The 72,089-nt window shown below is 37.4% G+C and overlaps 1 protein-coding gene across 1 annotated transcript; it reads right to left on the minus strand.

Moving 5' to 3' along the window:
• Positions 1 to 18,462: 18,462 nt before the first annotated feature.
• On the minus strand, positions 18,463 to 46,216 carry LOC309585407 (solute carrier organic anion transporter family member 4C1-like; the record flags this gene model as incomplete). Its single annotated transcript, XM_082302110.1, has 13 exons — positions 18,463 to 18,646; positions 20,127 to 20,264; positions 22,052 to 22,116; positions 24,056 to 24,243; positions 26,191 to 26,344; positions 29,361 to 29,556; positions 31,419 to 31,563; positions 31,850 to 31,965; positions 32,801 to 32,922; positions 33,809 to 33,905; positions 36,543 to 36,737; positions 40,840 to 41,103; positions 45,982 to 46,216. The coding sequence occupies 13 exons, from the start codon at positions 46,214 to 46,216 to the stop codon at positions 18,522 to 18,524; spliced, it is 2,040 nt and encodes a 679-aa protein (XP_082158236.1). The 3' UTR covers positions 18,463 to 18,521.
• Positions 46,217 to 72,089: the final 25,873 nt, after the last annotated feature.

A 72,089-nucleotide genomic window follows, 5' to 3' on the forward strand; every position in this document is an offset into this window, starting at 1 on the left:
GTGCTAAGCTATGCAGTCTGTCTCGGTTTTGGAGATGTCCTGGAATGAGCGTTTCCTCTAGAGGGAGAGGGCTTCAATAACTCCCTCTTCTTCTGTCAGTGACATAAATGGATACCAGGGGATGAAAGTGGGGAAAAAAAAAAAAGAAAAAGAAAAAGGAAAAAAAGGGGAAAAAAAGTAAAACTGTTTATTAACAAAGCAAGATACCCACAAAGCACAGGAAAAAATGAAAATTGAACCTAACACCCCACCGCCACCTCGCCACATGGCCAAGAGGCAAAGATGGCAGCTGTCCTTCTTTGTCTGTGGGAAGGGGGGAGAAAAAGAGTTCACGCAGCAGCTGGGAACCTGTTGGATTTCTGGCGTGGGTCTTCTCCTTGCAGCAGGCAAAGTTGGTGGAGTTTAATGTCCCTTCTTTTTCAAGGCTTGGTCTTTCCAGGGCTTCCGACCGAGGCCATCCCCACAGGCTCTTTGGGCTGAGGAAAAAAAAAAAAGCAAACTGAGACAGTTCAAGGGAAAAAAACAAACAACAACAACAACAACAACAACAACCACCAAAAAAACCCAAAAAAACAAACAAACAAAAAAAAAACCAAAAAACCAAAAAACCAAAAAAACCCCCAACAAGCCGTCAAAAGGATTTGCTGGTGAAAAGCTTCCAGGCCATGGGAAGGGAAAAAAACCCCAAACAACAAACCCCAGAACCTTCTTGCCTCAGCTGGCGAAAATTAACCCAGCAAAGGCAATGAAGTAACAGTCCGTCCAACCACCAATCACGCCGAAGAGAAAGAGCTTGAGCACAGCCCGCGCCTGCGTTCCCAGGTGCCGGCCCCGGCCCCTGGTTCCTCTTAAAGCTACAACAGCCTTTCTGGGCATAAAGCAGATGATTAGGGAATTGAGTATCATCATAAAATCACCCCGAGACACAGTCACATTGACACGGTGGTGAGCTTGGACTACAGTATCTTTTCTTTCAGCAGTAATTATCAATTTTGCCTTATTATCACATTCATGTCATGTTTTTTTGTTAAATCAGAACAAGAGCAGATCTGATTTCCAGCTGCTTGCTGCACACCATGACAATGCATTCATCAAATCTTTTGTTAGGACAATTAGCTAGAAGGTAGGATGTTAGCACAAAGATACTACTTGTTCAAATAAAACTAATGAGATTTACCTGGAGACACATCTTCAAGCATCTGTAGAAGCTTGCAGACAGAAACTGAGGTAACCTTAGACTTTGGGCATTTCCTGAGACAGACAGCAACCACAATGTAAATATTCTAAAATCTGGACTTCTGTCCTAAACACAACTTTCTTCCTCCAGGTCTGTGCCAGTTTGGCCAAATCTAGAAATATATCCTCTGAGAGAAGGCAGGTTATAACCATCCCTCCCCCACCAGGTTTGGGAAAAAAAAAATCTTCCTCAAAGGAAAGTGAAAGAGATAAAAACTACTTATTTAACAAACATGCAGGAAAAGGGATAATGATGCTAAATAATGAAACCTCTCGCTCTGCTGAGAGAAACCTGGGAAAATTTCAGAGTCCTTCCGTAGATCTCTCTCTCCCCCTCCTTGGAGCTGGGACAGGGTGGTGGGCCCACCTCCAGGCCAAGGCCTCGGTGGACAAGTCCTCCCAATGTATTCTGATGTTGAAACTGTCCAGCAGAGAGAAAAGAAAAAAACCCAAAGTCCCAGGAGAACAAAGTTCAACTCTCCAGAGGAAAAGGAGCTGAGGAAAAAAACTGCTGAAAGCTGGATGGAAAGGAAAGCAAGCCGGGGTGCTTCCCTTCCCTCTCACCCTCCTCCCGCAGTTGGGAAAAAAAAGTCGCTGTCTCTGTGTGACCTTGAACAAGCTGAAAACTGCTTTGAAAAAGTTTTGCTCAGGTTTTCCTCCCCCCCCCCAAGCTCAGTTTAAAGGCATAGAAAGGTACAAAATTAATTTCTGGGCATGGGGCAGTGATAGGGGATACACATCACAAAGTCACCCCAAGACAACGTCCTACCTCTATCTCAGTGTTATCAGCCTTGTGATGACATTGCAATCCTCTCAGACCAAGTGTGGCTTCCCCGGTGTTCTGAATGCCTTTATGAAACAGGAAAATACATTTCTGCATTACACCAATAGTTAAAAATCATTATGGCATTAGAAAAGCTGAACTAGTGTTTTTATTATTTTTCCTAAACTAAAGAGAATGTGAGTATCTCCATCAACAAGCCTTCTTGTAGATGTGGTATCTACAACTGGCATGAAAGCATGAAATTAAAATAGACCATCACTGAACCAAGACAAACACTGACCCATGGCTGCCCCCATGGTGTTGGAAGCCCAGATAGTATTTCCACAAGCAAAGCATGAGATGTCTGAGTGAGTTGCACTAAAGAATGAAGGAAAGAATCCCCAGTCAAAACACACATATCTCTCCTCTAACTTCTGTCTTGTAACATGGAAACACAACTGTAAAATGTAGATACTATAAACTAGTCTGTGGTAAAAATATAAAATTATGCCTCAGTGGTTCACTTAAATCAGGAATTAAGGTGGTCATCAGTGAACTTGGTTGGAAAAAAAAAGACAACCAAGACCATATCCCAACTTTTCTTTAAGCTCAGTCTTCAATTATATTGTTTCACAGGAAAACCCAGGACCAAGCAAAAGCAAAAATACTTCCAGTAGTACCCAGACGTTGTTCCATCCTTTCAAAAAAATTTGATAATCAAAATAAATTTGAATACATTTGCAGTATTCTGAAGCTAAAACTATGATATTATGAAAGTCGTGAGAGGGAAGAACTAAATGAGGAGGGAAAAAGAACAACCTGAAGGATGAAATGGCTCATCTATTTTGAGTATTTTGAGTATTTTGAGTATGGCAAGAACAGCTACAGATTTGTATTTTGTTGTCAACTTAAGGCCTGTTACTGGGACATCAACAATAATGTTAATAGGATGCAACTCTGAATACAAAAACATAGTAGCCTATAAAAGAGTGTTTGTAGCCTGTCCCCAGCAGATTTATTTTAATATTTTGTGTGTGTCTCCAGTGTTTGAACTCATATTTTTATAAGAGCTACATTTTTAGAAAATACAAGTTTGCTATCTTTTGTCCCGAGACCTGAAATAGGCTAACGCGTTACGTAGCATTCTGAAAGATTTACTGCTTTCTCTGAAATTAACTCCAATACTACATAAAAAACAAACAAACAAACAAACAAAAACAAAAAACAAAAACCCACCAAAACAAAAAACCCAAACCAAACGAAAAAAACCCCAACAACCCCCCCCCCAGTATAGCATAGAACTTGTGCTAGTTAAATTTCTGTACTGCTGGGCCCTTGAAAAATTCATCCTCCCAGCTTCGTCTGTTAATGCAGAATACCAAGCCTTTTGAATCCCTGCCAAGCATGCAGCATCAGTATGTGATACTTTCCACAGCTTCTCAAGAGCCATTTGGACCCACTACATACACTGTACCTGACAGTGACTCAGCTTCCTGGGAATGTGGACACAAGTACTACATGGTATTACACTTGTCAAGAGTTTTGGGACTGGTGAACTGTACTCCACTACAATGTTTTAATTTGTCAAGGAAAAAACGGTATGCTGACATGCCATGTAACAGATTTTACTCCTTTTTAGCCTGTGAAAACAATAAATCTGATTTGCAAGAAGCTTTCTAGAGGGAAAAGCTGAGGCTAATACTATAGAAGGAAAAGTGAATTTTGTTCAAGCACGTAAGTTTTTGAAAACAAACAGGCAACAGGGTTGAACTGGAAGCACTAAAAGAAGTAATCTTCATCATCCCTTTCCTTCTGCAGAGAGAACAATAAGATTTAATGGTTACTGGTGTATTGCTCTGCATCAGATGCTGAGAGTTTTACCTTCATTTTAATTTTCTGCTACAAATATGCTGATCTCAGCAAATAAATTTACTGCTTGAAGAAATAAACTCCCATTAGGATCCTAATTTTAAGAGAGCAGCAGCTGCATATGCTTGCATTGTTAGATCATGTAGTCACTACAGTCTAGTTAATAGTTCAGAAGTATATGCAGAGGGAGGGAAAGAAGGGGATCTCAGTGCCCCAGTTTGTCCATCTCAGTTACTCTTACTCTCTGAAGTAAGACAAGAATATCGTTTCTGAAAAGAAATTACTTACTTAACACCAACTAGACCTGGCTCCCTGTGATAGTAACAAATTAACACTTAAAATGCCAGATAGTGGAATCACAGAAGACTTTGCTTTTTAATGCAAGTTAAAGCTCAGGTTTCCCTGAGATCTGCATTGAAGACTTCCCCTCAAGTTGCGTGAACAAGCCCGAGTTGTTGGATAAATGCAGTTGCTTCTACCTTTAGTATTGTACTCCAGTTGGAAACACACTTAGATAGTCTCTTCAGATATCTCATTAAGTGAACTTATTTTTCAGATTACTGAGGACACAAGTCTTTCAGTAGAGCTTCATGCAAACACTCTGAAGAATCTCCACAGTAAAACACATGGCTCATGTTAAAATAGGCAATATGCCAGCTTCCTAATAACATTGTTTTTCCACCCACAAGTAATGTTGAGCACTATTCTAAAAGGACATTATTGTTCCGACAAATAATAGTAAACCTAATGAGCACATTTTTCTAATGTTTTTTTTTCCTCACCCCAAAAAGTGAATCCTCCATATTTCTAATTCCATGTAACACATTACAAATATCACTTGCTAAACCAAATCATAAAATGGAAATGAATGGAAAAGATTTTGTCTGACATACATAATGTGAAAAAGTTATGAGATAAAACTAATAGCTAGCACTTTGCTAGTTTTAGTATAAAAGTGAAGGACAACAAAATATGTATTGAGTGCACCAGACAATCCATGCAAACCACTGAGGAGTTCAGGGTGAATTAAATGCCTTCAGAGTAAGCATAAAGTGTTCAAAGAACAGATTCTTACAAATGAGACACTACCTAGCATTTTTCCACAGAGAACAGAATAACAGCATTTCGCCCTACTGAGCCCAGGTCAGTTCTGCTGATGTTTTAAAAACCACAGTACTGGCTAACATTGACTGCATATAAACAAAGTACACAAACCAACAAATGGAAGAATTAATTAGATCACTGTTGTCTGTGTGGTTTATCTGGATAATTTTTCAAAATGAAGCAAACCTAATCACTGTGACCATACCAACTTTAATACTGCCCTTTATGTATGCAAGGGATATCATCTTGAACTGAGACTTAACTTTAAGTCTCAAATGCCATCACAAAACAATGTGCAAAACACAAGCTTCCTGAAATTAAAGAGTAAGTTCCAAAAGACCCATTAACATGTAATTAGAAAGATGAAGGTACTACATAGAATGCCCACCAAATCTACTGCACAATTTTTTTCCATAATCATTCCTGCACCAAATTAATTTCTTCTTTTATTCTTTCTGTGACTGTCTTGGGGTGACTTTATGATGTGTATCCCATATTGCTGCCCTATGCCCAGAAATTAATTTTGTGCCTTTCTGTGCCTTTAAACTGGGCCTGAGAGGGGGGAGAAAAAACCAAGCAAACTCTTCAAAGCAGTTTGCAGTTTGTTTTCATGTTTCAAGGACACAGACTCCTCTGGCTTCTAAGAGCAGCAGAGGGAGCGGGAAGAAGCACCCCAGCTTGCTTTCTTTCCAGCCAGATTTTGGCCAGTTTTTCAGCTCCTTTTCCTCCAGAGAGTTGAACTTTGTTTTCCTGGGACTCTGATTTTTCCCTTCTTCTCTGCTGGATGGTTTCAACATCAGAATACATTGGGAGGACTTTCCACTGAGGCCTTGGCCCCTGTGGTGGGCCCATCACCCTGTCCCAGCTCCAAGAAGGGGGAGAGAGATCTACGGAAGGACTCTAAAAATTTTCCCAGGTTTTTTCTCCACAGCGAGAGGTTTTATTATTTAGCATTATCATCCTTTTCCTGTGTGTTTGTTAAATAAATAGATCTTATCTCTTTCACTTTCCTTCAAGGAAAATTCATTTTTTCCCAAACCTGGTGGGGGGAGGGGTGGTTGTAACCTGCCTTCTCTCAGAGGATATATTTCTAAATTTGCCCAAACCAGCACAGTGACTTCTCTTGAAATTGACTTCATCATACAATAATCTTCATACAACAATGTTTCATTAGCACATAGCAAATAATGATAATATATTCTAGCAGAACAGGAAACAACACTAGCCCAAAGCTAATTGAATATAAAAACACCTAAATGGAATGTGTAAATACCTTTTCCCATTTTTATTCAGTTTTATTATCATGGAAATATACTTCTTGTATTCACGGACACTAAATACTTTGATTAAGTAACAATGTGCTAAAACTTACTGATGTGTTTCCAATTCTTCATAATTTATGTAGCTTTTGTATGTAGATGACAAATACGTCTTAACTCCAGCATTTGGGAAAGATGTTCAACTAGATGAAATTCTATCCAGTCTATTCCATCAGAGTTTGTTGCCAACAAACTGTTGCTCTGCGGCGTAAGGGCTTCAACATGCATACCAATAATCCCATTATGTGATGCTCTTTCTGATCCAGCAGTGAAATCTCTGTAAATATTTCATGTGGTGATCATAACAGCTGCTCATTATGGCTTGTGAGTTTTACAGAAATTTTAGTTAGAAGTTCCCATGGTGTTCCAAGCAGTTTTGTGTTTGTTCTTTTAATTAAAAGGGGAGGGAAAAAAACCAAAGTTTTTTTCTCAATTAATGCGTGCAGCTTCCAGCAACAGGAATCTTTCCTCCTACAAGAAACCTGAAAAAAAAAACCAACCTCAAATAAACCAATCTGGGATAAAAGCCATGCATAGCAAAAAAAAAAAAAAAAAAAAAAAAAAAAAAAAAAAAAAAGCTCAGTCACATTAGTAAGTGAAACTTTTATTTAACAATGTGCATTCCACACATCTGTAACATTCCAAATGCATCTATTATAGCAATTAATTTAGAAGAGCAGGATTCTGAATTGACTTTGCTAAAAATGCTTTAAAATTACTTTAAATCAAGTACATCTTAAGCACAGCATGCACAATGTACAAGTTCAAAGGGAAAACAAGGAAAATTAAAATACTTAGTGCTACTACCTATTGGTTCTGGCTCATCTTACTAGCTTAGTCTTCTGGTACTTGACTGTTGCAATCTAAAGATTTTTTACACAGCATTTTTAATGCACCTTTTGGATAAGTTGCCTTAATACAGTGCTGTTTGAGTGTAATGCAAGAAACCTCAGAAAGCATGTATTGCTTGTTTTCCACAAATAATCTCAACTGTTTTTTAGTTTTCATGCCTTCAAACAGAAAAAACCCAAACCTAGACCCCATGCAGTGCTACAGGCTGGGGGAAGAGCAGCTTGAGAGCAATTCAGTAGAAAGGGACTTGGGGGTGCTGCTTGACAGCAGCTGAACATGAGTCAGCTGTGTCCAGGTAGCCAAGTAGGCCAATGGAACCTAACCTGTATCAGGAATAGTGTGGCCAGCAAGAATAGGGAAATAATCATCCCCCTGTACTCAGCATTGCTAATGCTGGGTCCACTTCTGGAGCCCTCCCTTTAGAAAGGACACTGAGGTGCTGGAGCATGTCCAGAGAAGGGCAACAAGGCTTGTGAGAGGTCTAGAAAACACATCCTGTGAGAAAAAGCTGAGGGAGCTGGGATTGTTCAGTGTTGCAAAGAGGAACCTCAGGGGGGCCTGACAGCTCTCTACAGCTCCGACAGGAGGCTATAGTGAGATGGGGGTTGGTCTCCACTACTGTGCCTGCAGAGAGAGGACCAGAGGAAACAGCCTCAAGCTGAGACACGGGAGATTCGGATTAGATAACAGAAAAGAATTTTCACTCTTAGGGCGGTCTGGCATTACACCAGGCTGCCCAGAGAGGTGGTAGAATCACCATCCCTGCAGGTACTTAAGAGGCACCTGGATCTGGCACTGGGTGGTGTGGTTTAGTGGTGACAGTGTTGGTTGGACTGGATGATCTTAAAAGTATCTTCCAATCTTCATAATTCTATGATTCTATGAGAACACAGAAGAACCTTCATTGCATTAGTCAATATCCCTGCAGGCAGTTTGAGGACTGCTTCTGGAAACTGTGTAAAGAACTTTTAACATTTCCACGGGAGACCAAATAACAATATATTAAAAATTCTTAAGCAGCTTCTTAGACAGACTAGGCTAGGACATTTAGTCTTTCAATGCTTTAGTGGCCAACACTCACTTTAAAACAGGAAAAAAATTCATTAGTCTGGCGTAATTCTGAAACGCAACAAAGCTCACTTGCTTAGGTCTGCTCACATAACTAGCTTCAAAATTTTGAAAAAAATAATTTAAAACTAAACCAAATATCTGTTTGACTATTCCCAGAATGGTAACTTCAGTACTCAGAAAATGTCCAATAGAGCTTTTTAGCAAAACAGGCAAGGAAAAAAAGAGTGTTTTTTCTGCTATACCAATAAAAAAAATTCTAACTCCAAAAGGCCCTGAGGCAGACTTTCCATACCAGATCAAGTATTCAAGAAAGCAGAAATGCCCAAAAACTTGTAAAGTTGTAGTGAAAAATGCAGTAAGGTCGGTAAAGTAGGGTAGACTTACTACTACTGCAAATGAAGTAATAGTATCTAATTGCTTTTGCGATTGTCTTCTATAGCTTTCACAGTCTTTCCTACAGGCTTCATGCTTTCAGTGAGAGTACGTGTCTGTCTGAGTGTGTGAACATGATGAGAAAACCATTTCATGGCAGAAGCTACTGCCTCAGTAGCTCTGAGTTGCTTACATCACTTTCCTTACAAGAATTTATCCATCTGCTCAGCTTGAAATTTAAGGATACTTTGAGGGAACTGCAATAATGACTGAAGTTAAACATTTGCTCACTGAGTGGTGGGATCAAAACAATACGCAAGACCTTTTCCATCTCTTTCAGTGAACACGGTGTGCAAGAGACAGTTCTTCAATAATAAGTACTAACTAATGTCAAAAATGGTATCTGTATGAAGTCAGAGCCCTGTTTAAATGAAACCTGTATGAATCTGACATTTGTGTTACCTCAAAGATTTTTCAATGTAAAAATATTTACCTGGAGCACTCTCAGTATTAGTTATTGCAGGTTTAAATGTGTTGGGGTTTTAAGAGGTCTAGTTTTTTCCTGTTAAAGGAATTTTCCCCCATTCTGTTACTAAGACGATAAATTGCTGGGTGCTTGAGAGCAAACAAAAGACCTGGCTACCCTTTTGTTTCACCTGGGGGTGGGGTCAGTTCGCTCTCGTTTGGAGAGAGAAGCTGCAGAGAAAGGAGCTGCTGTTTCTTCTTCTTCGGCTGTTTTTTTTCTTTTCTGCTGGAAACAACACCGGGATCCCAAAGCTGTTTTTCCCTGCCCCGCTGTTGCTTCGAGCTTTCGCTATGCTGTAGCCGTGCTTGCCTTGCCTGCCCGACCTCCGGGGGGGTTCCCCGTTTGGATGCATCTCATCTGTCCTCTGGGATCTGTGCTCGTCCCTGCCGCTCTAGCCTGCTGTTCCCGCCTGCCGTTCCAGCCTGCTGTTCCTGAGAGTCCGGGATCGGCTGCCCAGGGGTTTGTGAAGCCTTTGTCCCATCCCTTCCCGGCATCCCAGGCCACCAGGGCCGCGTGCTCCCCGAGCTCGCTCCGGAGCGCCCCCTGCAGCCGCGGGGGAACCATCGCACCTGCCCTGCTCACCGGGAGCCGCCAGCGCCCCTGCCGGCTGCGAGCGGAACTGCACCCGAGGGGAAAGGGCCCGACAGCCGAGAAGGCTGGGACTGGGTTTGTGATTGTTTGCTGTTACTGCCATAGTTATTGTTGGTTTGCCTTGTTATACACACATAGATATATAATACTAAAGAACTGTTATTCCTATTTCCCACATCTTTGCCTAAAGGCCCTTGATTTCAAAATTATAACAACTCGGAGGAAAAGGGGTTATATCTGCCACTTCAAGGGAGGCTTCTGCCTTCCTTAGCAGACACCTGTCTTTCAAAACCGAGACAATGATAAATCCTCACTTTCTGGTTTCTTCATCCAGTTTTTAAGGAACCATTAGCAATCATAAAGTTGCTTCTCAGTGCAATTTCACTGAGCATCTACAAAGGGCATCTGCTCCTCCAGATCTGCATGCCATCACCTGGCTGACTCTTGGCTATAAATAAAGGCTTGTGACTGAGTTATAACTTTCTCTGGTGAATGGCACTCACGTATCTGTTCCAATGAATTTTATGAAATTTTCTGGAAGTTTCAGATATTTCTATCTTCTCTGTCTCAAATGTGGTACAGATTCAGTCATAGTGAAAAAATTCCCAAGAAGGACATGAAGGAAAACTTAAGCAAGGATGGAACTGACAATAATATGTTACATTTGCCTTCTTTTCTTAGGAGATCAAGTTAAAGAGATTCCTCATTGATGTGCTATATCAAATGATGGGGCACCCAAAGGAAAACAGAGCCATGCTCAAGAGAATGTTAAAATGCTAGCTGGAAAGGAAACATTACCATATTATCTTGTAAACAAAACCCAAAAAAAAAAAAAAAAAAAAAAAAAAAAAAGACTAGTTATGCATATGACAGATCCAGCCCTGAAAGAGGGTAAATAATTTTCACAGCATCAGAAAGATAACTCCTTTAAACTGCACATAATGTATCTTTTTTCATTGTAGCTATCCTCCTGAGCTGGGTTTGTCTAGGCTAGACTTAGTTTTCTTCACAGTATCTGGAGTGTTATGTTTTGGATTTGTGCTGAAGACAGTGTTGATACCACAGGGATATTTTAGCTATTGCTGAGCAGGGCTTGCACTGAGCCAAGGGCTTTTCTGCTTCTCACCCCACCAGTGAGCAGGCTGGGGGTGCACAAGGACTTGAGAGGGGACACAGCCGGGACAGGTAACCCCAGATGACCAAAGAGATGTTCCAGACCATATGGCATCATGCTTTACATGTTAATTTTAGGGAAGAAGAAAGAAGGGGAGGATGTTTGAAGTGTTTGGCTTCTCTTCCCAAGTCAACATTACATGTGATGTAGACCTGTTTTCCTGGGAATAGCTGAACACCTGCCTGGCCATGGGAAGGGGTGAATGAATTCCCTGATTTGCTTTGTTTGCATGTGTGGCTTTTGTTTTACTTATTAAACTGTATCTATCTCAATCCTAAGGTTTTTTCAGTTTTACTGTTCCAACTCTCCACTGTCCTACCAGAAGAGAGGAAAAAGTGGCCCTGTGTGGCTTAGTTGCCAAATGGGGTTAAACCACAACACTTACTATATGTGCCCATTACCAGATTTGTTTCCAGGAGATTTTGTGCCTTGTTGGGGCCCTCCCCCTGCCATGTGGTCGTGGGAGAGGGGCCCTGGGGGGGAGACACAGGGTTTCCCTGCCCCTGGTCAGCCTCGTTCCCCATTGCTTGTTTTGTGTTCCCCTGCGCAGGGAAGGACCCTCGGGTCCTGTGATTGCTACAGTTCCTTGGCAAACCTCCGGCCATGTGGCTGGAGAAATAAACATCTCTCTGAAACATCTATCAAGAATCGGTCCATATAGATTTCTTTTCCACGGGCCTTGTTGACTGATACGCGTGTTGCAGTTTCCCCACTGTAACAAATGGTGGAGAATTGCGAGCAGAACGATCCCTGATCCCTAAGGACAGCGACTGATTTTTGAGTAAACTCTGGATTTCTCTTCTTGTGTTTGTTTTGCTGTTCCATCTCTAAAGTATGGAGGAAGCATGGAAAGACTCTTGGCTCTCAGAGCCACATATGGACATTTATCTTAAACTTGAAAAGATTCTTGAACAACGATTTGTAAATTTTAGCTTAATTCAAGCTCAAAAAGAACTGAAACACTTCCTAGCATGGTTATTTAAGAACTTTTTCTATGTTTTTTGGGATTTAATTCTTACCAAAGATTTTTGGAAGACCGTTTGGACACAGTTAATTTCTGAGTCAAAATATATGCCGATGGAAGAATATTTTTGTGAATATTATTTAATTACTGAGACTGTTGAACAATGTCAGCTGTGTCCTTGTGAAGTTAAAACTGCTTCAGGGACCATGCGACCCAGCCCACGTGAACCGAGCGCTCTGCGAGCAGCAGCAGGCAATTCCCATGCGTGGGCGGAGCAACGTGAGCTGCAGTGTTAGCAGTGGAGAGAGGCACGGCAGGAGTGAGGCGACCTGGTGGTGCACACCTGGCCCCGCGCAGCGCATGGTGGAGCGAGCCCCGTGAATGCCCGACCAAGAGGGGCGGTGCGCGGGCGGCGGCTGGTGGCAGCGGAGCGGAGCCGCGCCCAGCCGAGACGCGAGCTGGAGCAGGGCACGGGGGGGTTGTCGCTCGGGGGCCCGGCTGAGGCGTGGGCGCGGCCCCGGGCAGTGGCAGTGCAGCTGAGAGCAGAGGAGGCGGTGCACGGGGAGCTGAGCGGCGCAGCCCGGCCCAGCCCGTGCAGCCCCAAATGCTATCCCAAGAAGAGTGCGCAGGCATGAGCAGCCCCGACGGCCCCAGCAGCACTGACAACCCTGGCAGTTCCAACATGGAAGTGAGTGAAAGTGAAAAAGAAAGCAAAAACGCAGCGAGACAGAAAACAGCAACCACTCGGAAAAAGGAGAAGATCATCGTAGCTAAGGTTTTAGGAATAGTAAAATGGTATAATGTTAAACAAAATTATGGTTTTATAACAAGATGTGACAACCAAGAAGACATATTTGTTCAAAGAAATGCTATTAAAAAGAATAACCCTAAAAATTACCTGCAAAGTGTAGGAGATGGGGAGGTTATACAATTTGATATAGTGCAAGGAAAGAAGGGTTTACAAGCAGCAAATGTTACTGGGCCTGGGGGTATTCCAGTCAAAGGCAGCTGTTATGCACAAAATTATAAACAATATCCATCCCTGCAATTTCCCTACCCACAGCCTACTTTCCCCTTTTATCCTATACCCAATATGAACCCCTTCCTAAGTTTACCCCATCACCAGTTTATTTCTGTTTTTCACCCCATGGCTTCCCTATACAATTCTCTTTCCCTACAACTCCTCTCCAATGCTGAGGGGGGGATGAAAAGGGGGAGGGAAGAAATTAACTATTTTTGTTTAGTGTTCCAACAGGTACAAATAGAAGAAACCCTCTCCTGCCTCAGTTTCCCCACAAAGCATGCCCAGAGAGTCCTGTCTCCCTTCTGTCAGCCTTAAGATGTTCCGGAGATTCTGTTTGGACATTTAAAGACTCAGGAGGGTGGCTTGTTTTGTTTTGAAACTGTCCTTATTATCTCATGTTTATCCAGTTGTTTTCAATGTTAAGTTTTAAATCTCTTTTTGTTAAAAATAAACGGGTGAAATGTTGGAGCCCTCCCCCTGCCATGTGGTCCTGGGAGAGGGGCCCTGGTGGGGGAGACACGGGGTTTCCCTAGCCCCTGGTCAGCCTCGTTCCCCATTGCTTGTTTTGTGTTCCCCTGCGCAGGGAAGGACCATTGGGTCCTGTGATTGCTACAGTTTCTCGACAAACCTCCAACCATGCAGTTGGAGAAATAAACATCTCTCTGAAACATCTACCAAGAATTGGTCCATATAGATTTCTTTTCCACGGGCCTCATTGACTGATACGCATGTTGCAGTTTCCCCACGGTAACAGTGCCTAAGCAATCGTTGACTGTATGTCCTTGTGTTCTGGTAGACACAAATAACTGATTTACAAGGCTCTTCAAATGCAGGTCATTAACCTTGACTAGAATAAAATACAACAGCAATGTAATCATCTTTATCTCCTATCTGAATTTGCCTGTGTCACATTTTCAGCCTGCATTTGTTTCATTTCATATCTCCTGATACAGCTGTTCTAGCATGTTTATTTGCCAATATCCTGAAGGAACTGCTTCAGTTCATTTACTGAAGGTAGTTACTTCAGTGTTTTGGACCCTCCATTATCCATAGCCTAACAGTTTGCCATTTGAAGAAATGGCAACAGATGCTTGAGAAATGTGAACTGCAAAGGTGAAGATGTGGATTTGCATTAATCAGCAGGCTTTTCCTAATCTTTTAAACCAAACTCTACATCAAGCCAGTTAAAACATGACACGTGAAACACTTCTAAAACATGACTAAGTAGGAAAAAAATTTCTGAAAACAACTGATTTCTATCTCCAGCTTGCATTTCTATTATAGCTCAGTCATTTCTTACAAGGTTTATAGGTTACTAGATCCTTTCAGTTTTGTGACAGAAACTTCCTCCAACTGGATACCTGGCAAGCACATCAAATATGAAACAATTTTCTTGCAGTTTGTCTAAGCACCCTGATTCCCTTTAAATAAACAGCAAAACCTTCACTGACTTCAGACCTCTAGTTTATGATTTTATTTCTATTCAAATTAAATACTTCCTTCATTTTGTATCTTTAAAGACAATCTCAGAGCAAAATACTGGGGGCAAAACAGGTATCAATTTAGCCAAACAATTTTTTGAAGTAAATGAATAATTTGGAGAGAATGATGATTTTTCTGGTTTATAGTTCACCTTTGCTCAATACCTCCATTTAATACTAAAAATTAATATATTAATTATGAAAGCTTGAATATTAGTGATGATCAGAAAGAAACTTTATATGTGCCACTTGTACTTCCTTTTGGGCATTTATGAAGGTGTTCTGTAGACTGGAGAGGACCACATGTTTTCTAACCAGTTACCAACATTCCCATTATGCAGATTTTGAAAGGCATACATGTGAGTAGGCTGCCCAATTTCACAAGACTCCTCTATATAGCAGACTCATTCTTCTGGCTGTATTTTCCATGGAAGCAGCACAAAAATAATTTATTCCAAATTTTTTTTCATCATATATTACTGAGATACAAGAGTAACTGTCTTCCTCAGTATTTCTGTAAAGCTTCCTTAATCTAACATTGATCTTTTCTGCCAGTGGATTTCTGTCTTCTGGGGAAAAGTACTCCACCCATATAGAAACAGAGCTGCCTATTGTGCTTCACAGACACGTCATGAAAAGAAAGTAAGTAATAAACAAGCATATTCATTTATTTACCACAAAAAGAAAGTCACTGCCACTGCAAAAGCAGAAATGAAGCAGACAAAAGGCACCAGTTACACTTTCATTAACTGACTATTTTTGCAAAAGCTGCATATTTTCTGCTCTGCACTCTAAAAATTGCAATGTTGCATGCAAAACCCAACAAAATTGGCTGTTTTTTAGCAGAAACAGAGCCATCTGGTGGGGATGGGAAAAAGCGTGCACACACACAATTAAAAAACCCACAACAAATAAGTAAAACCAAAAAATCCCACAAACAAACAATAGAAGTCTAAAGTTCTAATACCTTAACTGTACATTCATTCTTCTAGGGTAACAAAAGATTAAGAAAGTATTTTATATTCATTCATTCATAAAAACAAATACTACTTAACCCACAGCCCTTTTGAAGGCTTTCAGACTCAGATTTCGGTAATTTTCTTACAGTTCCTTACACCTGAACCTACCTTTAACAAAGTAACTGCTTTAACAAGAAGTTCTTCATACTGTCATCATCTCAGTAATGGTCAGCAACTGAGAAACATGTAAAAGCAGCCAATAAGCTGCAGCATTGCTAAGGTTCCCATGTTTCTGTCCATAATCTGTCAGTAGATGTACTTTGGTCTATTCTGTTTATAACCAACACATTTCAGGTCATTTTATTCAGATACTTCTAATCATGTGCAAAGAGACCTCACAAACTAGGAGCTTATACAAAATATTTTTAAATTCTAATTAATGATATTAATTAAAACTAGCCACATGCAAAATAAAATTCATATTTTCCCCATTCTCAGTATTCATGACACCAGAAAGAATGTACTCTTGCCATTGCAAGTAAATTTTGGTGTTAATCTATTAAATTTGGAGAAGTTCTCAAACAAAAAGCTTTTTTAGCAGTGGCTCCAGCTTTCACTGTCCAGACAGAGCTTGAGGTTACCTCATCAACATCCTTCCTCTTCAAATGAGAGAAAATGCAGTTTGCAGTCTTAGTTTTGAGACTAAAAAACATACAACAAAGAAAGTTTAGATCAGTTTAGTCTTAACTCAAACAATTACAGTCACTTCCTTGTAAAAGACGCATGGAATCCTATACATTTACTGAGTAAGGGCTCCAATAATGTTTTGGATAATTCATTTGCACTAGCCATATAGGGCCATATGCTTAGCTTTTTGCAGAAATGCTGTATTGCTGCCTTGTGAACTCTTGGACCTTTTCTGAAGGGCTGCTTTCCAGCTGGGTGGTACCCTGCATATTACTGGTGCATGGGATTGTCTTTCCTTCAGGTGCAGGCTTTTGTACTTCCTTTGTTGAAATCCATGAGGCTCCTGCTTGCCCATTTCTCAATCTTGTAAATGTCCCTCTGGATGGCAGCAACCATCCAGTCTATAAGCCACTTGTCCAGAGCACAATATATCCCATCATTCAGGTCATTAAAGAAGAGTTTGAGTTTGAATTTTACTAGCCCCAGTATTGATCTGTGGGGTTCAGCACTAGTGACTTGACTCAACCTGGACTTCATGCTTTGACACTCTGGACACAGTTATTGGGCCAGTTTTTAACTCACCATATTTTTCCAGATACATATAACAGATTTGTCTGTGTCTTACCTTTACTTCGTAAAGCCTTTACCACAATGTCTACTTGCCTCCACTATGTATTGCTATGAAACAAGGTAAATGGATAAACTTCTATTTGGTCTGTCTTCTAGTCACTGTGATACTCCTGAACCAGCAAAGGAAATCTTTAATGAGTCATAGGCTAGATTATAAATTACAAGAGCAATTCTTCCTTCCTCCTCCCCCCAGATAACCACTCCAGTGCAAGCAAGACTTCTGATAACTTCTTCAGAAGAGAAAGCTCTCACATTGCTCTGCCTCACAGGTTTTGTAATCTATGCAACACATTAAGCACCAGAAACTGTAAACCATGATCTCACAGTCTAAGAAAAAAGAAACAAGTTTACCAGCTATGATACTATATGTCTTTTCATGACCTGCTACACCTCACACAAACCATGTCAAGAGCTGGAAAACTAATTCCGAGTTTTAGGCCACACTGCCAAACATTAAGGAAGATCAGTATTTCATTCTTTCAGGGGTAATGAATCTCTTGCTATGAGCCCATTCATCAGGAACTTACCAGGAGACACTCATCTATATGAAGCAAGCAAATCCTGCCCCTTTCCTTCTCTCTCTCAAAACCCATCAAGTCTTGTGCTTTCACAGGGTGTAGTCTATTTTGCTTTATTTCCTGGACAGCTATTTACAAATAGAAGATCTTCTTGAGTTGCATACTTAACCTCCACCTAATTTAACAGGTACATATAAAGAATTAGATGAAACGTGAGCGCTATGTCATAATCCTTTGTTCTAGCACTTGTTTAAAAAATCTTGGCAGAGTCAATGAGTACAGTCCTTTTAATCCAAGGAGGAGGGCACACAGCTTCATAAGAATGACATGAACAGCCAATGCAAGAGAGAAAAAAATTATTACCTAAGTAAAGCAAGTATAGAGGATATCTTACTCACTAAAATTTTCCTGTCAGTATTCAATGATATTTCAAGTAGTAGGCAATACAGTTTAATGTTTGGTAATAGTGGCTAACTTGTGACCACTTGCATTGTGCTATACAAATATGGCTTTAATAGCATGACTCATAACATAATAAAAATATAAGTCAAAAAGAACAACTAAAGCCATATTTTAGTTTTGATGCTTCCATACACATTCTTGCCAGCCTTCAGCATTGTGTTTCTTGGAGTCAAGAAGAACTCACATTTGGAAATGACAAAGCACACACAGATGTAGTAAGAAAATAGGTTTTATTTTCAAATTTTATAGAAACATTTTAACAATGCTTAAATAAAGCCACTGACAGCAAGTTTCTGTATATATTCCAGATAGAAACTCAAGCACTTAAATTAACAAATATTTTGATTTTGCAACCCAGCTATTCTATCATAACAATTTACATTTTCCTACAAATACTAAAAAGTGAACTTATGCCTTTAAGATAACATGTAAAAATATTTCTAAAGCATAGCCAAACTCACACATTCCCATGTCTGCATTTGTCCTGCAGACAAATCCCCAAAGGCACTAGCCCAGATTATGTGCACATTAAGTCCTTTTTAAACAAACACTGTTCTCTTCAATATACCAAGTAAGTTGTTTTCTCCCACTACAGTAACATTTAAGGATAAACGGGGCTCCATCAGCTCAGTTCAGTTTTCCTGTTTTATGATCAGAGTATTCCATCTTGTTTCAATTAAGTTACATACCAGACTTTTAAAATTAGACTGCAAATTTCAGTGTAACTTCTTTGGATAGCCACAATGGAATACTAAACAATGTTTAGCAAATTAGAGAACACTACAGATTCAAAATATTTCAAGTTGCTCAAATGTTGAATATAATCTTTTATATTTATGCAACAAGAACTTTGGTACAAGTATTGTAATAATGCTTATTTTTACAGCTTTCTTTCAAAAGTCCCTGATTTGTTCATAATTTATGTGCATATAACAGATATCTTTTCTGAAGTCTTTCGTGGCAGGGCTTTAGTTAATGGTGGAGGCTTGTAGAAACACACTGCCATGACCACAAAGATGATTGTGATGGTTTTGCAAGCAGCACCTGAATGCAAAGAACAGGAGAGTCTTTATTGCACTCACTTTCAGTAGCAGACACAGTGTTCCACTCATTTATAAGGCTTTATATGGTGATTTACATACACCCAGTAAGACTGAAATTCATAGCTTCCATTTAAATGTATTTTACATGAATAGCAAAGGGCAGATAAAAGCAGTCATCCAACTGAATTCAGACCCCTCACCTGCCTGCCAGTTTTTGCTTGCAGCAGCTATTACCTTTGTTCAATTCTGTATTTCTTCACCCCATTCTAGCCTGAAGTGCAAGTCTTATTTCTTGTTTCAGTACTGTCATTCATTACATCAATATCCCATTTTCCAGAAACTAAAACTTCACACATAGAATGCCTGTTAAGATCAGCCATCTTAAAAAGTTACAGAAAGGTGTTTGTGCAACTTGGAAGGCCAAGGAGAAGGGCAAAGCAGTATTTTATTTTATCACAAATATGCCACGAGATCCTTAAACCTGAAATTGTGACTACTGCTTTTTCAGTTTCAGAATTAGTCATCAGTACTTCAGTTTACATACTGTAAATATCAAAATTGCTACCCACTAACATATATACCTCACATTTGAAGGGAACAGATTGTTAAACAAGTCAAGAACTTTTCTGACTAGTGTTCAGAGATATTTTCAAGAACTTAATATAAAGTTAGGGGAAAGAACTGAAATACAAAAAGAGGAAGAAAGCTCCCCAGCCCTTAACTGCCAACACACCAACCCAGAAAATCACAGAATAGTTTGGTTTGGAATAGAAGCTAAAGACTGTCTAGTTCCAACCCTGTGCTGGGGGCAGGGACACCTTCCGCTAGATCAGTTTGCTCAGGGCCCCATACCTTGAACACTTCCAGGCATGGGCCATCCATAACTTGTCTGCGCAACCTGTTTCAGTGCCGGGACACCCTCTGAGTAAATAGTTTCTTCCTAATATCTAACCAAAACCTACCCTCTGAGTTTCAATCCATTACCCCTTGTTCCATCACTATGCTCTCTGACAGAGGCCTCCTCTATCTTTCTTGTACCAAAAGGCCACCATAAGCTCAGCTTGGAGACTTCACTTTCTCAGGCTGAACAATCCCAATTCTGTCAGCCTTTTCTTTATAGCAGAGGTAGTCCATCCCTCTAATCATCTTCACATCCCTAATCATGCTCATTGCCCTGAAAGACAGACTGAAGTGTAAGCCAGTCCCTTAAAAATCTAGTGTGACAATGAAGCATGACCAAAGAGCAAAACTATTTTGTGTTACTATTAAAAGAGTGTTTTAAGTAGCCTTTAAGGTTTACTTACTGTGGTGTTTCTCTCTCCATAATATTTTGCTGATCATTTATTAAAAAAAAAACCAACTTAAAAAACACTGCTGCTAAAAATGAAAAGTGTAAGGTTCTATTTTAAAATAATTCCCATCTATCAGCCAGGCTTAGTATATCTATTATCTAGTATATGTATTTAATATAAAAGACTTACTTATGCCCATCAGCAAATAAGCCATTCTTTCATTGTCATATACCCAGCAAGCTCCTTTAGTTTCACATTCATTAATATCCCACAGAGTACAACTGTTGTCTATAGCAACACCAAACAAAATGGGTCCAGGAATAGTACCTAAAAAACACAGTAACATGTTAGAATGTTTGAGTTACTTGGCACACCTGGTGTTCATGTGTACAGTGAAATGCCATACTGGTGGGAAAGATAAAATGGGAGAACCAAACACTAAACAAAACATTTTAATCAAAGTCATAGGCCTCATATTATACAGTAAGTCTGCACCTAACATTGCTCAAAGTTAATAGGTAGGATGCATAGAGTTAATTCTTTATACAGTTCTCACTTTGTTAAGCAAAAAGTTTATTCCAAGACTTGAGCTTCTTAATTTCCTTGGTCTTCATTGAAGAAAAAATTAATTAAAATCAGGGGTGAAAACAACTAATCAAGGAAGCAGGAATTTAACTGAAAGGAAGAAATTCCCTTTCTTCTGATCATACACACCAATCTGTTCCAAATGAACAGAACTGAAATACCATTATGTTTATGTGTTCAGTTATACATTTCTTCCCATTCCTCAGATGTAGCAAAGCTTCCAGTAAAAATGTCACCAAAAAAAAAGCACAGTGTTTAAAATTATTCTTGCATAGCTTTTATTAACTCCATGTGATTTTTGTGTGTTATAATGCACAAGTGTCTTGGATCCAGGTATAGCCAATTTTAGAATAAACATACCAGGTACATCACTGCATGTCTACCCAACCTATTCAAGGCCTAAACTCTCCTAGAGCTAACCAAGTAGCTATGTCCCTCACTAGGTCTTCAGCCTAAAACCCTTGGGTGATTCCTGAAGTCTGCAACAAAAATATGTTGCTGGTAAGTAATGCTGTTAATTGATGCCTTCTTCAGTCATAGTATAGGCAGTGCAAAAAGTTCTATCTCTCCACAGTGAAGTCAGGAGTTAGAGCTGTATCATAAATATATGAACTCTGAGTAAAGTGAAACAGAGAGACCCTCATATAACATTGAGCACTATCTTCCAGTTAATTTCTACCTGTGAGGATGTTTGCTTTTGTTACACTTTATTGGTAGAATGACTTAGATTAATCACAGTTTGAATACAGCAAAGCAAAACTCACACTGTTAGGTATGTGATCTCAAAGGAGAGGGAATGGCTGCAGTACTAAATATTGGAATAGAAGGCCAATCTTGTGTCTTGTCCCAGTCTTGAATTAAATATGCCATTTAAAAACAGTCTACTATGAAAACAAGAATTTAAATTATGTCTGAGAAAATTTGAATCAGTGGGGACCAGAAAATACCTATGCATAGCTCTGTTTCCTTTGTTAAGGAGATTCATCTGTCTTACTGAAATGCTGGAGATGCTTAGATTTAGAATGTAAGTATTATATTTCCCACATCATACTCAATAATTATTTATGTACAAGTATCTACAATTTCAATAAATGCTAAAACTAGTCAAAGGTATTTTAAAGGAAGAAAGAAGAGGAAAGGCTCCACCTATTCACTTTTCTTTTAACTTCTGGATTTCAGATGTTAACTACATGAAGCTGTTTTCTATTACATCAGTTTTTCTTATCTCAGCTTTCAGAATAGGCCTTCTTCTGGGGAAAGTAACAACAGATGCCTTTAACTGAAAGAATGACAGTTACCTGTATTTGGTTTGTGCTCATAAGACTAAGAAAGGCTACAGAGAGCATGAATACCCTATTAACAAGGAATTTGAATCCAGATGATACCTTACAACAAGTGTATCCTATAACCCAATGACAAACTGCTTCAAGCTCCTCTGAAAGCTTCTTAATACAATATTTAAAAGTCTAGAAAAAAATGTCAAATAAGTAGATTATTCAGAGGCAAATGTTTCAACAAGAAAGTCATACCCAGTAGTCGCAGAAACACTGACTGTACTCCAAGAGCAAATGAGCGCTGTTTATCTGGCACACACCTGTAAACAAGATTTGCAGTTTAACACAGAGTAAACAAGTTCCACTTCTGTGCTGTGTCCCTCAGTGAATATGCTTTATCTCTATATACTCTTTTAACCTGTTAATTGCTGAGGGGTTTAGAAATCCAGTGTGCAGAACAAGTAACCGAACTATTTCAAGTGGTGTTTAGATAAAAGATAGAAAAAACAGCAGTAGCCCATCAAGAAATTTTGGATTTAACTAGTTTAACAAAATAGTATAAATAAAAAGGAAGCTTGCTATCAGCACCCTAATATACTGTTGAACACTTTTTCCATAGAACAACCAAGAAAATTAAAACAGTGCTAAGATGCAATCCTGAGCTATTATACCTAAAGAAGCAACACATGAATTGAGACTAGACTACAGCACAGCACAACATGCTGTATTTCCATAACCTTTGCATATGTTCATCTGACCTCAATAAATGTGCTGGCCTCTGCTATACAAACCAATATATTGATTTAACAAGTAGCAAAATTCACCTCTTTACCTCTTACCTATTTTAAGATACTTTTCCAGGAACAAACATTCCCATGACAGTGTCTTAAAGGTGCTACCATGGAGGTTAAATACAACATAACTTGCTTAATTTAGTTTCAGAACCATTTCCTTTAAGAAATTGTATCATGTCTTTTAATAAACTCGCACTGTTGAAAAAGACCATATTTACGCATTCAGAAGCTATTCCCACATTATGGAGTATGTGTGAGAATTAGCCACATCAAAACATCCCAGAGGAGCACTTATCAGCAGTCAGTGTTGGGACCCTATTACCCATAAAGGCAATTAAGAGAAGGAGAATGAATTTCACATCATGCAGGTGAATATTTCCAGCAATAGAACACTGTCATAAATATTTGATTTTATGTTTGAAATTGCACAGAATAGGCTCACTGAAAAGATATCAGGATATACAGTAAAATTTACTGACATTTAGCTTTTTAAATTAATTTTTGAAAATTTAAACTACTTACAGTCCTTTTTTCCATAAAAACTGTTTCACTATTTCGGCTGAATTATATATGGATTCAAATATCCAAATGCTACTGCTTAGAATTATTGAAATAAAACTGTCAGCTCAATTTTGAAGATAATGCAGAACTTCACATTATTCTGCCCGCACACCAATATGACAAGCTGTTAATTCCAGATTTACACCAAACCTGGACAGGAGGCTACTACAAAGCATTGGTTTAGGATGTTATTGATTTCCTCAGCCCCCTGCCAAAAGGCATCTAGCCACATCCTCACAAAGCAACATGTCTATGCATCATGGTTATCTTTTCACTAGAAGTATTAGAGGTACAGGTCAAACTTCAATATAAAGCAAAACAGCTCTACATTCACAATGAGAAGCACATTTTAAAATTCAAACAAAAAAAAAAATTCAGCAATTTGAAAGACAACGAAACCACTGGTAAACTTGCTATCACATTATATTAATGACCACCATACATACAACATCAGTATCATGAGAAGTAGTCTACAGTTCTTGACAGTTTTCAAACCAGAACTCTAAACTGAGACAGGAACAAAAGGCTGAAAATACAAGATCAGTTGTTATTTTGTCCATTTCCTGATACAATTTGAAATACTGACACTATCAATAGACAGGCTAGTCAAATATTTTCTTCATCAAAGCAAACGGCATGTTATTCCTTTTTGCTTTAACTAAAACAGTCAAGAGCACTCCCATAAAACGGATTTTGCTACATGTAAGAAAGATTTTTTAAAATAGATTCAAAACATTTCTACTAACGAGTGAACAGTGGTATGAAAGTCCTCTGTTTAAAGTACTGCTTGCTTACTACGCAAACTTGTTCAAACAGCGCATTGCAAAGCAAAACAAATAGAAGAATTTCACTGATACTAGTTTTCACAAGAATATTACCTTTCTTTCAGACCAAAAAACATTACCTGAGAATGGCTACAGTTGTTGGAGTATTAGCCATAAATGTAAAAACAACAGCAAAAAAGAAGAAGGTCAGGAATAAAGGTAAAAATTTGCATTGGGTTGGACATTTCCCAGGGACAGCTTCATAGAGAAAGTCTTCTGAACCATTTTCTCTTTTTGACTTCCCAATACAGGAACAGTTGTGGTATGTCTACAAATAATTTATAAGACAAAATTTAGCTCCAAGAATCACACAAAATGAAACTATTTTGGTATATTTTCATTGTGTCTGCATCACACAAGACAAGAATAAACATTGACTTTACCATATGGGGAACAGTCCATTTCCTGATGAGCACATGACACTAACACTAATTTTTAAAACTGGTTCATCGGAACTTGACTGATCCAGCTCACCTGAGCAAAAGATACTTTTGGCTTTTTGACCTAAAAATATAGTAATAGTCTCCATTTTGTATGGAGCAAGCTTTTAGCAACAAGCATAAAAAACCCACAGAAGCTAGAGCCAAACCATATGCAGACATAGAGGTGAGATCTTAAGACTTAAGCAGGAAAGAATAGAAGCAATATAGGACCACTCTTATAAGCAGGTGAAAAAAATGGAATATACTCTTCATCTAAATCCACAGAAGCTTGTTTTCAAAGAAAATAAACAAAACTGTGTCAGTGAAGTGTGAGATTTCCACAGCAAAAAGTAGTTAGTCTCCTACATTTTCTTATGGATAATACCTCCTCTCATTTTCCAATATAAAAAGCAGAAAGGCCTTTTCTGGGTCAGCTTGACTTTTGGATCTCTCTGTATTCCTCCCACATCCCTGCTCAAGAGTTTGTTGTACTAGTAGAGACAAGCACAGAAAGCCCCTCAGTTCTGGGAAGGCTTGAAAATACCCAGGCACTTTCATGGCTTACTATTCCTGCATTAGGGGCTGCTGACATTCAAGTTTTCAAAACTCAGATTGTCACGTATACAATAAACATTGCATTTTGCTTAAAGATATAGATAGGAACTTCAGGTAATGTCAAGACAATTGCTGACTTTTCTGATTCTCAATTCTATGTAAAGTACATTTAGATTTAACTTATTATCAGCATTAGAAAGTCTGGTAGAAGTATTTACAAAATGGCATCACACAAATGAGAAATACTGTGGCTAACCAGTAAACCCTTACAATGAAGGGAGGCTCAGAGATGGGAAAAAGTGATGTGCCCAGAAAGCTCACAAAACAATGCAGGCTGTGAATGACCAGAACTGTTGCAAAGAAAGCTATACAGAAAAGAAACAGCTATGCCACTTCAGTGAATCAACCAGTGGTGTAAATGCTTCTCCCAGAGTTCATTAAGAGAATGGAAACATACTCCTAAGTTAGCCAGACAAGCACAAACATGGCAGGTGAAGGGCAGGGAGGGTGGTAAAACAGGTCAAACTTCAATATAAAGCAAAACAGCTGTACATTCATAATAAGAAGCACATTTTAAAATCCAAACAAAAAAAATTTCAGCAATTTGAAAGACAACGAAACCACTGGTTAACTTGCTATATAGCAAGTTATACCACTTGGTATAACATGTTATATTAATGACCACCATACATACAACATCAATATCATGGGAAGTAGTCTACAGCTCTTGACGGTTTTTAAACCAGAACTCTGAACCAACAGAGTATAAAAAGCCAGATAACTACCAGAAACATTTTATAGAGCAATAGGCTTGACCTGGCTTCAACCCATGTAAGCCTTCCCAACAACTGAGGAGGGCCAGCACTGTGACAGTGAACACGTTAGAGACCAGCAGTGGGAGTCACACTGGTACCATAAGTGAACTGCAATTGCTGGATTTTGCTAAATACAACCTACATTTGTATTGTGTTTTCAGCATATTTTGTATCACTCTGATAAATCAGAAACCCCATGAAACATCAACTGTCATCAAGTAAGTAAACTTAATATTAAACATCATACTTTCACAAGTAGAATGTCTAAAAATACATGGTCAGAGTATATCTCTTAGTAACTGCCACTTAAATTCATAAATACTGCAATTTCCTGTCATACTAAGGGAAGAACATTTTGAAATATAGTGCATTTTACAGGAAACCAGAATAAACCATGTCAGCTATCTTCATTGCATAAAGTACCTTTTTCATGTTGTAAAAAAGATATGAGGCACATCCTGCGAAACAGGGAGAAAAGTACTGGATGTCATCTCTGCCACAAATTGGGTAGTACATGGAGCGCAAACACCTGCAGTTAGCGTTGCATGGTGCTGTTAAGTTATATAGAGTGCCTGTTCTGAAAAGCAGAAGTTAACAGACTTTTAATAAAGCAATTGAAAAACAGAAGATATGTAAATAAGTAATGCAATATTTATAGCATATTTTAAAATATTCTATTCATGTTATTTATGCACTTAGTTGTTTAAAAATAAGCATAGTAGTTACTGCTCTTGAATTTCCATTTATTATGCACCTAGTTATTTTTATGCTATTATTCCTTCCAAAGATTATTCCTCCAATTTCCACTCACAAGAGATGACAAAATTTTGTATCTCAGCCCAACTCTTCCATGCAGACAACAAAATTGTATGAGCACTAAGACGACTGCATATGTTAAATGCAGAGTACAATGACACACCCTGAAGGGCCTTAAAGATTTTCTCTGGCTGTTTAGGGAATAACTAATAACTAAGAGAGTTTACTTTAACTCTTGCTTACTGTATTTACTCTCAATTCAGGCATTTACTTCCAATACAGGTCATCATATGGTTTTATTCTACGTAGTCCCACTATATTATTAGCATGAAAAGTCACCTTGGGTTCTGTGAGAACTGTCCTAACTGGAGAGAATGAAAACATCCATTGATTTTCTAATATTAGTTCATTAATAAGTAAAGAATTTTCACAGATTAAAAGTTCAGTCAGCTAAAACCAGGTTACTGACACTGCCAGTAGGGTTTAAATATTGTACTGTAAAATGAAAGTTCCACATTACATTAATTATCTAAAAGGCATGTTTCTTCATCAGAATTTGAGATAGCAAAAAATACTAATAGGAGAAACAGTTTATCTAGGAATTAACTTACATACATTCAAACTTCAAATGGAATATTAGGGACATTGTAACTACAAATAAACTCCATTTTGTTGTACTACAGCAGAATCCCACTAAACTAATTCGTGTTTTAAGCCTAAGCAAACTAATTTCAATCCTTCTAAGTATGAAGAATGAACCACAGTGCACCATAAGCAAATTCATTAATCACAGATTTGTACATACAGTGCATTGCTAGCCTGTGAGGCATGCAAAGCCTAGAAATATTTCATCAATTTGGTGGTATTTGTCCTGTCTACATGTGCAGACAGTGTCTCTTTCCCCTGACCTCCAAAGAGGGACTGATTATTTAGTTATGGACAGTTAGAGAAAAATAAAACAAAAAAGATACCCCTGGCTTTTCTAAAAAATCTAGCAGATGAGGCCATCAATTGCTCTTTAAAAAACTCTATACAAATTTTTAAACAGGAGTCCCAAAGACATGTGGAAATGAACAAAGTACAGAAGCAGTCACTGCATTTCTGTTCCTTCAAGTTTTCAAGGAAGCACTGGGCAATAGAATTTGGCAAAGCCAATTATTTAAAGGGCCTGTTAGACAAAATAAACCATGTTAGTTCTGCTGATAGCCTGATTTAGTAACAAACAGTGTTACTACAAGATGCTGACACAAACAAGTCCTCCTGTACTCATATAATTCTGAGACTAAACCTGCAAAGTCTTCCATCACCTCTCCAGGCTATTTTTCAATAGGAAGATAATGCTTGCCATGAAGGATTTCTTGAAATTCTCCAAAAAAATCAACATCAAATTCCAACTCAACTCTCAGAGCAGGCTCATAATTTATTCCTTCAGAAGCATCTGTTCAGTAGCATAAGCAGGAGGCAAACACTTGGCTGTTCTTCCATGAGTTTATAAATCTATTAATTTTTTAAAGCTGCTGCTACATATTTTATTTCTTTGTAGAAAACAGTTTAAGAACTGACACTGTGTTGGTGCCACTAACTATTCTGATGCACATGTCCAGTAAAATACAGTCCAACATGTAACACTGAATTAGGTAAAACGGAGTCATTTTTTATAATGGATACTGAGGTTAAAGATATATTGCAGGACTGGTTAACTCCAAATTGCTGTAGATAAGTGGTCTTCAGCAACAGTTATGCTACATAACTGACAAAGTTACACAAAACTGCTAAATACAAATTAGCTGTATTTAGCTTAGGAGGAAAAACAGTTCATGGTAACTTTTGGCAGCTGTTTGTTATCATAGGACCTGGTATAAAAATATGGATAATTTCATATACCATTTTCTATACTGTATCTTCAGCATTTTATTGATGAATACAGATTCTTTTGGTCAGTATGTAACTATAAGCTTTTTACAACCAAAAGCTGAATTCTGATTTTCACATTTCTGAGTTGTCGAAGGCATCTGTCTGCTAGATTTTTTTCAGACTCTGAAGCAAAGCCATATTTTAGACATCAAATTTCAACACTGGCCTTTAAATATACTCTATTTATATAGCAAGTTGTAAAGATGAAATCAGAATGAGCCATAACTTGAGCTTTAAGGTTTTTATTTTCTTTCAGTCACCAGTGTATGGAACTTTGTTGATTCTCTTTGCATACCTTCTGGAAAAGGAAATACAAATGAATATTTGAGTATCATAGCAGTAAATTTCTACTTTCCACCAACTTGCATGTGCATTAGAGGCTACAAAACCAATTTCCTCCCCAACCCATCTTCTGCTACCTGTTTTCATGGTACACATCATGCTATTGTGTCAGTAAAGGGCAACACTCCTCTTCGCCATCTTATTTAGCTTCAAGTGCCTTTTTATGCATTGGAGCAGAACTATCAGATCATAATTTTGTACAAGACAGTGGTACGTAGCCCTGGTCTAAAACCGGGGATTTGGGAAAACAATAAAGAGGTATTGGTAAGTTATTCACCAATTTACACAGCACAAATCATGCCTATGATTTTGTCACATGTCATCTAGCAGTCCCTAGGTACCCGCCTTCTAGAGTTATTTGGCACAGCACCATCTGGCTCTTTGGCAGACCCTCAAACAGTTGGTGTTGCCTCTGGCTCTGTTAATTCACGACAGAGTAACTGACCACTTGAGAGCAGACTTTTGCAATAGCTAGCTGCCTTCCTCCCACTTTTAAGAACTGCTGGTGTGTACTATTTGAAACTATGGGAATTTAATAAATATTAACATATAAACCCAAGAGTGCACTAAAATATATTTACCCATTATATGTTTCAGAGACGCCTGCAAAAGGTTCATTCCCGCATTTAGCAAATAAAAACACTGTGTTTAATATTAGGGCCACTGAACAAGTGCTTATCATGAACTTGATTATGCCTTTGCAATCCATTTTGCACTTGGAAACCAAGACACCACTTATGACTTGGCCTAGCGCTGCTGCTGGAATTAGTACAAGTCCTAGAGGAAAACAAGACAGAAACAGTTACATAAAAATTCAAGACATAATTGGCAAGCAATTGAGTGCAATTTTATGCTAAGAAAAAAATAAAACCAGCTGTAAAATGCAGTCCATGTGATATTGTTTTCAAACCATACTTCCAGAATCTAACTGCATGGGTAATTTATTCTACTGTTACATCACCTTTAGGTTTTCCAGAGGTTTAACTGGACAGTGTCATTAATAGTTGTCCGAAACCCAATTCAAGACAGCCAAACTAGATGACTTAGGAGCACAATGCGGCGGGAATCTCTGAACACCAATAGGCATCTCCATGAAAACAGAAAATACTTTCATTCTTTCAGTGGTTTTTTGATGTGTCCATGTTCTTTCTTATACTTCTGTTATGAGCTTTTTAATAAGAGAACATAACCACTATTATATGAGACAGCACAAGATGCAGTAAGACATCTACTGAAGGATGTAAAGAAGTCTAGATCAGTGGGTCAGTTTTGCTGTCGTAGTCCATATACTCCACAATGATTTATCCTCTTTGCACTTCAGATAAATAACTGAGCAGTTTTATATGGCTAATCTATAATACAACATAGATCTCAGTATAACGTCACTGAGCTGAGACAGCTAACATAGAGACAGTTCAGGTATGGTGACAAAACTGCCGAAGCCACAGACACCCATAGTCAATGACAGTTTAAATAGTTTCCATGGTCATTGGTAATGCTTAGATTAGCTAGCTCAGTTCAGGTACAGCTAGTTTTCAGCATGACTGTAGTAATTTCTTTACGGATGTACATTTAATAAGCACTGTCGGTATTTTCAATGCAAAGACATTCAGACAAGGTCTATGGACAAAAAAAGGCAACACTCAGTTTTCCACTTCACTCCTGGTTATAGGTTAACAACTGAGCATGTATTCCAATGTATTTTCATGTAAAACTTGCAGATGCTTTGTTTTGATGCAACAATACTATCTGGTATTGCCCAGAAGAATAAGTAACTTAGAAAGTCTTTCCCAAACACATTTTTGTTGGAGAAAGAGCAGCTCAACTACCGTAGTTATATTGCAGCACTCTACAGCTTAGCAAGACGCATTCTAGAAATATTAAGTCTGCATATTGCAAGCATTTGTTAGCATTATGGAAATTTCTGCCTTGATCTGGTTGCTATTCTTCAGAATTAATTGTGTCGAAGTTAATCATGTGACCCTACTGAGCACAGCTCTTCCATCAGGTTTTTTTCTGTTTCTCCAACACTCAGTTTTTCATAGCTTTCTCCTGGTCTACCTATTACTTCCACATATCAGATAATAAATAGGTGACAGTCAGCCAATTATAGAACCAGTTACATAATAGCTTTATTACATATTCGGATTAGTCATTTTATTGCAAACTCATTGTAACTGTCAGTGTGGAACTAAAGAAGAGAAAGGCAAAGTCAACTTCTTATTTGTAATAAGCACTGTTTTTTTCTAGCTGCCCTTCATCTTGATTGTTTTAGGAACTAAGATACTAATGTTCCTTCAGACAATTTTAAACAAAGAAAATTAAACTTCTTTCACCAAGAATAAGAAAGGAATAAACTACAGTGTCATCAACACACAAAATCCTCATTCTACTTTGAAAATGAGCATCAAGTCTTCAGAACCTACAAACAACAAGTAGAGCTACACCCTTAATGAATTAAGTACTAGAGTACCCAGCAGGCAAGAATAACAAAAATACTGTTCTGATTACTGTACGCCATCTAAGTACATTCACAAACATCTCACACAAAAAAGGTACCCATATAATCTTCCACTTGTAATGCCAATGAAGTATTCAACACAATATGTTTAAGATTTTAAAATAAAAAGCCATATTACCTCCAAGAGTTGCTGAAAAACTTGATGACTTTCCAAACTGATTTTCTATAAACTTTGGTAGAAATGTGGCAAATCCAGTAGCAACTAAAGCTTCTGAGGAACTGGCTATTATTAGACTCATAAGCACTGGATTCCTCAGCAGTATCTATGGGGAGAAATTATCATAACGGTCTGGAAATCATTTGATTTTGGTACCAACTAAAGTAGAAGTCACTATATTGTAAAAGCAGATACTCTGAAGTGGAACTTCAGTAATACGCTTTTCTAACAATCTCAAGTATCAACTAAATGAATGTGCATTAAATTATCAGTAACATTGAAGTCTTCCATACCACAACATGATAAGTTGTTTCTAAAGATATCTAACATCTGATAAAGAATTTCATTTCTCAGAATATATTCAGTTTTAGCGAATTTGAGATTTTTCTTACCAGGAGAGCCATAGGAAAGTCTTTAAAACTTTGTCCAATATTGTTGGTCTGAACCAGTACCTGACTTCCATCATCATGAGTTTCAGAGATTTTTTCAGCCTGTATTTTTGCAGTTCCTATAAATGGTCATATTTATCAACAATGAAAACATTCAATATCTGCACTCTTAGACAATTTCAAAAAACTACAAAAATTTGTGCTTCCTTTACTTGGCAAAGCTATTTCAGATATTATAGGTCTTCTTGCCTGTTTTATTGGTACAGATTTGTAAAGAGATCAATAATGTATTGTTAAAAGAAGACTTTTGTTGAAAGTATCACCCTTCCATTGGAAGGTCTTGGCTGCAATAAGATATTATCAGGGACATCCTAAAAACTTCAGAGTATGCTGAAGCCCTTTGGTTTTTTTTTTTTTTAAATCACCCTCACATTCTCCCATTTCCTACTCCATTTTTACTTTTCCTCCATCATTTCTCCTTCAATATTAGTATAGTAAGTCCCCTTGGATGCTCATGGAATTTCCACATGATTCTTGGTGGGTAACAGAGAAACTTTAGATCTTTAGTCTTGGGTGCATAGCTATAAGCACCTCTCAAAGTCTGACCACCAGTTTCCATAATTAGGTATACGTTTCCAGTCCTACTGTACATCATTACATAGAATCATAGAATGGTTTGGGTTGAAAGGGGACCTTGAAGATCATCTATTCCCAATCCCCTGGCCATGGGCAAGCCCACCATACACGAGATCCTCCCTCTAGCTAATCTGCCTTGTTTTAAAGGCTTCATATTGGAGGGGGAAACAAAAAAAAAAAGTACTTGTCCTCAGATTTTAGTCAAAGACAGTCAACTGAAAAACAAAATCAAAGAGGAAACATTCAGTCCAGTAGTTTATAACCTGCAAATACGAACAATCTCTCTTCCAAAGTAGCCAAGTATTACTAAACCTTTACCTGGTAGGTGCCTCGGAAAGCATGAAAAAGGTATTATAAGAAGCCAAATTGCAAAAAAGCATACAAGAAATCCTATCCACCATGCTCCAAGCCAACGTGGGTCATCTTGATCCACTTTTGTACTGGAAAAGTAATTCAGAAGAAGCAGGTTTACCTTTCTGAATTTCAGATTTCAGTGAGCTGGAATATTTCCTTTTAATACTTATTTAACAGAAAGCTTTTCAATATTGTAATTTTCTTAGTTTTACACGTATTACATATATTGTTTGCTTGTTTCAACCAACTACACTGAGCAATTTTAAAAATAATTCCACCAAATGTAGCCTTCAACTCATTAGTCAATGTCTTTCCAATTTAAAGACCATTCTTTGGCCCTGATTTCAAGATCCTTAGGCATTATTAAGATACTGGAAAATCTGGATTTAGAAAGATTCCTCATAATCAATGAGTTATATCAAAACCAATTCAGAAGTTTAGAGTGCCATTGCATTGACCAGAAGGCTCTAAAACAGAGGAACTAAAAGTTTAAATGAAGTTGTTGGTTTACACTACTAAAATTTAAAACATTTTTTTAAATAGTGGACTATTACTCAATAGATTGATTTTCTAGCAAGCTCTTCCCTAGGAGTTAAGGAGCAATATCCTAACCCTCATCTTACAACTCAGGGAAACAGTTCATGAGGAATCAGTAGCTGCATCTTAACCCCAAATAAACAACTAAGCAAAAGTATTTTTTGCTGCTGAGGTTTAAAATAGCAAATATTTAAATGCTAGAACAAACTATTTGCACTACAAAGAAACTTTCACACACAATGGAGTCACTACTCACTCTGGGAAGTAACTCATTTGCTTGAAGACTTTATAAGTGTAACTTGTTTCCAAGTTAATGAAGCTCTTGAAAATGCAATATTTTCTGAAAAACTTTCTCCTCACAGGGAAAAAAGCTAAAGATTTTAACAAAAATTATTAGGAAAAAAAGAGGAAGTAATAAACTAAGTTGTATCTTGCCTTTTTGGGATCTGGATATCAATATAAACCTTAAGCAGCTGCCCTCCGAAGACATAGCCAACAGCAGGACCCAGCAGAGACATGGCATAGCCAATTCCTGGAAGAGAAAATACATCAAGTTCACCATAACTTCTTTAAATTTTTTTAAAGCTTTCTTTTAATAAAATTCTTAAATCAATTTCAGACCAAAAGTTGTGTAAGTCAACCTTCTCTTTCACTGGTGTATAGAAGACAAAATCTATAATTATGCCTCAACAAAGAAATTTGCAGCTCTCAGAAGTTTCAAATCAGAGGTTCAGGAAAATTAATTTAACTGACTGTACCTTTAAGCATTATTAGATTGCTTTTTTTCCCATTTTGTGCCTACATTTAAAAGCTAACTGGTGAAAAAAAATTAGTGAAATTATGAACATTGGTTATTAACAGTATTGACCACAATCTTTGAGAACTTGCTTGTTTATACTTTTGAATCTTAAGTTGGTTTCTAGATCTTCTAAGACCAGAAGACAGAGTTGCATTAAAGTGTCTGACTGGAGTAATACCTGCCTTAAAATACAAAACCAGGGCTTTTGACAGCTCCTGACAGTTTTAAAGAAAAAAACCTGACCAAACAACAAAAAAACACCTCCCCCCCCAAAAAAGAAGAAATTACACACCATCAAAAAAATCACCAACCTGCAAAGTTGCTGGTGGAACCATACCCTACAAAAGAGTACATGACTTTTTTGATGTCACAATAGCATCCCTGGCCTACCAGACAGATTTCTGTTGCATTTTAGCACTCCCTGATAGCAGGAACACTGTCTCTGCAGATTAAAGCTTGCAATTAATAGCAACTAGATCCATCTTTAATTAGTAAACATGCATTCCTTCTGTTTCCCCAGATGAAACAATCTGGATTTCTCATTTGTTTCTGAAGTGCATGGATCACAAGTACTTAATTTCCCTCTAGTTAGTAAGAGAAAATGATGGGGGAGTCAGGAGGGTGAGAGGAGTGCAAGAGGGGGGAAGCAATGCAAAATGTGACACTCAAGTAAGTCAAAATAAATTTTGAGTAGCTATATCCCAGGTTTTCCCACCAAATAGTTTTTCCACTATTTGGGAATAGTGACATTGTCATAGGAACTTTCTGAGTTAAGTTCATATTCATCCTACAGAACTTCAAACTGAGCTTAGAAAGTGCCTACTTCCTCCCACACACTCAATTTAAATACCATTTGGAATTGTTTAACTTCAGCGGCTTTAGTTGTAGATGTCCCAGTCCTTGTGAAAATGCATGCAGTTTAGAAGAGAAAGAAAACAACAACTTATGAGTTGCAGGCTTATAGTAAAAGATGCTAGCAGCTATTTACAGACAATTTTATTGGTGGGTTCTGGATTTATTTTGGTTTTGTTTTGTGGGTTGCTTTTTTGGGGTTTTGGTTTTTTACTGCCTTGCATAAGTCTTCTATTAGGTAAAGAAACACAATATAATTTAACACTTAATACATTGCATGAAGCAAGAAAAAGAATCAAGGTGTAGTTACCAACCCACTCACTCGCATTCCAGTTTTGTTACATTAAGCAGAATACACTGCTCTTCTGAACTCAACTCAGTTGCCTGAAGATTGTGCACTTTTTAAGTATGAACACTGACACCATTCTCCTGAGTCTTCAGGTCACTCCTTGTTCCCCCAATCATGCAGACAGCCCTAATTTTGCTCTGTTTATTTCACTGGTTTCAGGGGAGGAGGCAGAGGAGGAAGAAAAAGTGTAATATTATCTCTCTCAAGATAAAGAAACAGCAAAAATAAAACTTATCTTTGTCATCTAAGATTTATCATCTGCAACTATTCTATTTCTTGGCATCTAATGAAGTAGCTTGCCTGGAAAAACTGTGCAAAAATTGCATGCAAACAGATAACTATTTCAGTTTTGTCCCTTAAAATATTGATTTAGTCTGGAAAACAGTCCTGGAATCTGAGATGCTTTGAATTCCTCCTATAAGTTACAAGTATAGATAATATGCTTTTAATCAGCTTACATACAAGATGGGGGAAATTATTATCTTCATACCCATAGAAAACACTTAGACTGCAAGGAACTTTGCAATAAAATTGCACATAACCTAGAGAATGGTGACTGAAAAAGATTAAAAACTATTGCTAAGTATTAGTATTCCTTAGCTTTTAAACAGTCCCAGGAAAGCAACCTCTGTACTTCCAGTACAGCCAAGTGCCAAATTTGTATGTGGCTAGAGACCTGGACTGATCCCATGACGCACAGCAGTGTTTATGGACTGAGTGGACAGCCTACTATTAGAAGGTATGTAAAAAATATTAAAGGATACAACAATATGCTCTAGCTTCTGACCTGATTGATTTTGACCTGACTGATTCTGACCTGACAGATTTTTCAACATCTGTGACTAAAAAGTTAAGTTTTTGCTACAACTTACTCTGTTATTAACAGATGGGCTACATTAACCATTTAACAATTTTTAGTTACTGACATGAAAAATTGACAGAAGGGGTGCTCAAAGTAGCTTTACCATGCTCTACAAAATAAAAATTGAAAAGACTTGGTACTTAGAGCAGACTAATAACTAAATTGCACAGTAATGGATGTAGAAATACTTAATGTACATAAGTAATAATTACAAGACTGTATAATTAGAGGAATTCATAAAAACATTTGGAAGACATTGCAGTCTATGATCTATCCAGACAATGTATATGGACAGTTTTTAAGTTACCTATATAAAGAGAAGACTTGTGTTTTGGGACACTATCATCAATAAAAGCTGTCCCCAAAGTATATAGAGGAGTTCCTCCAACTCCCAGCAGCAGCTGTCCGAGGATAAAGACATACAGATACTTGTGAAGTGAAGAGTTTGTGCTGGCACTGCAAGTGGCATTAGCAAAGATGGTTTCTGCAGTTTGACACGTGTCTGAAAAACAGAGACAGCAAGATTTTACAATTCTGTAACCTAACTCATCACAGTCCAACTTAAAGAAAAATCTATACCAAAAGCTAAACTACAAAAGAATGCTGTTATGTCAAGCTCCCATTTTAATATTCATACCAATTAATATATCTAACATGGCAGTGCCAAGCCTTCCACAATATCATATCCCCCAAAAGAAACACTTTTTCTTGGGCTTGGTTTCTGTTTCCTCTACAGGAAGGCAACATGAACAGCCCTATTAAAATGCTTTGGCTTGTTGAAAGTATTATTGACAAGACGTATGAAAAAAACTGAACAACCTACCACCTGTCAAATGGTCATTCCACAGGTTATGAATACTCCTATGTAACAGACTTCATTTTATTCTTGTACCTTATAACAATTCTGAGGAGCATTAACAACTTCCACTCTTAACTGACAGAGCAGCCTGAACAACCTGAGGAAATCTGGGCCTGATGGAAAGTGCAGAAAATGCAAAGATAATCCTCCCTTTATGTTCACTCTTTTGGGAAGTGTTTGCCTATGAAAAAGGGAAAAACCTTAAAAACCTATGCCACTATCTCTCATAGAACACACACTGCCATGCCTCCAAAAAGAGAAGTTAATGTAAATCCTCTGTATTTGTGCACACACACAAAGAGGAAAGTAGTGGTACAGCAGTGTAAGGTTGTGTCTGCTGCTGTAATATTTGGCACTACGAGGAAGCAAAGAGGAAGTGAAGACAGGGAGTATGTTTTGTCTTCTCCTTTCTCTTGCTATCATTGCACTTTTGGTAACAGAATACCAAGTGACAAGATTTAGGAGCATGGTTCTTTCCATGTTTCTCCACATAAGGGCATAAAACCCAAAGAAAGAGGATAAACCCTTCAGTTTGGTAGCAATGAGCCCCACTGAACAAATACATGAAAATGTCCTCCAGATCAGGTAACTAGACCAATTAATTCACATTATTTCACCAGAAAATTATTACAGCCTTTATTTTCCTTAAGTTCTTTTACATCTGAGAACACTTTTTACTTAAGCAAAGAAAGGGCAAGATCAATCCACACTTTGGGCTTACAAAACAAAGCATAAGGAAGTGCTGGCCACACACTAGGTATTTAAGAAAATTTACCTTAATCATTACTTCCTGTAGCACACAAAAAGTGATACAGCGCCATTGCACAGAAACAGGCCAACACAAGGGATAAGAAAACCTCACTTCAAAAGGAAGAGTCTTTAAAGTTTTCCTTCCTTTCCACTTAGGAAGTCTCCTGGGTAATCTGTCCCAATGTTTGACTGTCTTCACAATGAAGTTATCTTCCTTGTGTCAAGTGAGAAACTATGATTCGCATTTGGTGTCACAGACATATTGAAACATATTTAGTTTTTAAAATAAAATCCGAGACTGAAGTTTAAAGGTACATTGCTTATTATATCTGCAGTTTTTACAGTCCTCTGTGCCGTCTCTGATTTATGAAATTAAGTTGATTCTGTTAGGACACACCAGCAGGGGGAGCCCCCGACTGCACATACCGGAGCCAGCTGCGGCACCGGCGGCTCAAGGCAACTTGGACAAGTTACGAGAACAAACAGCTGGTCACACTTGGGTTACAAACTTGAGTCTAAAACCTTTCTGGAGAATAGAAAACACATTTTACGGTGGCTTAAAAAAAAAGATTAATAATAGGCAGACCACTGATTAGCAAATCTTTCAATATGACATGGATTAAACTATTTCCAGGAAGAGGTATTATGATAAATAAGTGATCAAATATATTTGTAGAGTAGGATACATATATCCTCAGAATAAAAGTAAATTGTTACCTCAAGATAAAGCAGTAAGTTCCAGGAAGTCTGTAAGACTTATGCTGGAGGCTAGATGTATTTTGTATTTCAGACTAGACTTATTAATTAATATGGCAGCCATATTAAATTTTGCATTGAACTGTACTTTAAAGTTATCCTACATGTAAAACTCACTGTACTGACATATAACAGACAAACATTAGTTAACAAGTAACCAACTAGTGAAGAGCTGTTCAGAAATAAATTAAGTGGTAGATTTTAATACAAAGCCTCAAATACAAGCTTAAAGAAAAAATATTAAGATCTCTGTAAGTGACTCACACAAATAATGAAAAAGGAAGCCTTTGGGGTTGTGGTGCTAGTAAATTCTGCAACTAATTGTATAGTTAAAATGTTTCATCAACCTCAGAACTAGCTAAACCAGACATCCCATCATCCTGTACCGTGGTTTACTTGACAGTTAAGGGATACTGTTGCACTGCACCTGAAGATTTATGTTTACTGCCATGGTGTAGACATTTCGGGCACTCTTAGTCATTTATCTTTGATAGTGTTTTGTTTAAATCAGCTTAAGATCTTAAATGTACTCACAAAGGCACAGCAAAGGCACCTGCATTACAACAGTCAAAACAGCAGGCATGCTGTCAGCTGACAGTACTACGGCGAAGAAAACATACTGCAATTCAAAAATTCCCCACTACTTTTAGACTTCACAAGTCCATGTAGAAAACGTCCCTAATAAAGGTAACGGTATCTACAGCCATCTTCAGTGACGGATGTTGGATGAAACAGTAACATATTCTTTGGGATTTCAACTAAAATTGTTTGAAAGGGGAAAGATCAGTTGCAATAGCTGGTAATCTGCTCCCATACTGTCAGTATCTTGTCCCAAATGGGGAAAAAAAAAAAAAAAACAACAAACCCAAACCACAACAAAAATCCCCAAAAACCAAACCAAACAAGCCCAACCAACGCAAAACAACAACAGAAAACAAATACAAATCACCCAAAAACAAACAACAACAACAAAAAACAACAAAAAACCCCACCCCAAAACAAAACACAAAACCAGAAAAAAACCCACAAAAAACCAACTAAAATCAGGTTTAAAATTTTATGTATTAAATTCAGCTTCCCTTTCATCCTATAGTGAAGTAAGAAGGTCAATACTGAAACCAAAATTTTAGAGAAATGGAATTGTAGCAGAGCCAGGAGCAAGTAACCTGTTGCTTCTCTACCAAGAGGTAACAAGTAAATATCTGCTCATAGCCCCCAAAACTGTAAAGATGTTTTCCTTTGACCTTGTTCAGTTAAAAGTTCAGTTAATTTCCATTTCAGATCCTCATTTATTAGACAGGGAAAAACAGCTTTCCAAACTTTTTAAACTAACATCTAGACAGCTCATAAAAGTTGACAAATTAATTACCACTAGAGAAATTAATTTGAGAATCAACAACCTTTCATCAGGTTGCTTAGCTACTGATTATTTTTAGTGAGCACTCTAATATGCTTAGTCATTGAAGGCATAATTTTGATTGAAGACTGCAAAAACAGGACAATCCTAAAAGATCCAGTCATCCTGCTTCAAAAATATCTGAACATTTCTGTATTAGTTATAGGTGTGCCACTAAATGGAAATACAGTTGGCATTAATCATATTGTGCTAAGTCTTGTTTAATGAAAAAAGTTTCAGAACTGACAGATAGCTACACCCATGATTTAAGTACTGCTTTCTTCAGTACAGTTCAGTACTGCTTGTCTCCTCTTTATTTCAAATAAATCCGCAAGTTAAAATCAACATCTTTCTTAAAAGAACTTAGAGAAACTTGTAAATGAATTAATCAAGATGCCTTTAATAGTTCAAAACCACAAAGAAATGCAAGAAGTAGTCACCTTTCAGCAAGATGCTAAGTCTAACATTTAACATCTCTCCTATATTGCTGACCTAACTTGATTCCTAGTCACAAAGAGATGCCAGATAATTGTTTCTTTAAAGTGAATTTTAATTGCATTCATCAAGGCAAGGAAAAAAAAGCATTTTATTTAAATGTTGTTTATGACCAAGAACTGATATTGACACTCAAATTTCTTCTGGAAAAATAAAGTTTACTGTGCAGAAAGGCAGCTCTAGGACTTACAGATTTCACAGAATCATCTTATTTTTAGTTACAGATAACACCCTATTTTAGGACTTTGACAGAGATTAACTATGTTGCACCAAATTAAGAGTTGCACCAAGTTGATACAGAGATTTCAATTTTTTAGAGCAATTTCCAAAAGGTAACAATAAGCTTACCTTCAAGTTTACCTCCATATTGGTATTTTCCACTACTAAAGTGTGGTAAGGAAAATACAAGTGAGCCCAGTCCTAGCATAAATGCGGAGAAAGCAAGCCATCGTGGTTTGTGCCCTCTTTCTCCAAAGTAAGATACAAACAGTGACAATACACAAAAAGCAATGTCATAGCTTGCAGAGATTAAGCCAGTGAGGGAACTGTTCAACTCATAACGCTTCTCAATTGTTGAAATACTAATGTTAATCAGGCCATTTACCACAATACCTACAAAAATAAAAAAAGGAGATAATTAGTCAAAGATACTTTAATTCAATAGAGTTGCAGAGATAAATTTACCCTTGTGTGATGGAAAGGTTAAAATTAATATATATTTATACAAGATTCCTTTAAATGGTATTTATTAGCTGTAAAATACAGGTATATAGTAGATCAATAAGTGCCAGCTTAGCCAGCCAAATTGCACAGGACCTGTGGATTTGTCAGAAGCACAGATTTCAAAAAGAATGCATTACAATGTCATAAGATACTTTTAAAATAGTCAAGGTTACAACTTGTATTAGAATACAAGATATGACTGGAGCAAGTTCAGGACATAGTTTTCAAATTATTGCAAACAACCAACTCCCCACCACCACAAAGGGAAGATAAAAGAAGGCTTCTGAATGAACATGTATCCTATATAATACAAAAAGTGTAAGGCTATTTAAAAATTCTTTGCAGCTGTTTCAGAGCAGCTGAGGGGATTTACTTCAACTGAGCAAAAAAGGTTTACCCCCCTGAATCTTTAACTTCCCTGAAGCAAAAGTATCAAACAACCTGGAAAAAAGGCATTGCACAAGCTGCCCTACTGAAGCACAGATGAACTGCAAAAAAAATTATACCAAAGTAGAAGTAAGCTACAATTGCCACTGCATGCTTAAACACTCTCTCCATTTTTACAAAAGCATTTTTTGTAGACTAACTTGAATCTTCCATCCTGCTTCAAATTCTGTTTCTATGAGAAAGACCAGGTAGTTAAACTTTCAGGAGTTTGGTTTTACCAGTCCCAAAATAGGATTCAGTTACACAATAGATAGCTGTAATTATAACACTGTCAGATAACTTAATCTATCATAGCCTAATTAAATTGTGCCCATAATAAAATACATACCTGAAAAAAAAGTTGCAAAGTCTTAGAGTCAGAGATGCAAATACGTCTGAGTTCTGTAACCTTACAGATGACTGATGAGCCTCTACCCCTACTCTAAAACTGGAACATGACTCTCTACTGTCATTCTAAAATGAGTACACAAGACTAGTGACAGAAATGTGTTCAAGTTAGTTTTCAACAAGCTTTGCACCATCCATAAGTACAACTACTGGAGCCAAACTTCAACATCTCCTTAGAGCACTCAAATGTAATAAAAAAAATACTCCAAATATAAATGTTTTTCTAATGGCCAAACTTCAGCTTTCTATATGGAAAGAACTCTTGGCACAATCTTAGTTCCAATACCCTACTACGGCCTCTTTATTAAGGCTGACAATTTCACCTATCAGTTTAGTCATCACACTTAAATTCACATGGGCTTGACACAAGTATTCAGGTGTCCTTCCACTGCCATTAGTTACACATTCAGCAACTTTATTTTCCTCTTTAGAAGCATTAACCAAAGAACAATACTAGCATGAAGGAATGAACAAACAAGTTTTTCCCATCTGCCAGAACTTCAAACATTCATTAAGGCTTTAAAACACTCGTGTGAAGGTATGCTACACAGCAAGTGGATTACAGAGCCTAGAAGGCATTGTATTTTATGTAGTTTAAGTCACTACCTTTAATTTACATCCTAAAAGCCATAAAACCTTCCAGGTAATTATACTGCATAATTAGATTTCATCTGTAGAAATGCAGATGTGATGAATGGCAGCATAACTTCTCCAATTACATAATCTAGTGATTAATCACTAAAGTCTCTTCAAGAAAAAGATACCAACTGATAATGACTTAATCTGAAAAATTCTGTAAGGACATCCCAACACTTGAAATTGTAGTATAGAAATTAATTTTTAACTATTCTCAACCAAAACTTTGTTGTCCTGCCACATCTGTTAGAGATTTAGGTACAGTGTGTACTGACCCATAAAATCCAGATTAATTATAAACCAACTTTATTTGCTATCACAAAACAAAAGAGTATTTTTTCTCTTCATCCATTCAACAAAATTATGTAGTTTGCAGTTGTTGTAAGAATGGTGGCTTTAACAACAGGCACACAAAAATAGCAATTAAAAAGGCCTTGGTAGAAGTACCAGGTCTAATTGGCCTATAAAATATTAGCATTATTCAAAGACTTCAGGTAGATTAGACTGGACCAGTCTCAAACTGTGGTTCTGTTGCTTCATGTACTAAAAATTATTAATGACATGAGAAATAAACAGTCCTTCTTGTACTCAAAATAATGAGATAACCTCTACCTTGTTTTCTACTACTATGAACTGCAGCATATCCAGTTACTGTATTACTACATGCAATCATACATTTAGGCAACTCTAAGTGCCATACAGAAAGCAAGTATTAGTCATGTAAAAACATTCTAGGCAAAGAAGTGTTTTCTATTCTGGAAATACAGGTTTCACATGTACTTCAACCAGAAAGAGCCAGAAATTAGAGTTAAGTTCTACCTGAAATCCTCTGAGAAGTTGCAATACAGCATATCAGGTGCTAATGATAACAACCTATTCTCTAGAGCAGCTAGAAAATATTCTGACAAACACGTGCCTTAAGTTAGACTCACAATATACCAGGTCACTGCAGACAATCACCCACTATGTTCACTCATGTAAAAAGTCTAGTAGAACAACTTACATTCATCAAAAGTGTGTTACAGATTACTTCATTAATCTTCAATGCATTAAGAAATAATCTTTTCTAGAGGTGCATTAGAAAGTTTAATAGATATATCTTATCTTCCACAGTGATGCTTTCTGTAATTTGGAGGGTAAGTCAAATGATCAGACCCAAACTAGAGTACAGTATTAGGACACATAACTTCAAAATCCTAGTTGTATTTTGTTTGCTTTTATCTAAACTCTGAAGCTGCAAGACCTGAATATTTTCACAAAGTTTCACACATAACCCTGAATTTCTTACTGATGACCCTTGTTTTTCCCACATCTCCAAAAGAATTGCAGGTTGAGTCTTCAGCACCCAGTTTCCTTTATATTCTAACCAAAGGAAAGGTTCTTGTCAGAAAATCCAGGTAACACATCAAGAATGTCACAGGATCTGTAACAGCCATTCCTAAACCAGCTTCCAAACCAAACATCATAAGTTTCCTTTAGTTAGCCTTCCTTTAAGGCCCTAAACCTGAACTAGATAAGTTAGGTGCCTGGCATACATATACAGTTAGATAAGAGAAGCAAGACCGGGATGAGGGGCACAAGCAACACCCAAAACCTCCAAAGGGGACAGATTCTTATGATACACAAGTTATTTTTATGATCGGGAACCTAACCAGACTACAAACAAGATTTTAAAGTATGCTGAGTTTGTTAGTCAGCTCAACAATCAGATCAGAAGGACTGATTTTAAGAAATTTAGACATCTTAGAAATAGTCAAGACACTTTGTTTAGTTTAACAATTTTTTTTGTGTCATATTCAGGGTATTTCTAATTGCCTATCCATATTCTTATGCCACTCAAAAATATTTATATGTGTATTCTAAAAGTCTTCTACTACTCAGCTACTATTGAAACCTATGATGTAAGAAGTTCTTTCACACCCTTCTCCCCCCCCCCCCCCCCTTTTTATTTATAGGGAAAATAAATATGACAGGACAACTGCAACAGTAATCATCTTCTGCTCCTACCAGCTATAGTACGGCCTTTCAAATCCAAGCAAGAAACAACAGGCTTATCCCAAAACTTTCTAAATACTTCTCTTCTAACACTAAACCTATATGCTAAGACAGTATCAGAATCTGAAGGGACTAAAATCAGAAAAAGTTCACAGAAACACATACCAAGACACTAGTTCATGCAAGGACTTTCCAAGCATCACAAGTAGCATTAAAGTCCTTCTAGGTTTTAAGCAGAGCCTCTAATTCTCTTCTCATACCATTCCAGTTGCCTCAGTGTGGTTCCAGGTGGAACAGAGACATCCAAACCCTATGTTTCTTTGGTGTAGGCTGCCTTCTCCTCTAACTCCAAATATGTAACATTTCCCTTTACCCCTCTATAGAAATCTCTTTATGACTAACAACAATGAGCTTTAAAGCAAATTTTTCAGGAAACACCCTTTCCTTTTCTAGCTAGTCAAATAAAGTTGAAAGGTTATGAACATGAACTCAATCATCCTTTTGGCAGACAAATATCTAAGTTTTACAAACGTCAATTTTGTATATTTTCTACACTAATTCTTCTCCTCCCCTCAGTTAATTTCTACTTTTTAAGCCTAAGGCTTGCTGAGGTCCTAACCAATCATTACAGAAAACCAAAAATATGGACAAGAATCTCTGAATCTGAACAACAGGATTTAGGGCAAACTAAACTTCAGGTTACTCCCAAGGGTGAACTTAAACCATCGGTTAACTTTTAGGAAGATGGGTGCACTGGGATTCACAGAACAAAATCACATGTTTTTGCTGTTTTCAAATTTCCCAAAGTCCCACCCAACCAGGCCAGGATAGTGTTTTAATTAGTAAGCAGGTAGTAAAGTGGAGAGGTACTACAATTTTGTATTTATATTGGTGTTTTAATCCCTGGCTTGTAAGTCTCTGGCTGTGGTGCACATAAAGCACTATTTCCGTGTGACCAGTGGGGATGCAGCATTGACAAGAGCATGAAGCAAAGAGCTGGTAGGACCGTAGACTCAGCAGTGGTCAATAAAGAACGTGGGAAAAGAAGAAAGGAGAAACAGTGAACTACAAAGAGTAATACCGTGCAACTTCCCCATCGAGGGCACAAGTGTACTTTCTTCCCCTTAGTCAAGCCATTACCGTCAGTGTTCAGAAACAGCACTAGAGGAACTCTGTCTCTCCTTACCCACCACAAAAAACATCACCACTCCTTCCCTGCCTTCCCCAGCCCAGGCTCCCGGCGGTTCCCCCCAGCCCCGGGACGGGGAGCAGCATGTGCCCTGAGCAGCAGGAACAGATTACCTTGGAAGATGGCCAGCAGGCTGTAGGCAGCCAAGTACCCCTCGGAATTGTTGCAGAGCTGCAGAACTCTGGGGGTGCAGGGGCCCCACCCGCAGGGCCCCTCCTCGGGGCCAGGGCAGGGCCCGGCGCGGGCCGCGGCGCCGGCACCTGCGCTGGCGGGGCCCGCGTCGTATCGCCGGCCGAGGTCGGAGCTGGGCGTCTCGAACGCCGGGTTCTCGATGCCGCCGCCCTTCATGGCGCCCGAGGCCGTTGCCAGCCGCGGCTGCGAGCGGCACCCGCCCCCAACGCTCCGCTAAATACCCCGACGGCGGCCCGGCCCCGCCGGGCAGGTGGCAGTGCTTCCGCCGCCAGTCCTCGGCCCGCCCTGCTGGTTGCCCCCGCTCCTGCCTCGCGGCCGGCGCTACAGGGACGTCCTCTCGCACCACGGCCGCGTAGTATCAACAGCTTTTAGCGATTCACTGAACGTCGGGCGGGTAGACCGGCACGTCGATATTCTCCAACAACATTTTTTCTGATGGGGAAAAAAAAAAACCAAACAACCAAAGCACCCACCAAGTACCTGAGAAAAGTAATCAGGAATGTTTCTTTTGCGACACGGAAAACAAACAAACAAACAAACAAACAAACAAAAACCCAAAAAACCCCGTTCCGTATAAGTGTTGCAAAAAGGGAAAGGTTGCAAAATGTACCAGATATAGTACTTTCCCACTTTAGGCAACATGACCTGCCCACAACAAAAACTATGGACGTTTGCAGATGCTATCCTTTTGAAATACTATTCTCTCAGAAAGTTTCCATGTGCAGGAGTTCCCAGTCATTAAACACATTGATTCAATTGCAGACATGAACCATTAGAATTTGTCAAAGGCATAAGAAAGTCTGAGTTTGTTTGCATTTAGTATAAATTGTTTGACTCCTCTGCACAAGAATAACTGGGAGAGAGTCTGGGGATCAATTAGCTGTCACCACTGGTGATCATCTCTGGGCAGTATGAGTTAGTCCTGAAAAGTTCTTCCCCCTTAAAGAGTCCAAGACATTTTAGAGTCAAGAGAAAGAGGATTGAAACTGGAGACATCAGCAGTGACTTTGGTTTCACAGTGAAAGCCAGGGCATTGCCTTGAATTCCCAACTGTCTGTTCTTAGAGAGAAGCACACATTTTCCAGTATTCATATAGCAGCACAGAAACTACATGGAGACTTTCTTCTGTAAAAAGAAAACAAGTAAGTTAGACAAGAGAATATGTTTCTAATTATTCAAATAGATAAATTGAAAATGGAAAATCAGCTGTTATTGCTGCTTCTGTGGCGTCTTGAGGGGACAGTGTGTGGTGGCTAGAGCTGGAGGACCATGGACTTCCTGGGCCTTCTCCACTCTCCTCCTTGGCCACCTCAGGGTCCCTCCAAGGTGCTGTCCCCCCCCACAGCCAGCAGTGATCTTCCCAAGCCCACAGGAGCACAGAAAGCTGCTCTCCAGTGAAGCATTCCTCTGCTGGTCACTGACGATCTGAAGCCCTGAAATTAATTATAGTTTCAGGCTATAGTCCAGAATGTTGTTTCCTCAAGTGGGTATCAAAATATATCCCAGTTAACAGCTTCATGAGAGGTCTAAGGATATGCATAAACCAGCTGGCACACCAGTCTGTTTCAGAAAGAATATAGTAGAGTCTTCTTTTTGTGTTTCCATTTTTTGATTTTCTTTCATATCCTCCTAATTATAATAAAGTAGGACATGCCATTTGAAACAACATCCTGATTTTTGCTAGAGTGCCTACATACTTGTGTAGTAAGAGTAACTCATGAAATTGCTAAATTATTATACTGCTAATAAGACATGAAAACCGCTCTTGCTCTGCCAGATCAGCTACGTTTCTTGTTATCTTCATCTAGTTGTAACTCTACCAACTGGTGGTTTTGTTTTATCACCACAGGAAGGTGACAGAACGGAAGGGAAAAAGAGAAGCTAGTGGAGCTCAGTAAATGTTCAGATGAAGCCGACAACATTTTTAACGAAACTGGGGAGGAGGGTAGCATTGTGGTGTCCAGTGTAGGTCTAATCTGGAAATTAAATAGGGAATTTAATAATCGAGGAAATTAAATTGCATTGAATTTTTGAGAATTTGGACCATGCTAGTAGAACACATATTTTAGGAGAAAGCTACGGGGACAGGAAGAGAGAGATAGAGAATAAAATATAGTGTATTTTTGCACTGGTTATGTCCCCAAAAGCAGTTTACAGAGAAATGCAGCAGATTTAACCAGCTTTTATAAACTGCTTTACTCTGAGACAATATCTAAAGCCATTATAGAAGTTTCAGTTCTTGCCATTTAAGACTTGATACAAAACCTACCAGAAAATGGCAAAATATAAGTGGTTTCTAGGAGAGTATCTAGAGTGCTCAGATAAAAAATAGTGAAAGACTGTGAGGTGAATAATCTATATGCCTAGTCCAGAGAAGCTCATCAAATGGGCAAATATGACCAGCACTTTTATGTGTATATTGCAGTCAAACGTACTTGATAAAGTTCTTTTATATGTTATTCTCCATAGTGTACCACTTGTTTCCTCAACTTCACATGAAATCACTTCTGAAGGATAAAATGTGCAGAAATACTACAGAGAAGTTTGTTTTCCACGAAGAATTGAATGAAACAAGCTTGTTCAATCTAAAAAGTTGAAGTGCTTCACGAAATACGTAACCATAAGGAAAAAGACAAAATGCAACAAAAGATTTCAGAACAAATGAACAAACTGACAATTAATTTTCTCTTTGGCTTTAGAAGGCTTTTAATCTTCAGTAGAGGTAAGTTTTTGGAACAAACTAGTAATGGATTTGCTGAATTCTAAAATTCCAAATGGAGCTTGATCAAGTTATGACTAGGATAAAGACAGGAGAACTGATTAACTAGGAAGTCCCTTTCTGATCCTAAGTTTAAAGGAGGAATGGGAAGCTATATTCTAGGGGCAAAATAAGTTTTATAAGTTTCTGTTTATTACAGAAGAATATAATACAATTAATACTGTAATACCTTGCAGAGACACAAAAAACTATTTTGAAGAAAAGATTTGCTGAATTTGTGGAAGAATTATAAAATTGAGGGCCTTAAAACTTCACGGTATTGTGTCTGATCAGCTACTGAGTCTGTAGCCTCACAAGTCATAGTTGTCCAGTTGCATGTTATCATGCCATGTCAATTTTTTTGCAATCATATTAACCTGTGATTTTGTTTAAGAAATAGAATGCATTATGAAACCTGAGAACTACTATCCTCTGAATTTCGAGTGATTGAGTTTTTGCAATTAGATAAGGCAGATGGGGGAAAATGCATATTCAAAATAATTTTTTTCAAGCGTCTCAAAGCCATCCCATCTCATATAACGGCCAAGTGGGACACAGACCCACTCTCACATTGCAGGAATATTATCTCCCAGAAACTCAGTAAAACATTTGTTGGTACGATATTCCCTTTGACTCTACCAGCTATAAAATAAGATGCAAAGCAGATTAACTGGGGTCCTTAGAACACAATTTCCAGGCAGCTTTTCAGTGTTTGCTGAATGTTTCAGACTTCAAATGCTTGCACAACTTTATTTCTGATACATGTCACTAACAAAAATCCTCCTCTTTAGATTATTTCATCTGTAGTAGCTCTCTCCACATAATTTTCTATTATTTGGACTGGGTCAGAATTCATGCAAAGGATACTAAGAAAAAAACAGTATTAATTTTTTTTTAATGAAGAATCTCCTTTTGCATATTTTTAATTTTTTTTTCCACTTAAGAAAATTAATCTTGAATTTTGACATCCTTTGTGCTATTTAAAGACGCAACTAGCACTTTTACGAAGTGTATTTCCCCGTTTTGGAGAAGAATGTCAGTAACCAGAGAGAGTCAGAATAAAATAGAAATTAGGCTGCCTCATTGGCTTGTAGAACCAGGGATTTCATATATTACTTATTTTTTCTCTTTACTATCTTTGTTGTTTTATATTACTAGTAAGATCTTCATCCTGTTCCAGTCCTGATGGTGTGTTTGTTGTGGAAACAATGTAAAAACAGCATTTTTATTGCCTATGTGAGGTTTTTATGTAAAAACTTCACATAGGCAATTTTATGAAGAATTTATGTAAAAATTATCTGGTTTGGTCTCCTTTCGAACACACTAATTGCTTTGAAAATGAAAAAAGCAAACCTAAAACTGTGTACACTTCTCTTGTAGAATCTAACTAGCTGAAGGTATCTCCACATCCCATTGTGCCTTGATAAATCATGTTCTTCTGTCACTGTAGTGCTTGTCTAGAGTCTTGTATCTACTTAAATTATGGTAATGTAGCTTTCAGTTTGGACCGTGCCTAATTCTGACACCAGTATGGGCCCAAAGAAGCTATATCAATTTCCCCCCTATTTTGAATATATGACAAAGGAGGTATTTTTTTGAATTATCTTTTTTAAGGCGTTAGTAATGGATGTTTTATTCTTACCTTTATGCCATTTTAATTCCAATCAACATATCATGAAGTGAAATATATTTAAGGGTATGCTTGTTTGATTATTTGGATAGTGATACTGAGATTTAAAGTGATATCCTACAATTAATACCTATAGTTATTCCCATAATTTATTAAGCTCCCTAACTAATATGCCTCAATGTGGAAACTTAAGGTTTCTCCTGTTTTTGTGTCAATGCTATAATCTTTTACTTTCAGCCAAACCTCACCTGTTTTCTGTAACCTTCATGTTATTTGACCTGTAAACATACTTGGAGCTAATACCATTACCAAAGTAATTGATTTTTCACAAAGTAAGATCCACGTATTTTTCTTACCCTAGGAATCTAATTAGTAGATCAATAGAGAAGAACGAATTATTTCATTAATTTTGAGAAACACTAGTTTCAGTGTTTCCTAAAACTGAGAAATCTCTTCTATTTTCTTTCTGCCTGGTTCATAGATTGAACAAAACTAAATGAAATTGGATCCGCTTCATTGTTTGTTTCATCAGCAAATATATGGCCTCTAGTGGCAGGCAGCTAGTAAAGCTTTATGATATACAGTAAATTTTGCATATACAGAGCAGGAACATTCACAGAAGTTCTCTCTTATATACTATGCTTAACGTAATAGCAGTTTGTTTTTTCTTAGCAGTGAATTTATTCTATATATAACATTAATATTGCAGGCGAAAGTACACAGTCCCTCTGTGTTAAATCCTCACTGGTTTCGTCCTCCGGTAAGTTCTACTCAGCACTGGTAACATCACACCTGGAGCTGGGTGTCCAGTTCTCTCCAGAGCAAGAGAGAAATTGAGCTAGAAAGGGTCCAGTGAAGGCCCACTGCAATGTTGAAGGGACTGGAGAATCTCTGTTATGTGGAAAGGCTGAGAGAGGCAGGACCCTTCAGCCAGAAGAGTAGGCTCTGGACAGGGATCTTGTCAGTGTACCTGAAGAGAGGATGCAGAGAAATCAGAGCCAGACTCTTCAGTGGTGCCCAGGATCAAAGGCAATGGACACAAACTGAAACATGGGATGTACAATCGGAACATCAGGAAATTCTTGTTCATTGTGGGGGTGCTCAAGCACTGCCACAGATTACTCAGAGAGGTTGTGGAATTTCCATACATACACACATTAAAATGATGACTGGATAAGGTCTTGGCACCTGGCTGTAGGTGATGCTTGAGCAGGCTGTTAGACCAGATTGGTTCCAGAGGTCCCTGCCACCTTTGACCACTCTGCAATTCTGTGTTCTGTTGCATGAACAAATATTTCAACGGCAGAAAACAAATGTGCTTATTTTGGTTTGGCATGGAATCATTCTTTTCTGTCAGAGTTCTAGTTATTAGTCTAGAAGTAGTCTAGTTGACTTTTCCTCTTTATTAACTGAGAACACTGCTGTAAATATGCATGTAGAGAGAGAATTTATCAATCTCTCCATTTGGGCTTTTAAAAAATATCCCTGACAGAAGTGTGTACGAAAAGAAACTTGCTATTATCTTAGAGACACCGCTACAAAAGAAATCCAGTCAGTACTAAGTACAGTCCGTATAGTTAACATTTCAAAAATAGATGACAAAATCAATTGTTTGTAAGATTTGAGTTTTAAATTAAATTTGCAGGCTTGATGTCTCTGGTCTTAAAAACTCAGACCTATTTCTTTTTCTTGAATCTCATCTTCTTCTAAGAAATTGTGTTTTCACTTTTGGAAAATCCATTTTTTAAGGGGTGGATCAATTGATATGACATTCTTTGTAATTCAAGAGATCAAGATTATATGAGGGGTTGTAGCAGTTTTGCAAATTATAACCACACACTGCATGAAAGCTTCTTACTAGCTAGACACTTCTGTCTAGATGTCAGGTATATATCCAGATAAATATATAATTTCTGAATTTGTTGCTTTGATTTTCAGAATGTCAAATATTTCCAACTGTTCTAGACTTTTACTTGAAAATTTTAACATTAAGTTTAATGAAACTAAAATTACACAATTCTGCCCCATGATTTTATTGACGCAGCATAATCTTGCCTAGGCTTTTTCAGGGATTTTCCTTTTTCCAAATATATAAAGCTTCTGTTTTGTTTAGGAGATTTTAGTATGATTTCATTCACTCACTTATCCTCCTGGTTAAAAATGCTTCCATGAGTGATTCTTGGATAGGTTTATTTTTAAATGTGCTTATTCATAATAATTGTATATGTAGAATATAAAAGCTGGAAAATATTAATATATATTACAAAGAAGAAAATTTTTCCATGAAAATTATTAAGCTGAAGAACTCTCTAGAATTTCTCTATTTAAAAAAATCAATTCACAAATTAAGCCTTCAAAAGCTTTGTGGAACAGAAAATACTCTTAAATATAAGCTTTGCAGGTACTAATTACCTTCCTTATTTCTTTTAATGCAGAAAACAACAAAACAGTGAAATTAACATTAAAAACCAAATTTATAAATTAAAGCTTTAAATGAAAAAATAAAAGAAATTGACAACTTGAACAATTGCATTGGAGTTTAAAATAATTTTAGCTGCAAATTAAGCAATTAACCTACTCAGCAGTCCACCGAATATCAGGTTCAACAGGCAGATTTAATTCGTGGAATATATCAAACAGGTGTAAGTGAAAAAAACTCTCAAACCCTTTGCACCCTTTGCATGTTAGCTCCTAACAAAGGCAGTAGCCAAGTTATGAAGTTAAATCATTATAAGACTTTTTTTTTTTTTGGCAAAGATGCCCAAGGGTCTTATTTGACTAGAAAAGAGTGTCTTTCTTCATTCAGTGGTTTGTTTTCAAGTACCACTTTAGAGGTCCATAGCACAATAATTAAAATTGCATTTAATTTATAGGTAGAATCATATAATAGATGTTGTTCACAAGAAACCATAGTAATATACTTCCATTTCTTAATTTCTGATTTCGGGATTGTATATAGCAGATTTTAAATTTGCTTCATATACAGTCTAGTTTTGTACTAGATTTTTTTTTTTTTTACTTTTATAGTGACTAATGTACTGGAATAACAAGATTTCTGTTTCAGGTCATATAATTAAAGCATCCTGGTCATAGCTACCTAATTTACTGAAGATGACCTGGTTGGGAAGCTGAAGCTCTGAGAAAACAGAAGTAAGCCAAACTGATAGCCTTCTATCACATAAATGATATTCATGTTTTTCATCATGTCCAAAACCTTACAGTAAATCTATTCAACAGCCTAAACAGAGTGACAAGTGCTATAGGGTGAAAAAGGATCAGAGGATTTCCCACTAAACACAACAGGAGAGGGTGTAACATACCCACCACAAGTGGGAGGAGACATGCCACCAACAGGAAGGCATGGAAAGATTTTGACACATCAACAGGCACTTCTTGCTATCACCAGGTTTTGGGATCCAGGTTGGAGTAGTTTCCTTGAATTTTGAATAGTTTGTTAAGCTCAAATTTCTTTTAGGTGGAACAAACACACTGTCCTAGACATCTAATCAAGGAATTACTGATAGTCCCATTACCATGCTTTTAACATTTAGAGTCTAAGTTGTATAGCTAAAATGACATGCAGAAACCTCTTGTGTTCAGACCTTCCTTTGGTCTTCTATTCATACTTCCACAAACCCTCTGGGACTGAAAGCTGATGGCTTCAGTTTGGGTAATGGGAGAGAGGCTGCTATCATCTTTTCACCTATGTATCTTGGAAAGGGACATTGTAAAGGGAGGCAGGAGAACAGCCTATGAACCTATCTGCTACTAGGCATCATGTCTCAATAGCTAAGGATCAGCTGAAAAGTGGCTTAGTCAAATTTCCCCATAAACACCCTGAATTCTCCAGGTGGCAATTTCAGCACTGGCACATTGAGACTTGAGAAATTTCAGGAGGCCTGAGTGGGCAAAAATCATTTCCAGCCTCAGAGACAGTTTTGGAGGAATCAATGACTGTGTAAGGAGTAGCAGTTTTTTTGAAAGACCAGGTAGCATAACCCCTAACCTGATGTCAGGGAGCAACACGAGCCAGTGGCTGTGTCAGGGACTAGGAGCCAAGAGCAAAGGGCTTCTCCCCTGTCCTCCTCTGAAGCTCCAGGCTGCAGGCAGAAGGGCAGAAGTGTGGGTGCAGACCCCATGGGAAGCTCCTCAAGGCCTCACACCCCAAGTGCCTCAGGGTGTGTCACCAAGGGTAGTCAAAATCTCCGGAGTGATGGTGGGTATATTAAAAGTGAGAGAACAATCCATAATGTTTTCCACTTTGCATCGGAAACACAGGGTGGACTTCTGCAACCTGTCATAAGAAAAAGGATAGCAAACATAATAGAAGCTGTTACTGAGGGCAAGCAATTGATCAGTGGTTGAGGCTTGGAGACAATACAGATCCATCACTGTTAGACTTATGAACATGATGGAAGCACATTCATGACTGGTTTTGTCAGGCAGCACTTTGCTGTGCAGTTTCTGTGGAGCCAGGCACTGAAGGCATCAACACCTCAGGCAGTGGGACCTGGGCATGGTGCAGCTCCCAGGGCAAGTGGGGACAGCCCCTCACCAAAGTTCTCCCAGCTCCTGCTCATGCAGCTCTGCTACCTGATCCCTAACCCAGGGCAGCACAGCTGCACCATGTCAGAGCTTGCATAAGCACAGCCGTGGAAACCTGAAGGAGAGACAGATGGGAGGAAAGAGTCTGGAGCACTGGAGGTCCTGGTTGAGCTGATTAAGGAAGAATTCACATTATGAATATTTGTTCTAATTTTCTTGAACTACATCACATCAAATAGCACCAGCTCTGCATCTCTCCCATCTGTTATTTCTTTAATTACTACTGTGTGGTTTTCTTCTTTTGTTCCACACCCTTCTTTAGATGGAAATGGCAGACAGCTGGGGGCACAAACAATTTTTAAATTGTGTTAATATCCTATTATTTTACCTAATAGGAATTAGGTATTAATAGGAAGCTATTAGTAATCTTATTTGAACCTTAGATAGTCTTTTTCTTGTTCCAAGCATGCAGCTCACATCCATGAAGATGCAGAAGGCTTAAGTAGTTCTCAAAATTCATTCTGACCTTAGAAATTTTTTAGAATACTAGATCACAGCCAAGAAGAAAGTGTAAAATTGATTCCACTTAGAATATATTCTCTTTGGAAGAATGCTAAACATCTAAAGAAAACTGAGTAGGAATTGAACAGATTGGAAAGCATTCTAAATAAATGAAGACCAGCAAGTAATCCAAGACATGGATGTTGCAACCCAAGTAGAAAGGAACAAAACTGAGCTTGTTAAAATATAACAGCGCGAAGTGCTTTATAGAGACAAGAAATCAGGAATTTTCTAGCAAATCTTGTGCCATCTTCTCATTGCTAAGATTCCACTGGTTTTATACCAGCTGCTAATGTTAGCTGTCAAAATTACAAGTTATGCTAACACATGCCCCAGCTGACCTTTTAGGGTAAAATTGATTCTCTATTCAAATATGCCAGAAGAAGCTATTCCATTGACTATTTTAAAAGCCTGATGTAAAATAATCAGAATAAAGACCTGACACTGTCAAGCCTGAAGGCATCCTGATATTTACATCCTTGAGAAAGAATATTTTTCCCCTTGGTTATAACCATTTCATACGCTTTATCCATCCTAATAATAGCTCTGGCATCAATGGGACACCTGTGTGATTAGGAACACTACAATGTGTATTCAGCATCAAGAATGTATGAACTCTCAATAACTGCAATATTCCTCCATAAATGTAAATGAAACTGTTTAGGAAATATTTTTTAGAGGATGTAAATATTTTTTAAAGGATATTTTTTAAATATCCACTGATATTGAAAAAAATTCCCCTGTGCCTCTAGTAGTAGAAGATGTGAGTGAGGAACAAATTCTATAAATGGAAACAGAAAAGTTGGTAATTTTCAGGGTTTAAGCCAAGTAAAATACAATAAAATATCATATAATAGAAATGTATGTAAGTATAAACTATGACAAAATATAAAGTAATATGCAGTTATTAAAATTAATATAAAACTATGTATCTTAAAATAGACTCCTGTTTGTATGGGATTTTAAAAAATGGATTCTGGGTATTTTTTGAAACTTATTATAGCATTTATTTTTCAGGGGCAGCATTACAGTAAACTGTATTACATGGGAAATATTTTAAAATTCAATTCATAAATACTGTCTACCCATTTTGTATGTTGTGTAGCAATATGTAAATTGTAATCTTACACATTTAATTGTTTAAGCCATAATCTTTAAGCTAAATCTCCAACTCTAAAGCCAGCAATACAGTAAATGTTTGAAATGCTTGTGAGACAATATGAACTAATTAACTGGCAGTTCTGAAAGAAAAACTTCTACCCACTCAGTCACCACACAGGTTTAATACTAACATCTAGTCTGAATAAAATTTGAAGGCAGTGATCATCCATGCATCATCCTTATGCCAAAGTCATTCCACAGAGACCCAGGCTCTGTTTCAGAACCAAATTAAGCATTCCAAAATTCTGGTTTTAACCTTCAGAAATAAACTGAACAGTGAAATCTATAAAACATAGGCTCTGTTTCATAACCAGATTAAGCATTCCAAAATTCTGGCCTTGACCTTCAGAAATAATTTGATCTGTTGAGTCAATGAGACACAGACTCTGCTGTAAATATGTGGAGAGGCTGAAGAAGCAGCCAGGAGGAAAAAGAAGCTATTTTTAAGGAAGAGATTATTCATTTCCTTGTCATATATTTGTACTACTCTTAACTTTCTCAATTCATCCTTTATGTTGAAGAAAGGGCCAGCCACCTTTATCTGTTAAATACTTTAATGTCTTAAAATATATGTTATTTACATAATTCATGTAACATTTTCCTTCAATTCAAATGTTGTAGCAATAAGCTTTTATCTTCAATTAATAAATACATCAATAAAATTGTGATATCTATGAAACATTTTTAAGTGTGAGAAAGCTATCTGCTGTTTTTTCCAATCTCGTTTTCTTCAAAAAATAAATAGATTCATATTAATATTTATAGAGTAATAATTTAAGAAATATTACTTAGTAGAATGTCTCAAGCTGCCAAAGTAATACAACTGTTGTATGTCTGACTATTTGAGATAGAAGAGCTGATAAAAATAATGTGACTCACATTCAGTGAATAAAACTGAAGAAACAGACTGATTCTGTGAGGTAGAAGTGGCTGCACAAGTTCTGAAATGTACAAAGTTAAATGAAATTTCACTTGGCCCTATACTTGGAAGTTCCAGGAGAGGGCTCCAAATTGGACTGCTGAGAAAAACAAACTGAACCAAAATATTTTGCCAGGGTTTATTGTCATTTCCATATTCTGTGTGATAGGATGAATTCACATTTCAAAGTAACTTGTTGATCTCAGTACTATTTTGTTTAACTTTGTTGTTACAAACGTTGGTACACTCTGGAAATACCTAACTTGCTGCCGCTTCTATGGTCTTCATCTGCTTGCAAACCAGTACCTGATTAGCCAGTTTAAGTCGAGTTAGATATCAACATATTTCTTCACAATGTATTTAGGAAAATGTTTATTTATTTAATAAAATAAGTACCTTAGAATCTATGTTTTGCTTTTTTCCAATTTTGTTTATTTGGGAGTATTTGTTTTCAATAACAAAATTGAAAGTGTGTTTTGCCTTACAAAAAAAGAAAGGAGTTCAGTGAATAAGATGCCTTTCAGTTATCTATTAGAATGTAATTTCTAGCTTTTAAATGCCTAAGAACACCTAATTGTTAAAGGTGAGTGGTGCATTCCATTATAACAGTGGTTATTAGCCCATGATTTCATCATAAATTGAAAACGCAGGCATCAGGTTTAATCTGTGCTATGAGTCAGTAGGGCTTAGATCAATATCCATGTTTCAGCCAGCTGGAAAACAACTGCCCTGTTATACCTGCAGTGGTGTGTTAAGAACTTACCTGTGCCCCAGAAATCTGAGTGATATGATCAACAGGATAAACAGCTTTTTTAGTGCAAGTCTCTAAAGACAATTTCACCACAGCTTCAAAAAATTTGATACAGCAAGAAGAGATAGCAACCGAGGGTATGTTCTCTAGTATATGCCAGTGACAGCAGTTTGGGAGGTTCTGTTCTAATGCACACACTGAGGGAAAGTTTGAGGATGCTGCTGTATCATGTCACTGTAGGAGGACAGAGTAAACAACTGTGTTTGCATGTTAGTATAGGAATTAAATAAAAAATTGGTTGGAAAAAAATCAAAATTGCTGTTAATGGTATTAGAACATACCTTTAGTCATAGTTTTTTTAAAAAAAGGAATGTAATAAACAATGGATGTGACACAATTTATGTATCTGTGGCCAAATAACTGAAGAGGGAACTACATATCACATTCTCACGGAATCACAGAATCAAAGACTGGTTAGAAGTAGAAAGGTCCTTAAAGACCATCTAGTTCCAACCCCCTTGCCATGGCAGGGACATGTTTCACTAGACCAGGTTGCTCAGAGCTTCATCCAATCTGGCCTTGAACACTTCCAGGGACTGGGCATCCACAGCTTCTCTGGGCAACCTGTGCCAGGGCCTCAGCACCCTCACAATAAAGAATTTTTTCCTAATATCTGATCTAAAACGATTCTATTCTAAGCCTATTTCAGTAGGCCATTCCTCCTTGTCCTATCATGCTCCTGTGAAAAGTTCCTCTCCATCTTTCTTGTGGGCTCTCTTCAGGTACCAAAGGCTGCAACTAGGTCATCCAGAAACCTTCTCTTCTGCAAACTGAACAATCCCAGTTCTCTCAGCCTTTCCTCTTAGGAGATGTGCTCCCTCCCTCTGATCACCTTGGTGTCCCTCATCTGGACTCACTCCAACAGCTCCAGCTTCCTCTGCTGGGAGCCCAGAGCTGGAGGAGCTCTGCAGGTGGGGTCTCACCAGAGCAGGGCAGAGGGGCAGAATGCCCTCCCTCCCCTGCTGCCCATGGGGCTTTGGATGCAGCCACATAAAAAAACCCCCACTTTTATTAGGACATAAAGGAATGAAATTTATTCTTTCTTCTTTCTCAGTATTTAAAGCAATATACACAGTAGATATAAGTTCCAATAATGTCCTGCTTCAGCAAGCATTGCCCCTCATCTTTGGAACATCAGGGTCTGCTAGACACAGTGATAATTTGTTTTATGGTAATTCTTTTATAACTGTGTTTCATAATTGGTGTCTACAATGAAATCAGTCATATATTTTTCTGTCCTAATGGAATCTTACCTTAATGCTAAAAGTTCAGAATTATTCGTTGTTGATTTGGGGTTTGAGTTTGGGGTGGTTTTTTGTGAGGGATGTGAATTATGTTTCAACTGGCTATAAGAATGCCACTTTAAAATTTATTATGTCTAGAATTTGAAATCAGTAGTATGACTGAAATCTCTTGCATAACAGAATACCTTCAAAATTCCTATATTCATCTTGTTCAAATGAAACTCATAGGTCTTCATGCTCAGCTGCATTTTGGGAGAGCACAGAGGAACTCTTTCTCAGGAAACACAAAGGAATTCCTTGACAAGAAAGAATGTTTTTCTTCTAAATTATGTCTTTCTAGCATTATCTCTTTCTGACAAGGTTTCATTCATCGGGTTAACTGTGCCTCTGTGACAGGATTCATGCTGTAGAAAAAGCAGACATCCACCGCTGCTCATAGTTCTTGAAATGGATGATCTGATTGGCTACTGCAAACACAGAGAAGAAGCTGTGAGACTCTGAGTCACCTCTGCTGCAGTTGATTTTACAGTCATTTATATATATTGAACTAGCCCATTTGTTTGCCCAGGGTTGGGCCATTACTGTAAATAAACTATTGCACTGTCTGTTTGGGCACTGCATGAATATTTCAAAAGGTGTGTTTGTGCTTGTTAACAGATATGGAAAAGCAGAAACTGGTTCTTTAGCTATCATTGCACAGTGTTCTAAAAGCTTAAACCAGTGATACATCAGTCAGGGACTCCTTGGGCAAGTCCACAACACCTGTTTTCTTTCTAGCTTCTCCTACCTCTCATTTCTTCTTCCGGAGCTTGGCAGAATCTTTATCTCTGAAGATGCAGTAAATCAACTTTTCTTTAATAGCTGATAAAAGGTTAAATGCAGGAAAAGAAGAGTTGATCAGCACACTGTCCATGACTACTTTATCAAAGCAAAGTCCTCAAAGGGCAGGCTGGCTGCAGTTTTTGCTGCCAAGAAGGAAGTTGAGATGTCAAGCATGGCAACTATTTAATGAGCACCAGATCCTCCATCAGCAGCAGACGTGGCATCATGACCCACACCTGCTTACTGGCCTGACTCTTCAAGGCTTTTCATCTCTGCACTGCCAGTTTCCTGACTCTGTACTCTTCTAATCTTTGCATCAGAAAAGTTTTGAGCTCAACCTTGTTAACGCTTGCTAACGCATACAGAAATATTGATTTTATTCCTTCTGTTGGATTATCTTTTTAAGTGTGTACAAGCAATAATGCCAGTAAAATATTGTAGATAACAAACCTTATGTTTTTACTTGAATAAAAATTACTCTTTTTAACCAATACTAAAAAACAATCATTACAAATTTCTACAAAGTCTTCAACAGTGTTTTTTAAATGCTATTCTTGCCTCTGTCTTTGGATTTCCCAGATTAGGAATAGTGCTGCATTTAGCTTAATTTCTTCCTTTGCACCAGTATTGGGTCAGCTAAATATTTAACCACAAGGAAGTAATTTTCTCCTATTTCAACATTCCATGTCTGCTGTGAGAAATCTCTTCAGGTTTCACTTGGCTTGAAACTGGAGGTGAGATGGAGTAGTTTTGTTCCAAATTAGTCAGTGCAATTTCACAAGAGTTCCTTGGGCAGCCGCCAGAAGTGGAGAATGTAAATATGAAAAGATCAATGCCACTGCTTGAAACGTTTTTTTTTAGAACTAAGATATTATGTTTGTGACCAGTTAAAAAAATCCTGAAGACTTAAAGTCAGTAAACCATAGTAAAGCTAGAGTAAATCAATGGAGTATGTCAATGTCACTATCTTAATTTATATCGCTTGACTCTCTGGCTAATGGCATCTTCAAGACAGATAATAAGCTGACTCAAATTCAAAACAGGAGAAACTTCGTGTAGTTGTATAATTTACACATTTAATGTATTCTTTTAGAATGAATTGGGGTTGCTGGACTGTTGCTACATAAGTTTTTAGTGAGTTTAAGTTACTTATACTCTGAGTTCAAAAAATAGACTTTGTTTGTATTACCAAGAATTCATCATTAGCAAAGATAAGGTTCTAAACAAACACACATGGAAGTCTGAGTTTGGCTAAGTTTCTGAAATAATTTCTGCGTTGGATCCTAAAGCAGATCAGTTAAAGCTCATGTTCAGGTCCAGTGTGCTTTAAGCATTATGTTCACTTAATAGAATTAAAAGATTACCTATAGAAATACTGCCTTTGGGGAAGATTCCTGTTCAATTTGAAAGTTCCCAGGACAGGCATTATAATGATACCAGCAATAGTTTTCTCCTCAGTATCCATGCAATATATTTATTAAAACACTTTTCTGCTACTCCATGGCAAATTAAACCTGTAGAAAGTTTTGTTCAGATGTTTGATATAGACTGTTCAGCAAAACAAGTATTTTACATTTATTATTGCCCATTATTTCATTTGATATTTTGCATCCATTATTGTAATTCTTTCAATTGACAGGTGTTACTTCACTACTAACATGTATTTTGCAAACATATAAACATCTGATATCAAGTGCCCTGGTGGCAAGGAAAACCTTGCTTTTTTATGTTGGCACTTGCATCGAGGGAATTAATTTTCTGAGTGTAATACTGTCCATTCACAAACAGAATTTCTACACTCAATCATTTCAGTAGCAAATGAGGAAAAGTATGAAAAAATGGAAAACATAAATACTAGAAGTTATAAAAGTTTCCCAGATTTCACAACTTAGAATCTTCCACCCACCTGTTATTTCTTCTTCTTTCTATTTTTTCTTCTTTCTTTTCTATCTAAGATACTAATGTTTTGTTAAGCAGTAGTTCATTTAGAAGCCTTTATTTCCATCATAAATTACTTCTTGTTGCTGGCATTTAATTCACTGGAAGATAGGTTACTTTTTGGATAAAAGGAAACTGTAAATCATGTATTGATAAATTGCTTGCACATTAAACAGTATTTCAGTCCAGAACTAGGCAACTATATTCTTGCACTTCATTTTGTTTCTCCAAATACACCACCGTCCTGTATGTCTGCGCTGCATGGACTAAAGCAAATTCCCTATCTTTTCTATAAAATCCTCTCTGCTCCCATTCCAAGCTATGTTGTCATTCTTACTTTCATCCAAAACTGCAAGGTAAAGGTCATTTATTCATCTTCTATCCTTATGTTTATGTGTCAATTGACTCTGGTCAAAAGGAACTGTTGTTAACAAGATCATTTTGTGGCCTGTCAGATTGTCATCTTTATCTGAACAACTACACTTGATTCTTCTTCTCTTCATGACCAAATGGAAAAAATATTCCTTTTTAAAATAATTAATATTTTTAAAGTAGATAAATGGTGTATATTCCTTCTATCTTAAGAAAAGTAGGACATCAGTGAATTTTGTAAGCAATTTGTGAAGTTTCTAAAACAATGCCTATGCAATTTTCTCAGTCCTCACATAACTAAATGGTAGAATTCGGTAACAGAGTAAAAAAAGAGGCTAGAATAGTCTGCCTAAAGAGATACAGAGAATTCTGTTTGCATTCCATATGTCTAGATTTGAGATCTCAGAAGACTGCAAATATCACACTTTGAATATTGGTGAGCTAATAAAAAACGTACCAAGTAGAACACACTGTAATACTAGGTTTATATTTACAATATTCTTTCTTGGAAAACAACAAAAATTGATTTGCTAAGAGTACTACTCATTGAAAAAAGGAATGTCTGTTGTTAACATGAATTTCATTATTTTAGAACTGAAGTGTAAAATATATTTACATACAGATTAATGTTAATTCTATTCTTCCTTTTATGTGAATGAACTCCTGCAAATAGAAGCAGAAGAAGAGGTCCCACAGATACCAGTAGAATGTACCAAAACCAGGGTCATTTTTAAGAGAATAGTAAGGTGAATATTTCAGAATATATACCTTGCAGTATTGTAACAAAAGCTAACTTAATATTTATGAATCTCAAAGAAATAAATACTTTAATTTTTAGACTTAAATAACAATTTTTCAAATTTAAGAGAAAATTAGAGAGAGCAGTGAATCAAGTACGAAATGATGGGCATGGTAGTGAAGAAGCTGCAGCTACGATGATCTGTTGTAGGAATCCAGCTCTTAGAGGGAGTAATTCAATAACTGAAGCACTAAGAATCACTCATTCCTTCAGAACATGATATTATAAAGAGACAGACTTTAATGCTAGGAATAAATTCTAAGTGATACATTTAGACAATGCAAATATAATACTGGAAAGGTCTGTGTACATTGCAGTTTGACCTTCTGCAGAGTTCAGGAACTGTTTGTCTGCCTTTTAAAGATCAGCATATGGGAGGGTGGTATCACACGTAGAAAAATGACCTCTTCTTTCTCTAGACATCTTTCCCACCTGCCTATCTACTTGAAATCTTCCACTTTATTCATTTGATTGCAATGTGATGAAGTCAGGCTGGAGATCTCTAGCCACACATTTTCTGTAGTTTCCTGCCTGGGTGCCTTGATCTGTGTAAGGAAGTAAAGCCTCGTATCACAGTCATTTACATCTATCTGTTGGCTATTTAATAGTCATCATGAAATTTTAGTGTCCTAGCTAATCCTGGGAGAATATGCTCCTTTTCCAAGAGCACTGGCAAAGCATATTAGTAGGCAGTTACACCTTCAGTATTCCACAAGACTCCATCTTGTAATTCTTATTATTCTTATTTAATAAATTAAATAACAATTTAATTTGTTAAAAGCCATTTGGACAGACATTTTGATACTCTTGGGTGATAATGTTCAGCTCTACATTGTTATGTGTCAGCTTTTTCCCCTCAGCATTGTCTAGCAAAAACTAATGCTTGGAGAACTCAGTCCAGACAGGTGGTGAGTAAGTGAGCTGAATCACGGCAGAAGCAGCATCCTCTTACTGAGGAAGAATACACACAAGATGTTTTTCATCTTTGTATTTGACTCATGTCACATAGAAAAAATATTTGCAGGTAGCTGCCACAGACGGGAATATACAGTGAAAAAAGATGCTTTTTGCCTTACTTTAGGAAAAAAAATTCGCTGAAGTTGTCAATGTCATCATTATCTAAGGTAAAAATTAAAGACCCAGATGATACATGCAACATGCAACAAATATGTAAGAACAATTAGCTTTTTTTATCATATGATTGTTCACATCACTTGTTCTGGATTTGTCATTAAAACAGAGATAGTAACAACCAATGTTTTGGCCATTTTTGAACAGTGAAGAGTGACAAGGATTTCTCTTTTTTCCACTCTGCACTCCCATCACTCAATGAGCAGGCTGGGAGAGGGCAAGAGACTGGGAGGGGACACAGCCAGGATAGCTGGTGCCAGCTGGCCAAAGGATATTTAATGCCCCATTAATGTCAGGCTCACCAACAAACACTGGAGGTAGAAGAAAGAAGGGGATGGTTTTGACTTCCAGGGTGTCCATCACTCAAACACTGGCAATGAGCATCTGTCTGCTTGTGGGAGGTGGCAAGGGTTTGCCATTCTGTCACGCCTTTTTTATCTTTCTCTTCCCTTCACCTCTCAGATAACTTTTATCTTGATCCATCTAGTTTTCTTGCTTTTGTTCTTCCTATTCCCTTTCCTGTCTCACTAGGCAAGAGAAGGAGTGAGTGAGTAGCTGTGTGGCTGCCTGTCTTCTGGCTGAGGTTAAACCACCATGTCAAGAAAAATTTGGGAGTTTTTTGTGAAGTAAAAAGAACAGGTCACATTACTTTTCTGGTACTACTTTTAGCAGTTAGTCTTTCTTCTTTGCTTTAGTTTCAATCCAGATTTCTTTCAGGTTCTAGGGAAGAAAAAAAGAAAAATCCCTAATAGAAATTCGCTTTTTAGGACAAAATTTATTTAAAGATATCTTAGCAAAAATGAGTATTTGTTACAACAACAAAAAAATTAATTACAGTTTTATATTTCCATTAGAAGAGTTTTGGTGGAAAAACTTAGCTAGTTGTCAATTCACTACTGACTTCAATGGAGACTTTTTTTTTACTTCATGACTGCTTTGCATTCTATTAATTTTTCCTTTTTATACTATTAATGTTCGGTCTATCAGTATGCATATGCTTTAAAGTAGAAAACAAAAAGATGGCTTAAAATGATAGCGCAAATAGGAAAAGTTTTTGTTAAATTGAATGTTTGTATTTTATACTGAAATGATCAATTATAGTGCATAATCCATGCCAATTTCATTTTTCTTATTGCTTATTTTATGCCATAGGCTATATTACATAAGATTTCATAATACTTACAGAACATTATCTTAGCATTTGTTAAAATCACATTCTGCATTGTCTACCAAGAACGTTTGTGTCAGCCATCATTTGACCTTCTAATTTCCTGCTTTTGTTCCACAAGGTACTGTGTGGACCAGGACATGAATGGGATCAGTAATGAACATTATTTACTGTCTTTATTGACTATGTTTGTAAAGTTAGAATGACAAAAGGAACACGATTATAAATGGGAGGGAATGATCATTTCCTATTGAATACTAACAGATTATCACTTCCAGAAGATTGAAGTGACTTACTCTTCAATATAGTATCTCATTGTCTGCAGATGCAGAACAAATGTGATCCATTCTTCCGTGAGGGAGATCTTTTGTCTTACAGGAAACAATACTATTGTTCTGGTATCATCCAAAATTCATTGTTTCCTGACTTATTGTCAGCAAGCTACTACATTATTCCACAATTTTTATTTTGTTTTGCATTTTGTTTAATACTATACCTTTAGATGTGTGTTACCTAATGCTTAATTTAGAAATATATCACACAATATATTTCTGCTATTATCTAAAATCCTCTAAGAAGTTTTCAGGGTGTCCTCAGATTGTTTTTGTACATAGAGAATATTTGCTATTTTAAACCTAATTTTTCCTCTATGTGACCTCCTCTAAATATGAATGCCACTAAAACAAGGCTGACACATTGGTCTTGACACATCAGTTTTCTTTGGTAAAATTTAAAGGTGTACCCCACACTTAAATTTTTCAGAGGTTGCCCAGTTCGGTAATACCAAACCCTGATAGAGGAAACATGAGGCAATAATGAAACTGGTCTCTTGCAAATATACTTGTAGCACAGCACAAACTTCCTGCACCCCACTAAAAGCACAGTATCCCATTTTCAGGTCATACGAAACAAATTCAGAGATTCTCAGCATCATTAAAGTGAAACCTGGAAGTGCAAAGAATACCCCATTTGTGGAAGCCAAAGACAGCTTAGAGAGTCTCTTCTTGCTCCCGCTAACAAGCAGGTTTAGTTATGAGTAGGAAAGGAAGGAAGTTTTGTACATTTGTACATGGAGACTCCTCTAAATTGAGGGTTCCTTTTTCAGCACCAAAAATACTGGGAAAAAAATTGGTCGTTCTCAAATACAATGTATTTCAGTTTTCTTCTAACTTACTGAAAATACTCTGTGCTCTTTTTGGCTTTAATTATATGTAACAGAGCTGGAATCTAAACTTTCTAGCACACAGGGTAACTGTGTGAGAATGCGAGAATCTTACATACTGGAAGAAATTTGGAGGAAGAAAAAAGGATGACATTTCGAAGGAGCTACAAATCCTGTAGTGCCAAATCTACTAGCCTGTGCGTAGGCTGAAATTGGCAGCTGCACAAATGCAGAATGTGAGCCAATCGTGGGTAAGAGTTTCTTAGAACCCCATGTGAGTTCATAGTGGTTTGCAAAGCTGACCATGTGAATCATGCAATATAATTAAAAAAAAAAAGAACACAGGTTCAACGGAAAGGAACAGAAGATTTCAGAACAATAAATGATGTTTTCTTTGTATACTGCAGTAGCGAGGTATTTGGGTATTCACAGTGTATTTTTGCACCATGCTTCAGCGTACGTATGGATCAATAAGGATGAGAGATACAGAGATGTTCAGAGGCCAAGACAGTGTGATCTACAGGGGAAGCTTGAGCAGGAAAAGAAAAATGAAGGGGTATAAAATTTGTAAAGGCTCTTCTTAAAAGGAAATGGAAAAACTGTTCTACCTGTCCAAGCTGGATAGCACATTTGCTGCAGGGAAGATTTGGGTTAAACAGTGGGATAAATGGGTCAACAATGATTATTGTAAGGAACCAGAACAGATTTGCTGGTAGTGTTGTAGTGTTCCCATCACTGGAGGTCCTTCAGACTAAGTTAAACAATTAGTTAGACATATTGAAGGTATAATTAACATGATTTGAGCACAGAGTTAGATCAGGTGACATGCTACTCAAGATGAGTACAAAGTTTTATGGTTCTATGAAAGGATGACTAATTTTTAATGAAAAATACTGCTTGGAATTAAAAATTGAAGGGTTTACAAAGAAACTTTCAGAACAAGTAAACCTCACATCTTCATAATTTTACACTTGATACACTGATTATCATTTCATGACTATTTTCAACCATTTTAGGCATGAGATTTTTCTTTTCAGCATAGACAAAGGAAGGCAAAACTATTCAGTATGGCTGCATATTTGATCCTGAATTCAAAAAACCTACTGAAAAATATATTCTTTCCTTCCCCATGGTGACTGTAGTACCACTAGGCAGATACTCCAGCTATTAAGTTTTCATTATTCAGTTTCCATTTACGCAATTTAGATATTGAGACTAACATGTAAATTTAGAGTAGAATATCCATATTCTAGGAACGAAAGGAACACTGGGTGTTCAGATCCATTTCAGCAGTCTAATGGTCTATCAGAACCTGCTTTAAAATTCCTGGAGGTAAGATGGGATAATACAATATGTTTTGAAGTGTAGGGACCTGATTAGAAAATCACCCATTGACATTCTCCGTATTACAATGACATATAACCATCTATGTAGGAAGCATTTATGCAGTTCAGTGAAAACAAAGACCTGAAATAGTCTTCGAATTAGCTGTTGTGTGTTTCATGGAATTTCAGATCATATGTTTACATTGTGCTGGTTCTTTTTCCAGAGAAGGAAAACCAAGAAGAGCAGTGATTTTCACAAAGATGGAGTGGTCCACAGAATTTCAGAAAGGAGAGGCCTTGTGCCTTATGGAGCCTTGTGAAAGATACATAAAGTGTGTTGATCTTGGCAGGGAAGTAGGATCTGACCAGAGGAAATATGAAAATGTTGCTCCCCCTTGCCCCTGCCATGTACTCTTGGCTGAATTAATGTTTTTACTGATTTTCTTTGGAAAGTTGCTGGTGTTAGCAAAATGTTGATAGGGCTCAGAGGGACTATATATTGACCCCATCCCACAACATTCCCCCAGGATTTTTTAAAAGAATGAACATAATGCAGGGCTTGTCTGTTCTACTACTGCTCTGGAATAACAGGCACATTTTTAAAGGGATTTCCTGGAAACAGCTAGGGGGTGATACCTTATTGATTAAAGAAGGACAGACAAGATTAAAAAGATGGAAATGCATAGACAAAGACGGTCACAAATCTGCCCCCAGAAGGGCCAGGCTTTCTATACTCCTCTTGCAATTATTCCATAGGTAATCTTCCATATGATATTCTTCCATAGATTTAGTATCGAAAAAAATACTCTACTCTAGGATAAGGTATCTCTGAGTCTCATAGGCTCCCAGACACTCCTTAAAGGAAGTATACATTATTTGACTACCCATTCTTTTGCTAGGTACTTTATTATTGCAGGAATATATCTAAAATCATAGACAATAAAAGCATCAGGGAGGAATTTTGACAATGTGATGACACAGTGGGACATACATTTTATTTTGGGATGTCTGTGAATCACAGATGGAAGGTAAATTTCATTACGTACTAGAAATGTTTTGATTAATTTCATGATGACAATTAGGTAGCACTGCAAATTGCAGTCGTCAAACCATGCCATAGAGGACATGACCAATCTGACATGAAACTTTCTGAGGAAAAAATTTACCAAATTAATTCTGATATGAAATTGTACTTCAAAGAGCACTAGAAATTCCAGTTAATAGCAAAGACAAGCAGTGCCACTGAATATTGAATCTGTGTCTCTGTAAGCTTTGTGTTATCACAGTGATGCCAACACTGAACAGCCTTTCCATAATTTTTCTTTTAACTTAAAATTGTCAAAGACTAAACTTAGTTTCATAAAACTAATTGTTTCCTGGTTTAATTTGACCGTAACATATATTACAAACTGGTTTTTTTCCCGAAGATTTCTTAAATTATGCTTTTAAAGTAACATTTTTCAGTTGTAGAACTGAGTTAGACTTTGAGCCATAACAAAATGGCATGCACATAGTGGTAGAGAAATGGCAAGAAAAGAAGGTGCACAAAAAAATTTGGTGCAAAATTATACAAGATGTGACAAAGAACGTGGTTGATCGTTTTTGCATTTTTTTTAAGTGCCACAAGATGGCATCAATTAGTTTTCAATGGACAGAGACTCAGCTAAGTAATTACTTTTGTAGTCCGCAGGTTTGGGAAGAGCATTAAAAGGGGTAAGCTGTATGGTTTTTTTCTAATAAAATGCAAAAGCTTTCAAAATACATTCTGTATTTAACAATGTAATAGGAAGAAAATTATTAGTTAAACAAAATATTTGCAGAGCTCTGTAAGTAAACTGTTTCTAAAAATGTGAGCAGAGAAACCTGATGTTGGAATTTATCAGACTTATACTGCTTCAAGCATATGTACTGCCCTAACAGATAAGTTACTGGATATGGCTAAACATTCAAAGGAAACTGTGGAGCAGAAAGTATTGTCATAACATAGCATTCTGCTCCACAGAAAGTTCATCACAATTTTCAAAAAGTAGCTTCAACTAAGGAGTTTGAATTTGGTTCCAGATTTTCTAAAGCTGTGTATTTGGACTCTGAATTTTATACTAAAAAAAAGTTTCTCTTGTTTAACTTCAGTGTGGTTTTCCTTCACAATTTCTTTAAATGGGTCTTTTATATTGGGTCTCAAAGACCAGGAGCAATAGATACAAAGGAAAGCTTTTGAGAGTAACATCTGTCACAATGGTAATTTCTCTGAAGGATATATTAGCAAAGCAGGAATCTTGCTGTAAGCATGTGAGTAAGAAATAAGAAGAAAACAGCTGAGGAAGAGGGAAGTAAATGCAAATGAAGAAAGGAGAAGTGAAAGGAGTCTTGGAGTAACAGAAACTATTTCAGTTGATTTAAATAATTGTATTGATATTTCAGAGTTTATCCAAACCTTGGGACTTGGGATTTCCCCCCTCATAACACCCAAATTATACTTTCCAAACTGTTGCAAAATGTTTCCAGGAACTGACCATCCATGGCAGGTCATTACTCAGCCTACAAATATATAACAGAGACAGGGAAACTATCATCTGTAACTGAGAAGCAAGACGCAGAATCATTGCTCGCATTCTAAAAGGGAAACCCTCTAGAAATATCTGTATAAACTTTAAGGAGCATATTTTTGGGGTATGGGAAGGATTGTTATTGCTAATAAATCAGGTACATGAAAGCAGACACCTGATGCCTGTTTTCAGAACAGTCTATGCCATCTCATTAATACCTGTTACAATTGCTAGGGCTTTTACAGTTACATCATACTGGGATGCTCTGCTTCTCTTCTCCTTATCTGTGTGGGAAAGTGACTCTGGCCTTTTCATCCTGTCAACTGCATTAATGAAAACTGAGCATATCTCATATAATAGTCAGTATTCCTTTGATGGTATAGAAGTAAAAGGAGTTCTTGGACTGTTACCAGGTATCTGAGAGCTCTTAATTGTCTTACGTTTTCTTAGACAAAATGAGGAATTATCAAGAATTGCACCATGCTTCTTTTAGATGTTTTTACTGTTTAAAGATATAATTTTTCATAATCATTATCATCATCGTTGTTGTTGTTGTAATTGATGTAGTTCTTGTTATTGCAAAAATTATTCTATACCTTTGCTTAATCTCAGGTTATGCCTCAGACAGCATTAATGACTGCAAGCTGGCTCCAGTTTGAAAAGCCTGTAGTTCTGAAATCCAGCACCACCCCTTGCATTGGATATTACAGATTAAACACAGGAGAGACTTCAAATAACAGATCTATCTGCTGCACAGTATCTCAGTAGAAGCCCTCAAAATCAGTATGCTAGATAAGAGGATAAAATAGCTCATGCTGCAAAAAGGGAGTATTTATGGCTGATTCTTTGGTTATCTACTGAGGAAAAGAAGGCTCAGCATGAGAAGCAGGAGAAAAGAACTAAACCCAGGAGACAGACAGAAGATTCAGAAGGCTTTTGATGCCAGTGACTAACATAACTGTGTTGTTTTCAGTCGAACTAATGGACATATCTTCTATATTTAGACAACCTTATATACAAAATGAAAACACAGAATTACATTTATTTATTGAGTATTCAAGCACTTAAAAGTATCTCTGCATGAGTAAGAAAATTTATCTCTTAAAAATATTTATATCTTTGCAAACATGTAATTGC

Source organism: Coloeus monedula (genome assembly GCF_965178545.1).
Source record: "Coloeus monedula genome assembly, chromosome: Z".
NCBI classification, from domain to species: Eukaryota; Metazoa; Chordata; class Aves; order Passeriformes; family Corvidae; genus Coloeus; species Coloeus monedula.